The sequence below is a fragment of the Equus asinus genome, chromosome 6 (assembly GCF_041296235.1).
Source record: "Equus asinus isolate D_3611 breed Donkey chromosome 6, EquAss-T2T_v2, whole genome shotgun sequence".
Lineage (NCBI taxonomy): Eukaryota > Metazoa > Chordata > Mammalia > Perissodactyla > Equidae > Equus > Equus asinus.
Window position 1 is genome coordinate 94,607,337 of NC_091795.1, and position 69,604 is coordinate 94,676,940.

Here is a 69,604-nt window from a genome sequence, read left to right on the forward strand (position 1 = left end):
TGGAAAAAAAAATAGATCGAGATAAAGAGGATCTGAAATGTGGGAAGGGGGATTTAATTCAAAATAGGCCTCCTTGCAAAGATGAAATGGGAGTGGAGATGGAGGGCGGTGAGAGATGTGGACGCGTGTGAGCTATGCAGCTTTCTGGAAGAGTGATGCAGACACAGTCAGTGCAAAGGCCCTGAGGTGCATATGTGTCTGGCATGGTAGAAGATGGGCAAGGAGACCAAGGAGGCTGGAGAGGAATGAGAGAGGCCGATGGAGGTGGTCAGAAGGGGCCAGATTCTAGAGATGTAATCCAAAGGCAGAACTAAGGGAGCTGCTGATGTTGTGAAGGTGGGATGTGGGCAAGAGAGGAGGAGTCAAGGATGACCCCAAGGTTGGTGGCCTGAGTAAGTGGAATAATAAAGACTTCAGAACAATGCCGTAGTGCTAAGAAGTGGTCAGCTGCTCTTTTCTCTCTTTCTCCATGGGCTCTGTGGACCTTTGCCTGGGGTCTGGGTGACATGCCTGTGCCAGAGTGGGACAGTGGGAAGGGCAAAGAAAGAAGGCGGTATGACAAACTTATGTTACAATGTACCAAGATATGAGAGCCAATACCTCCTTTTATTTTCATGAGGAAAAACCCACGATTTTTGAAACCCTTTTAGACTTGTGGAAGAGTTGCCAAGATGGTACGGAGTTTCCATAGCTCACGCAGCGACCCCTGCTGTTGCCATAGGCATAACCACAGTGCAATTACCAAATGAGACACTCGCTCTGGTGCGCTGCGATTAACTAACCTGCAGACTTTGCTCAGACTCCCGAGTTTTCCCCCTCGTGCCATTTCTGTGATGCTGGATCCCTCCCTGTGTTTTGTTGTCGCGTCTCCTTAGTCTCCCCCAGTCTGAGACGGTTTCTTGTCTCCTTGGCAACTGCCTGGCAGCTCTCTCCTTTTTCCTTGGGCCCCAGGTCTGGGCAAGAGTCTAGGGGAGGGGGGAGTCCTGGCCACCCGCCCAGGGAACCAGCGCCAAGAGAGGAGCCCGGCCTGGGCCACCACCCTGTCCCCAGCTCACTGCAGCTCTCAGCCTCCGGGACTGCCCGTCCCTGGTCACCACGGCCACTTTGGCCACTACAGAGCTGGGTGTGGGGGGCAGGAAGACAACCCCTTGGCAATGCCTGTTTCCCCCACAAAACACAGACGGCTGCGGAAAGGGTGGGGCCCACCTGAGTTCCATCAGGATCAAAGTCCTGACCCGGCAATTTGCTCCTGGGGCTGAAGAACACTGCAGTCTGGAAGGGGAGCCCCCTCTGCCCCTCCCTGCCCCCCCCCCCAGAGTCCCGCAGCTGCAGCCAGAAGCACCTGAGCCACCTGCCGCAGGGTGGTTTGGAGCTAAGAACATGCTGGTATTGCTGGGATGGTTCAGGTCAGGAAGGGCCCCATGGCCCAGTTACCATGGCAACCAAAGTTGGCTTTCAGGGCGTGGATGTTTAGATCTTATTTGGGCTTAGAGACGTAATAGAGAGACTTAGAGATGCGTGACGTCATGATGCTGAAGGCCCCACACACACATTCAAATAAATCTCTCCTCCAGTTGGCCACTGGAGGTGAGCACACTGGCGCCAGGCTACGCAAACTGAAAGATGCACCGCTGTCTTCTTAGGGAGTGGAAGATGCTGACACAGCCCTGATCTGGGAGAGAGGCTCCTCAGAGGACAGGGGCACACTCTTTATAAGTGCCACCAAAGCCATTTGTACAAGTGGTCCACTAGTTGGCGGTGGGGGTGGGGGGTGGGGGTGGGGGGCTGCAAGCTGCTCGTTGATGATGGAAGGTTATTGGCCAGGGACCAGGATACCTGGCTTCAGCATTAGGATGGGTGTTAGAGGAGCATGGACTCTGCGGCAAGACCACCCCGGCTCCAGCACCAATTAGCTGTGTGACTGTGGGCAAGTGTCTTGGGCTTTCTGAGTTTCAGTGCCTTGTCTGTCAAATGCAGGACCACAGAATCTACCCCATAATACTGTTGAGGGTTAAATGGTCAGAACCACCCAGGACACCGTAACTGTCAATGATAGCTCTCAAATCCTTGCCGCGGGATCGTGAGCGAGTCAATTTCCCTTCTTCAGGACTCTGTTCTGAGCATGCGCCACCCAGGGCTCCTTGCAGCGGCTCCAGGCCGGGTGTTTTGCTGTGTGCTCATCCTCGCTGTGGCTGTCATGCACACAGGCCCTGCTGCAAGTGACAGAATGACGTTGGCTCTGGGAACGGGAGTGGGCTGGGGCCGGGAGAAGCCTTCCTTTCCTTTAGGATTTCGTTTCATTCCAAACGCAGGATTTTTTTAAATTCCCAGTGCAGTTTCCCCCTGATAGCAGTAAGCTAGGTAGCCATGAGGCACTGGGAGGCGAGGCCCTGCTCTCATTTCTACACCCGACCCCCGGGCATGGAGCACGGACGCCGGGCCTTCCACACTGCGGCTCCAGCCTCTCCTCCTCTTAGAAAACCCAGCTCTGGGGTTCTCTCCGTGATGCTTTGTTGATATCTCCCAGAGTTATTAACCCGAGTTAATAATCCTTCCTCTCTGTACGTTATCTCATGTTTCTCTATTTTATTTGACACAGCTGTCTCTCCCACTGGCCCCCAGGCTCCTCAAGGGCTCAGATTATGGATCACTTATTTGTATATTTACAACTGTTTGCAGAGGGTTTTTTCTTTTTTTCTGAGGAAGATTAGCTCTGAGCTAACTGCTTCCAATCCTCCTCTTTGCTGAGGAAGACAGGCCCTGAGCTAACATCTGTGCCCATCTTCCTCTACTTTATGTGTGGGACGCCTATCACAGCATGACTTGCCAAACGGTGCCATGTCCGCACTGGGATCCAAACCCGCGAACCCTGGGCTGCCGGGAAGTGGAACGTGCGCACTTAACCACTGCGCCACTGGCTGGCCCCTGTTTGCAGAGTTAAATGAAGCTGAGTATATGTGAGGTGTATACTTGTTCAAACAGACTGAGTTTCTTTTATGATGATTTCTTTTTGGTGTAAATTTGCTTTCAGTTTAAGTAATCAAAACATACTTGGATAAAGATTCTTAAGTGGATTAAAAATAACAATGTATTCTTAGTGATGATGCTTGCAAAACTGGAAATGGAAAAGATTTTTCCATTTTATTTGTGTCTGAATAAGAGAAAGAACAAGGGGAGGGGAACGCTTCTGCCATTTTATCTGTAAGGAAAAAAGAAACCATAGAAGAAGTAGAAAACTAAAATGACCTTCAGAACTAATTTCTGGTTGATACAAAAGAAGGAATTTAAAAATTGGGAATCTGATTGTCTACAAGAATTTTTGTTTTGTTTTTTTTGTGGAAGCTTAGCCCTGAGCTAACTGCTGCCAATCCTCCTCTTTTTGCTGAGGAAGACTGGCCCTGAGCTAACATCCATGCTCATCTTCCTCTACTTTATATGTGGGACGCCTACCACAGCATGGCGTGCCAAGCAGTGCCATGTCCGCACCCGGGATCCGGACTGGCGAACCCCGGGCCGCCAAAGCGGAACATGTGCACTTAACCGCTGCGCCACCAGGCCGGCCCCTACAAGAGTTTTTTTACACTGGGTTTCGTAACTCAACGATCTTGCCTGAGGCCCCAGGAGAGAATGTGGAGTTAGGTCGGAAGGCAGAAGTGAGTTACTGAAAATCGTAGGTGGTTAATATTAACTTCCTTGTCTTTCATGAATAAAGCCGTCACCCGGAACTCATGGGCGAGACGCAGAGGGCTTTCAACTAAACCAGCGATTGGCACACTTTCCCTAAAGGGCCAGACGGTCAATATTTTAGGCTCTGCAGGACAAAGAGTCTCTGAAGCAACGTCTCAACCCTTCAGAGGGATGTCGAGTCAGCCGGGACAGCAGCAAGCAGGCGCGTGGCTGTGTTCCAATAAAGCTTTATTGACAAAAGGAGGTGGGAGCTGGATCTGGGTGCTGGCTACAGCAGGTTGGTGACCCCTGAGCCAGACACTCCATTTTCAGGTCCAAGTATCCATTCTCTTAAACACACCACGCACCAAGTCGTAAGGTTATTATGGCATTGTGATTATTTGCAATTTTAGCACAGATGACCAAATTATGAGTGAAAAAAACAAACCTCTGGGGCTGGGAGGCCGGATTTGTGTGTCTGGGCAGCAGTTTCAGATGGAGGACGGTGGCCTCCTGCCTCGCAGAGCCCACCTCCAGCTGTCACGGCTCCCTTCCTCACCGGGTTGCCCGTCTTCTGGGACCGTGGTGCCCAGAGGGGGTCTGCTGGTGTGTGGATTTACTTCAGACTTAGGAGAGCACAAAACTACCCAGAACCGTGGGCTGGCAGTGTGGCCGAGACAGCCCAAGGCTTCCCCAGCTACAAGTGTTAACTTTTTTAAGAAATGTAGGAAGGAAAATAAATTTGCTTCTTTTATTACTCCAAGGTTTTATGTGACTTACTGTGTTAGTTGGGGTTTTCCAGAGAAACAGAACCAGCAGGATAGATGGAGAGCTGTGTGAGGCTCATGGTAGGAGCTGACTCACACGGTTGGAGAGGCTGAGAAGCCCCACCGCCTGCCGTCTGCGCGCTGCAGACCCAGGGAGCCAGGGGTGCCCGTCAGTCTGAGTCCGAGGGCCTGAGAATGAGGGGCACTGGGGTTCACGGGCAGGAGAAGATGGATGCCCTAGCCCCAGCAGAGAGTGAACCCCCCGTTCCTCTGCCTTTCTGTCCTGGTCAGGCCCTCAAGCACCTGGGAGAGGGCACCTTCTTTCCTCAGTCTACTGAGGAAAGTCAAATGCCAGTCTCTTCGGGAAACACCCTCAGAGACACCCCCAGACGTGATATTTGCCAGCGAGCTGGGAGTCCCTAAGCTCAGTCAAGTTGACAGACAAAATTAACCATCCAACTACTGTTAAAGTAACTTTTACCAAAAAAATTAGAATTGTAGTTTAAAAAACCTTAGTTTCTAGGAATATATTTAAGGCTAATTCTACCATTAAACTTATTGATGTTTAAAGCCCGCAGTGAGATAGACCAGTGTGGTCTTTGAAAACTGCAAACCTTGCTCTGTTTCTCTCCAGGCCCCCACGTGGGTCACAAATCAAGCGTAAACTTCTACACCATGGAGTGTCACTGAGGACAGGCTAGATGGTGCCACAGTAAGAAACAGCTCCGAGCAGAACTAGCCTACGACAGTGAAGATTTAGTTCTCACCTAGGCCACATGTCCTTCACGAGTGAGCCGGGGGATGTGCTCCAGGACCTCCCCCTCTGGAACCTGGCTGGTAGAGCTGCCATTACCAGTCACTGTGACAGAGAGGAAGAGACTGTGAGGGGATCTTTCAGCAGAATTGATTGCTCTAGTCCAGAAGTGACACACTCACTTTTGCTCACAAGTCATTGGCCACTTTGGTTCAGTGAACACCCTGAACAACCCTATATGTAGGGTGAACAACTCATCTGGCAGAACGTCCCACAACCCGGGTATACCCTCAGTCCCAGGGAAACAGGAATGGCTGGTCACCCTCCCTACATGGTAGCCCTGGGTACCTTATACTCAGAGCTCGCCTTGTCTATTCTGCTAGGTTTCGCAGGTATTTGGGTATAGCTAACATAATGAAAAACCATGGAGACTAGACGGACAGGTTCGAGTCCCAACTCTGCTACTTACTAGCTTTGAGACCTTGGGCAAGTCCCCTGCTCTTCTGAGCCTCAGCTTTACCATCTGTAAAATGGAGGAAGGTAATATCTGCCTTGTAAGGCTGTCAGGGGGCTCCTTTGGAGCGAAGGCCTGGAAAGGGAACAGGGCAGAGCCCGGCAGCCTCTCAGGAAGTGCCAGCAGCCCCTGCTGGGTGGTGGCTGACTGCACAGGGAAGGGCAGGTATGTTCCAGAGGACAGATGCTGCTGCCTGGCTGGAGGACTTGTACAAACAGAGTGGGCATTCATCGGTAACCCCTGTGAGCAGGCGGGGACCTCGACTCCACTCCACAAGTTAAAGATCTACGAGTGAACGAGCCAAGAGACTTAATATTTAACCTGAGTTTTCACTGGAGTCCTCTGTTCCCTTAGCTGATTGATTCACTGGCGAATCCTCAGGTCTCCAGCGAGAAGCAGGAACATGAGCATCTTCCCAGCTCTCTGGGACCATGGCTGGTTCTGTGCAGCAGTGACCATCCGAACAGGGCAGTGTCCACACTGCAGACTTGCCCTTCACGGTGAGGGGGTTTGAGCTTAAAGCTGGACATTTCATGTTCATTGCACACTCTTGTTAGCCGGGGGTGTTGCAGATGTTAACATCTGTGATAAAAAGGATGTGTTAATGGCCACATTTGCACTGGCCTCATCGCTCCCTCCCCACCACTGCACAATTTCCTCAGGATGGCAAATAACCCTAACGAAGCCCGGAGTCTGGGTATGCTCTGATGGCCTTCAAATCCCCAACCCAAAACTGCATGTTTGTGGAACGGTGAGTCAGCCCAGGGCTGTCTGTGAGCGGATCTGCAAGGAGAAGGGAACAGGTTCACTGAGGCCAGCCAGTGTGGATACCGTACTGGACAGTCATGAGGCTTGTCCTGTCCACAGCCCCTGGGGAAGGGACGGTCCTTCCACACGAGCCATCCCATAGCTCAGGGGGCCAGGTATGGGCGCCTGAAACAGAGTACCCCAACTCTAGAGCGGCCAGCTTCCTGATCACCAGTAAGCACCCCACCCCACCCGGAGCGCCCCAGTCCAGGTAGAAACTCGGCCGAAGGAGAGTCTTATTCACACAGCAGCAGAGTCAGCCCACCAGCAACCCGCTCCTTCTTCCTCACACATGGACGGGGTGGGCTGGGGGGATGACGCATTGTCCAGATGAAGACCTCCGACCAGTCCTCTGGTTTGTATCCCTACTTCTCGCTCCCACCTTCTTTCATACCTGCTGACCAAGTCCCAGAGCCTCACCTTTCGGAAGACCACCTCCCGTCTCCTCTCCAGCCCCCCACATCATACTAGAGGCTGTGGTTTCTCTTCCTGTTTCATCTGGCAGCTGTCTACTATCAGCTTTCCATCTTCCAGAAATGGGTTGAAATCTCTCATGTGTGACTTTCCTTCCCCTTTCCAACTCCTTCCTCATCCCTTTTTCTTTTCCGAACTTCCTTTTATTTTTTTAACTTCAATATCTTTTTTTTTTTAAGATTGGCACCTGAGCTAACATCTGTTGCCAATTTTTTTGTGTGTTTGTTTTTTCTTCTTCTTCTTCTCCCCAAAGCCCGCCAGCACACAGTTGTACATTCTAGTTGCAGATCCTTCTGGCTGTGCTATATGGGACACCGCCTCATCATGGCTTGATGTGCGGTGCTGGGTCCACGCCCAGGATCCGAACCGGTGAAACCCTGGGCCTCTGAAGCAGAGTGCGCGAACTTAATTGCTTGGCCACGGGGCTGGCCCCTTAACTTTAATATCTTAATTTCAGTGGGGTCTCAAGTTACAAGAGAAGCAAGCTCTAGGCCTGATCTGCCATTTTGAACCGGAAGCCTGTAGACATCTTGTTAAGCAATGAGAACTGGTCAACTCATGGAAAGTCTGTAGCATAAATCCCGCTTTCTACCTTTTGTTTAAACACGTTTTACTGCATATAATCAGATTTTTTCAATAATTTTATAGACTGGGTCAAATCAATCCTGAGGTAGACATGCCAACTCTGAGGACTTAAGATATCTTATTTCTGAGTAAATATTGCAAAGGAGTTCTGTAGCTCATTAATTGTCCTTAATGAATAGTGTTGACTCTTCCACACATTTCTCCCGGCCCCTCTCAGTGGTGAAGCCATGAAACCAAATGCAAAAGCTCGGACACTTTGCAAGAAGACAACACGATTATATGAGATACTGCAACAATTGATAGCCCTGTGGCTCTCTCAAGTTACTGATTAAGCATTAAAAATGGAAGCATGGCCTGCCTAGGTTTCAAATGCTGTCTCATTTCTCATCTGAGTATAAATACTATCTTTCTGCATATTTGTGATAACCAGCTCCTACACAATATATCTCTCTTATTGACAGCTAGTGATGTGTCAGGAATGGTGGAAAATGACAGAGGTTCTGAGCAGGTAGGGTAGATCTGGAGGGTCCCTGAGGAAAGGCCCTTGAGTTGCGCTTTGAAAGGGGTGTGGGGTTTGGCAGCCCACTACAGTGGGGGTGGTCCTTGGGCTATGGTAAGGAGAGGACCTGCGTCACGTCCAGCTGCCAGGCTGGACCTATTGCCAAGGAAAGCATCACTCAGGACACATCTCCTGCTGAAAGCGTCGACAACTGCAGCTCTCTCCCAAAGTTTAATTCGTTCACTGCAAGGAAGTGCTTATTTTCCAGGAGTTAAGCAGACAGGTCCCAGCCGGGCCTCATCTTCCACCCCTCCTCACCAGCTACCATGGCAGTCACTGCATAAAGAAGTCCTTTAGCTGGAGAGATGTGGCTGCCACGATGCCTCATTTTCAACGTCCCCATATTCCTGGCACTTTGCCAACCCTTTGGGACAAAGACACTCTTGTCTATTTCTACAGATGCTCTTAGTGGCCTTAGTCATGTGGGAAAGATTAGAGTGTTTGCTTATTATGGGAAGCGTCTAATAAAATCAACCTGGGTTTTTAGCATATTTGATGGAAGCCAGGTCTCCAAATGTAGCTGATTTTAAACGCACTCTCACAGTGGAAAGAACACAGCCTGTGGCATTACTGTCACCGAAGCGGAGTAAGGTAGACAAGTCTGAGGAAACAGGATCGCAACCAAGAGGAGTCAGAAAAATCAGCTGCCCTGGGAGGTGAACACAGGGAGCCGTGGATATATTTAACCTATGAGTCACATGACTAGACTCTACTTAGGCAGAAGTAAAACATGTTTTCCTTTAAATGATTAAACTTAGTTGAACTTAGTTCAAGAAAAATTTCTTTTCCCTCTGAATGATTTTTTTTTCCCCAGGCTTAAAGAGTTTCAAGATGAAATTTGTTTTCTTAAAGAGAAAACTTACATCAATAGCTTTCAAACTAGACACATCTGTGGACTTAGAACACCCCAATGACATCAAATAATGTATTTGGCCCATCTCCTACATCTGGATGTTTAAGACAGCACATCAAAAAAAGAAAAAGAAAAAAAAAAGGAAGGGGAGTTATAAATACTTCCTTGGTCTCTTGATAATAAAACAAATGGATATGGACTTGAATTCCAAGTATATTCCATCTTCTTGGGCATAAAGTTGTTGATGCCTACTCCTGAAGAGATAAAATAGTAAAATTTCAAGTCTATGGTTGGGAAAGGTTAGCCAAAATTTCATTTTAACAGTTTTTCTGCAATCCAGTCTGGATTCAAGTTAATGTCAAATCAAGACATGTGAGCTAAACCCAGGACGCGTGAGTGGTCCAGCTTTGGAAAGGGTGGGTTTTAAGTAAGTGGGGAAGGGAGAGGAGAAAACTGAGTCAAAGCAAAATGCAAGGATGCCCCACAGGGCCGGATCTCAGTAGGCGGCTTTGGGGTGTTCCCTGCTCTTACTTTGGGGTTAGTTAACTTAAACTTAATGAGGTTTTCTTTCTTTTCTACCAACCAATGACCAAAACCTCCAATTAGTCATGATCAGCACCTATTGGTATTTCCTTTGCTTTTTCCCTTGTGGGGAAAGGATGCTTTCTCTGTCTCCTTCTTCTTGAAATTCTTCTTTCCCCAAACCAATTACTTTTTTTTTTTTTGAGGAAGATTAGTCCTGAGCTAACTACTGCCAATCCTCCTCTTTTTGCTGAGGAAGACTGGCCCTGAGCTAACATCCACACCCATCTTCCTCTACTTTATAGTGGGATGCCTACCACAGCATGGCTTTATGCCAAGCAGTGCCATGTGCGCACCGGGATGGGGCCAGGAACCCGCTGAGAAGCAGAACCTAGGAACTTAACCACTGCGCCACCGGAGCGGCCCACCGATTACTTTTTTGATGAGGGCTTTTGACGAGGCTCAGCATTCAGGCGCCACATCTCCGCAGAACCCGAGGGCCCACGGCTGCCCGCCACAGCGCTCCTCCGCGGAAAGGCTGGAGGGTTGTCCGCTCTCGGACGATCAGCCCCTGCCCTCCTGTCCCGTCTGGGTTCTGTCCCTGCGCGGGAGACAGAAACAGGATGAGGAGGCCTCTGAGGCGCGGCACATTCGTTACCTATTCAATCCTGGGGAGTACTTTTACCGCCCCATCCCTCCCCCAGTCTGACATCTGAGAAAGGGGAGGCTCGGAGAGGTGAAGTCGCCCACCGCCCCGTGAGCTCCGGGAGGCAAGGCCGCGAAGTCTTGGACGCAGGCCCGTGAGCGTCAGCCTCGGGAATGCTTTCCAGAAACGAACCGAAAGCCCCGCCGAGGTCCCCCCAGGCCTGTCGGAGCCCCGGTGTTAGTTCTTCCGGGCGGCGGGAGTCGGCGGACCGGAGGGCCGGGGAGCGAGAGCCGACGGGCGTGGAGGGGGCCGGGCCGCAGGCGGGAGGAGAGCACGCCGGCCCCACGGCCCTCGCCCCCTCCCATCCAGGGACCCGGCACCCGGCTGTCGCTCCCACACCACCTCCCAGGGTTTGCGCGCCCCCTGCCCGGCCGCCCCCCACTCCCAGCTTTCGCCCCCGGGTCTCGCGCCCCTCCAGACCCGGGTTCGACCCCTCGTCCCCGGCCGCGCCCCCACCAGTGCCTTACCCCACGCATGTCCGGGGTCGCCCCCGACGCCGGCCGCCCCCCACTCCCAGCTCTCGCCCCGGGTCTCGCCTCCTCCAGGCCTGGGTTCGACACCCCCATCCCCAGCCACGCCCCCTTCCCCAGTGCCTGCCCCTGCGCCCCCTCCCCCAGTGCCTTGGTCCCCCTGGCCCCGCCCTGGGCCACCCCCGCCAGCCCCTTACTCCCAGCTCTCGCCCCGGGTCTCGCCACCGGCCAGGCCCAGGTTCCACTCTCAAGCCGCGCCCCCTCCTCGAGTGCCCTCGCCTCCCTGCCCCGGTCGCACCCCCTCCGCAGCTCCGGTCCGACCCTGGCCTCCGGCCGCGCCCACTCCGCAGGTCCTGCCGGTCCCCCGCCCCCAGCTCCCGGCCGCGCCCCCTCCCCGAGCGCCCTCTGCCCTCCCCGACCCCGCCCCTGGCCCCGCCCCCGGCCGCGCCCCCTCCCTGAGTGCCCTCTCCCCCTCGACCTCCGCCGCGCCCCTGCCAGGCCCCCCCCCAAGTGACTTCGCTCTGTCCCCCGCCCCCGGTCGCTGCTCCTGCCCGAGCGCCCTCGGCCCTCCGGACCGCGCCCCTGGCCCCGCCCCCGGTCGCGCCCCCTCCCCCAGTGACTTCGCTCTGGCCCCCGACCCCCGCAGCGCCCCTCCCCCAGTGACTTCGCCTTGCTGCCCCGCCCCCGGTCGCGCCCCTCCCCGAGCGCCCCCGGCCCCGCCCCTCCCGCGCTCCCGCCCCTCCCGCGCTCCGGCGGCGCGGCGGGCCTGCTCCCGGGCGGGCGGGCGGCCGGGCGCCATGGGCAGCGGCAGCAGCCGGAGCGGACGGGCCCTGAGGCGGCTGCGCAGCCCCGACAGCCGGCCGGCGGGGCCTGGCGGGGCAGCCTCGGAGGGCGGGACGGGGCCGCAGGTCTCGGCGGCGGTGGCCCGGGAGGAGGCTGGGGAGGCTGCGGCGGCCGGCCCCGACCCCGACCCCGACCCCAGCCCCAGCCCCGGCTCCGCAGCGCCCCCCGACGGCGGGGACGAGACCCTGCGCCTGCTGGACCAGCTGCTGGCAGAGTCGGCGGCCTGGGGCCCGGCGGAGCTGGCCCCGCGGAGCCCGGCGCGGCCCCGACCCGCCGCGGGCGGCGGGAGCGCGGTGAGTGTGGAGCCCCGCGCTCACGCCGCGCTGGGTGCTGCCCGCCCCCTCCCCGCGGCCCGCGCCCCGCGCCCCTGCAGGCTCTCGGTGGGGGTGGGGGCGCCTCTTCTCCGGTCCCCAGCTGCGTGTCCTCCTCCCACCTGCCTCCAGTCCCTGCCGGACTCCCTGTCCCCTGCTGCCCCGGGTGTCACCCACCGTCTCGCTGTCTCCGAATCCCCATCACGCGGCCTCTCTTTCACTAACACCGCCTCTGATTTTCTTCCTCTCTGCCTCCTCCGGGTGCTGGTCTAACTGCCTCCAGTTTTGGGGTGACAGTGCTGGGAGCAGCCTTAAAGGGCGGGGTGACAGACATCCCTTGGCACAAATGCATCTCTGGGACTTTCCTCTGGCCAGAGCCGGCCCGCCCTTTCCTTTTGGAACTGTGTGTCCGCGCTCCAAGTACAGCACCCCGGCTCCTTCCAGCCTAGGTGGGAGCTGGCCAGGGGTGCGGCTTTTCTCTCAAGTACCTCCCCTTGGCCCTGCCCTGGCGACAGTGTTGGAGGAGGGTGCGAAGTGGTGGGACCGGTAGCCAAACAGTGGTTCACAAATGCCCCGTGTGTCAGACACATCAGGATCTTTGCCTCCCTAGTCGAGCAGTTCGCATACTACTGGCTATTTTTAAGACGCTGTGGAATCTCTTTTTGGCTTCACCGTTCTCTCAAGAACACTTGTAATAACAGCCCTGCTGTTCTAGAAAAAACAATAAAAATGAACTGTCTGGCAACAGTCTTCACTCCAGCAGAGCTGAATGAACAAGATCTTTAATATCTGCTCGTGGGCTTGACGAGGATGCCAAAGACAGCGCCCCGTTCCCTGGTGTCCCTCAGGCTTTGCTTAACATCTGCTGGGGACTTGGGCAGCCACCAAGCAGTAGAATCCTGAAGACGCTTCAGGGAAGTGGGAGGGGGCAGGGAAGGGCCCACCCAACCCAGCAGTGCAGAGAGCCTTTCTCGGTCCCCGCCACCGTCCTCTGCTGCCCTCCCAAGTGAGCTGCAGTGGGTAGGACTGAATTATATAACGAGATTCCTTTACCACTACATCAGCCTTCGGTTATATAACACTAGAAAGTGGATAAACAGTTGAGAAATTTAGGGAAAATTCTGACATGGCGTGGAAGCAATCTGTTAGTGGTCAATTTTCAAGTGCTTTGGAAACTTCAGGAGTGAAAATGAGAAGAAAACAGAAAGAATGGGTTCCCCCTCCCCCCCATTCGCTGAGGATCATAGTGCCCCTTAGGGTCACTTACGTATTGTTGGAGCAGCTGCTGTGGGCTGGGCAGCGCTCTAGGGGCTGGAGAGATGGCCCTAGGACAGAGATGGCACCCAGTCCTTGCCCTAGAGAAGTCCATTGTCTAATGGGGGGAAGATCCACAGACAAACAGTAGAATCCAATGTGAGGAGAGCTCTGCGTAGCCACTGATCCCCTGGAGAACTGGAGGGGCGTTCCAGAAGGGTAGCAGTTGACTTGCATCTGGAAGAGTCTGGGGCATTAGGTAGGCAAACGAGAGGAGAAGAACATTTGGGCAGAGAAAGCCCATGTGCAGAGGCAATGGCGGCCAGGGCACAGGGTGCCCGGGCACGGGTGGCAGCGAGTATATGGGTGGAAGGGCGGGAAGGGTGAATGCCGTGCTGTGGGCACGTCATGCTAGGAGTGTTCCATGTTAAGACGTTTGGACTTTACCATAAAAGCCGTGGGTACCTGCGAAGGGCTAGGAGGACTGACCGTCTGTGTTTTAGGAAGATGACACCGGCAGCTGTGGGGAGGATGAGCTGGGAAGGGTTAGACTAGGGCAAGGTGGCTGAGTGGGGTCCTGCAGGGCTCCAGGCGAGCAGGTCCTGAAGGAGTCAGCGCAGTGAGGGCTGAAGGAGAGACGGGGGAGGAGACATTTCCGAGGTACAGTCAGCGAGCTGCTCTTTGGGATGTGGATCGTGTGTGTCCTCTGTGCCGTAAACGTTTTCGAAGGAATCCTAGAATCACAGGTTAGCAGAGCTGTGTAAGGAAGCTCCCATGTCCAATTCATTATTTTCAGGTCTGGGGAGACCAAGTGAAAAGATTGAAGCCCCCTAATTCCCTGGCTCTAAAGGTCGCAGGTGAAAGGTGAATGCCTGGCACTCAAGTGCGGAGTTCGTGCTTTTTTGCTCTATACATTAGGTCCTGTCATTGGTTCTCTCGGCAACCGCACATTTTACAGGACTCTGAGATAACAAGCACCACTGGTTGGAAAAAGTTGGGATTTGGATGAATCAGTATTGAAACTCTTACATCGAAATTGGCCCTTCTTCAAAATGTTAGAAATGACGTTCCCAAGGACAGAGAAAATGCTTGATTGAGCATGTAAATAACACTATTTTAAATTTCTTTAGGAAGGAAGGAAGAAAACCTTCTTTAGGTACATAACTATGGAGCATTTGGGGGGCGAGAGGTATTCTTCATAAGAGAATATGAAACTCAAGTGAAATTGTCCCTTTGAGCACCCACATTTAAAAATTTTGACCACTGTTTATTATAATTTCTTAGCGATTGATTATATATCTCTCTGAACCATCGTTCTGAATATGGTGTATTACTTGACTGTGTTCAGGAATAATTGCAACTGGTATTTTAATGAGCATTTGGGTTTCAAACATCTGTTAACTCTTTTAATCTTTACACTTTTATCGTCCATTTTTACAGATGGGAAAGAGGAAACAGGCACAGAGAGGTTAAGTAACTTGACTAAAGCCACACAGTCACGGCAGAGCAGAGATCAGACCCTTGACAGTCAGGCTCCTGCACACTTTTTATCAAAATGGCCCCAACAACTGTGATGCTTGCTTGTTATTGTCTTTCTGTCCTTGGTCCAACGTCAGTCTTGGAACTGTCACTTTTTGCCACCATCAGTCTATATGCAACCAAGCAGCCTTCTCTGTGTCCCCCACCTGAACAGACCACTCTTTGAGCCGCCTGGGTGGTGGAATCACAGGAACGCGCTTGCTAGCGCTGTGTTGAAGGGAAGAGCAGAACCCGCTGGCATCAGGCGTGGGAGAGGGTCCTCCCGCCTGGAGAATCTTCTCTTCAGAGAGTGGGCTTTGTGGCAATTATTTTAACTGACCAAGTGTTGTTTTTTGTCTTATTTCTTAATTCTTGGTTGTTTTCCTGATACAGGTAGGGTTGCTGGATAAGAATGAAGTGTTTCCATATTCCATCCAAAACTGGAATTTTTAAAATTAATTTTTAAGAAGTATTTAAATCAACCATTTAAAAACCTCTCTACCCTTGGAGATTTCGGCTTTCATTGTGTGTAGGCTCTGAATTGAGATTAATTTTTCCCCTGCATTTTGGCAGAAGCAGCTGTCAGTTAAACTCTTTTTTGTATGTGAACCACAATACTTTGTAACGAAACAGTGGATCAGAGGATTTTCACTCTGGATTGTAAGGTTAGGAAACATGATGAGCAAATTTGACGTAAGATACAAGTCTCAGGGACGTAGTAGTCCCTCCCCTCGGGGCTGTGTTACAAACCTCCACGTCCAGGAAACAGGATCTCATGGGAAAAATGGGATGAATGAGGCCAAGGCCACTGGTGAACCTGTGACAGTCCACGTGTGTATTTACATTCACTAATGTAAACTCTTGAGACAGTTCACCGAGTAACGAGAACATCAGTGACATGAGTGTTTTCTAATCCAGCTCCAGACACTTTTTGTTATCAGTGCAAATCAGCTGGAAAGAAGTCTTTCCCACCATGCACTTGTCCGTTTTCGCCCATGCTCCCGGAGAGAAGCTTGTGGAATAGTTTGGCCTTGCTGCAGATGATACGCCCAGTAAGGAAGGGCAGGGAGGGCTGCATTTACCGGGCACCTGTCTGTGTTCAGGACTGATTTAGGCACTTCATGGTCATTGTCCCACATCTCCCTCTGCAAACAGCCCTTGGAGGTAAATACTGCCTTCTCTGTTTTACAAATGAGGCCATTCCAGCCCCGAGAGATTGATAACTGACCCAAAGTCACACAGCCAGTAATTGGGGGAGGCAGAGTTTGTACTCAGGTCTGCCAGGCGCCAGCCCCTACTTAGAGAGCCCAGAATCTTCCATGCCTTTTCCATTTCCAGGTGTTCAAGTCACAAGGCAGAGCCAACACTTTCAATGACCTATTCACAACAAGGGCACTAACGACTTGCCCATTTTTCTTTACCATACGATTTTTTAAAGATTCAGTGATTCCAGTGCTCCCTACCTCTGCCGCCTTCACCCCGAACAAGTTATCAAGAGCTTGTCTTTTGTCCAATGAAAGTACCATCCTTCTTGCCCTCGTAACACTCCTTGGATGTTATTTTCAGCAGCCTGCTTACTCATTCAGATGTTTATGTGCTTAGGAGTCATACAAGTTTTACTAAAATGTACAAGACTCGCGATTATTTACTTGATATGTTATATCTGTAAACAGCATCTTTGACTCGAGCATTTTCATGAGATCTACGTGTAAGTGTGTTGCTAGTTGCAGGGGAGGCAAAGGCAGAAGATCAAAGACAGAAGCAAAAGGCTCAGAAAGAGGCCCGTTCCCCGTCCTGGACCAGTTTTGATTTTGATGAAACAGAGGGCTCTGCAGTTCACTTATAACCACTCGGAAGTTCTTCAGATGTTGCAAAGGCATACCAAGGAGCAGCCACTGTTTATTACGGCTGTCCTGAGAGCCAGCTCCTTAGATCCGTTGTTTCACTGAATCCTTCCCAGGGTAGGTGCCTGGAGAACAGGTGTCGCCTCCTCCATCTCCACGTCACAGGGGAGGGGACCAGGCAGGTTACTTGGCCAAGGCCATGCAGTTTGAAAGCGCCAGTCCCAGTCTTTCTGCCTGTCCTCCCCGCACAGTGCTGCGTGCCACACTGGAGTTGTAATGGAGCGAATTTGCCATCTGGAGGGACTATAGCTTGTTTCCTGATTTCCTTCCGGTGCTCAGTTTTTCTCCCAGATCGGTCTCTGTTCCCCTGGTCTAGGAGCCTTCAGCAGCTCCCCTGACTGCGTGCAAGACGTGTTCCAAGTCGCTAAAGATGTGTCCAACCCAGCAAAGGTTATGCTCACTTTTACTTTTTAAAAAATTTCTTATTTTTTTGGTGAGGAAGACTGGCCCTAACATCTGTTGCCAATCTTCCTCTTTTTGCTTGAGGAAGATTGTCACTGAGCTAACATCTGTGGCAATCTTCCTCTATTTTGTGCATGGGACATTGCCACAGCATGGCTTGATGAGTGGTGTGCAGGTCCGCACCCAGGATCCAAACCCACGAACCCCAGGCTGCTGAAGAGGAGTGCGCAAACTTAACCATTATGCCAGTGGGCCAGCCCCTCTGCTCAATTTTAAATGTTTGCTTTTAAAAGTTGAAGAGGTGATACACATGCACGAAAAAAAATTTGTTTCTGGTTGTTGTCTCCAATAAAAAAAAATTAAAGTGATCTTACTAACGAGAGGTTTTAAATAAAAAGAGGAGCACTATATTAGCTTTACTATATAATTGTAAAGGAATAAATGCTCATTGTAGAAAAATTGGAAAACAGAAATATATTAAAAAGGAAATAAATACTGCTCGTAGTTGACCCTCCACAGATATTACTGATAATATTTTAATGTATTGCCTTTCCAGTTTCTCTCTTTCTGTACATATCTATTATGTCATTAAGATATAATGTATATGTACAATTTACAGCATCCTTTTATTTAACATTATGATATAAGCATTTCTCCCATCATAATGTCCTCATAATACACCCACCATATGGAGGTACTGTTATTTAATTAATCCCTTATTATGTGATATTCACACTATTTCTAGGACAGTTTTTTGTTTATTTTTTGCCAATGCTGAGAATCTTAAGAAAATTGTAAAGGCAAAGACAATATTGTATCATTAACAATTTAAATTGTTTCTCTATATACTCTTTAACTTGTCAGCTGTCAGCTGTTTTCATTTACTTTGTTCTTTTTAAGATTATATATATATAATCTTATATATCTATATCTTATATATATAATATCTTGTAAGATTATGTATATTATATATATACACACAGGCATACCTTGGAGATAGCGTGCGTTTGGTTCCAGACCACTGCAATAAAGTGAATGTTGCAATAAAGTGAGTCACATGAACTTTTTGGTTTCCTAGTGCATGTAAAAGTTATGTTTACACTATACTGTAGTCTGTAAATTGTGCAATAGCATTATGTCTAAAAAAAATACACATACCTTAATTAAAAATATTTTATTGCTAAAAAATTCTAACCGTCATCTGAGCCTTCTGCTCAGAGTCATAAGCGTTTTGCTGGTGGTGGGTCTTGTAAAAAATGCACTATCTGCAAAGGAAATTTTCTAAAGGAAAACATTCTGTTTTGAATTTCTTTCTACTTAAACTATCTCATAAGAAGCAGCTTTTCATGTTGCTGCATGATATTCTTAATTATTATTTTAATGAATGCAAAATATTCCATCAACTTCACATTCTTTTAATTCCCTAAACTATCTCCTACTGTTCCGGATTAATTTTCAACTTTGTGCCTGTACAGTCCTAGATGCCCACGGCAGAATTCCTTTCCCAAAGTCAGTGGAACTTTAAAATCAACAGGATTTTGGTGGGATATTGAAACTGAGAACTATTTAGGGTGGGAAAATTATGCAAGAAAAGCTAAAGATTTAGATTTATATTTTATTAAGTTACTTAATCAAATTGTGATTTTTTTTAAAAAAAATGCAGCACTATCTCTGCCAATCAGTGGTCTATCAATTAGGAAAACGTCCCATCTGACATTGACCCATCCGCTCAACGTAGATCTTTTGAGCACCTCCCTGTGGCAGGTACTGTGCTAGGTGTTGATCATACATCTGTGAGCCACAGGGCTGGAACCTCCTCTGACGTCCTGGTCGTCTGAGTCCAATGGTGAGCGAAACAAAGGACAAAGAACAGGAAAGCAGCGGGCTGGGCAGGGCAGGAGTGGGCCCGGATTGTCATCTTAAATAGGTGGGCAGGGAAGGTGGAACTGAGGAGGTGGCATCTGGGCAGACATGAGGGAGGCGAGGGCCAGCCGTGCTCTGTGGGAACGAGTGTTCTGAGTGAGGGGTCAGCAGGCAGGTCCCAGGCCCCGGGGTGGAGCCTGGAGGGTGTGCTCAAGGAGCAGCGAATTGGGCATTGTGGTGGGGTGGAGGGAGCAAGGCCAGCGTAGTGGGAGACAGGGTGGTGGCCTGGTGTCTGGGCAGGGCGTGGTGGGCCTCACGGCCACTGCAAGGCCTTTGGCTTTAACTTTGAAGGAGGTGGAAAACGCTGGAGGGTTTCGAACAGAGGATGATGTTGTCTGATTTGCTTTAAGGCTCACCCTGGCCACCATGTTGAAGACAGAATGGGATGGGGTGGCGGGGCCAGAGCTGGGGGAGGAGTCGCGAAGCTTTTGCAGTAATCCAAGCGAGAGGAGAGGGTGGTTGGACCAGGGCAGCACTGAGGGAGGTGGTGAGGAGAGGCTGGCCTATGGGCATGGATTAAAGATCGAGACAACCAGTTTACTAATGGATTGGCTATGGGGGGTGTGAGAAAGAAAGGAGTCAAAGATGACCCCAAAGTTGGCTGGAGCAGCGAGGAGGATGTAGTTGCCGCTAACTGACATGGGGAATGTGGAAGGGCTAGGTTGTGGCTGGTGTTAGTCAGGAATTTGGTTTTGAATGTTAAGTTCAAGATGCCTATTAGACACCCAAATACACATGTCAAGTGAGGAGATCTTTGTAAGAGTTTGGCTTATGGGGAGAGGTTGGGTCTGGAGTTATAAATTTGGGAGCATTAGAACACAGGATGGTTGAAATTAGATCAGATCGCCTGTAATCATAATGCAGCTAACACCTGACTGTGCCGCCGACTATGTGCCAGGCCCCGTTCTGGGTGTTTGTGTGTGTGAACTAGTTTGAGAAGAGGCCCAGGAGCGAGCGCTGCTGCTCAACTGCAGAGGTTGAGAAGATGAGGGGACATCCTAAAGGGACCAACCAGTGAAACCAAGAGGATGCAGTGTCTGGAAGCCAAGGGAGGAAAGTGTTCCGAGAAGGAAGAAGTGACCCACTCTTGTAAGTGCTGTTTGATGGGATGAGTGAGATGAAGCCTGAGAACTGACTGTTGAATTTAGCCCCTTGGGGGTCGCTAGTGCCCATGGTGTGAGCCTTGTCAGTGGAACGGTGGGGGTGCCTGATAGGCTGGGGCTCATGGAGAAGGGGAGGCAGGAAACTGGAGTGTAGTCAACGCTTTCAGGAAGGTTCTTTCTACAGCACAGTGGTAGCAGGTAGCCATAAGCATGGCTCTGTCAGGATACTGCATTAACCGTACCATCTCAGTCCCAGAATGGGCTAGAAGTTTTTGAGATTAAATGTGCTGGTGAAATTCAAGGGCGCTGTTAAAGAGGGAATTTTCATTCAATTCCATAAACATAAATTCAGTACTTTTACTACCAAGTGATAATTCAGACTTTTTCCCCCCTCTGCCTAATAAATCTGGGTCACTCAAGATCTAGGGACGTTCTTTTTCTGGGAATTCCTCTGTTGCTGCAAATACAGCACGTTCTTTGCAAGAAGATCTAGGGCAATAATGCCTTCCGCTCAGGCCAAATCAACCCTCGCCCACTATTTTTGCAAAGGGTCCATTTTGCTCTAGCACAGGAGGACCAGGATGGTTCTTTCTTGTCTGTCACCATCAGCCAGGACTTCACTGTAGTTCTGGCTCACGGCTGCTGAGGGACGTGAAGGTGAAAACGAGCAATCCAAATGATCACGTGGCCGGAAAGCAGATCCATAGAGGGGTTTAAAAGTGGTGGGTAATATAATGGACTTATGGCAAAAGAGCCACTATTTGGAAGACAGTTACCATCTGTCTGCATTCAGATTTATGGCAAGGAACACAAATCTAAGTGGCAGTAATGGTATTTGATCAATTTAGGATACACAGAAGAGTAAAACATAGTGCTGACCCCAAAAAACTCATGACCATATTGGGGGCGGGGGCTGTAAATGAGCATTTGTCATCATCCTGGAAGCCCTGGGGCAGAGGTATGTCGGGATGGTTACACACAGGAGCAGTGGAGTCATCCCATCTGAGGCAGAAGTCTTCCCCATGGACCTGACATCTGAGTTGGTTCTAAAGGATCAGTAAAGGTTTTCAGCAGTTGAAAAAGGATGGATCATTCCAGAAAGAGGGAACAGCATGTAGAAAACCCAGAGGGATGAAAGTGCTGGAGAACAGCATGCAGTCCAGTATGGCTGGACAGCCAGGTGATGACGGGTGGAGCGCACAAGGCGGCGAGATGGGTTTGGGTCGTGATTTCACAACCTTCTAGGCTGAGGGGTTGAACGGGGAGCTACTGGAAGTTTTCTGTGTTCGTTATTTTAAATGTTTATTTTTAAATCAGAATAGGTCATATACAAGCACAGGAGAAAACTTTTAAAGGTACACTGAAGGGAAACTTTCCCTTGCACCCTGCCCCCCACCCCAGACACTCACTGTATCAATTTCTGTGTCTCCTCCTCAGCCCGTGTTTAGAAAGATAAGTGGTGGCGGAAGGATGGGCCTCAGTGGTTGCTACTGAGTGCTGGGCGTGGGACAGCGTAGTTGCTGCAGCCTGCCCTGCCTCGAGAGATGCTGACGAGGACTTGGTTGGCACAGGACCTTTGACTTCCCGCAGGGGCTGGGACAAGTCCTAACTGGACTCTGGTGAGGACCGTCAGCAGTGGTTTGGGCAGAACACAGGTGCTTATGCAGCTAAATGCCAGGAGCCCATCACCAGCAAGGAAGCAGCCCCCAGCCAGGGCCACCAAGTCGGGTTCCCACTGCATCTACCTCCCGACGGCCAATGTCCAGGACCCCTTTACTGTCTTTACAGTTTTAGAGGCATAGATTGCTAGAGCTGAAGGGACCTGAAGACCACCCAGCCTACCTTCTCATTTTACATCCCAGGCCTTTGGGGCCCAGCAAGGTGATTGCCCAGTTCCCAGGTCGTCGGGCTCTGGGTGCAAGGATCTGGCTGTCCATCACCTCACACACGCACACCTGGGGCCGTGAGGAGGCCCAAGGTGGGAAATAAACTGACAGCAGCCTGTCCACGAGTCTAGTTAAGCCCTCGGTAAATGTTTATTGCCTGGAGGTTTGGAAGAATTACGTGGAAGCATATGTGGATGTGTTTTATGAGGTGATAAAACTCTACATAAATATAATTTATTGTTACTTTCCTGCAATCCCACCCCTTGAGCTTCCCCAGGTATCATAGCCTTCCTTCCTGGCTTTGCAAACACTTTCCTGAAGACAAAGCCTCGGGAAGGGAGGTGGGGGCCCTGGAGCTGGCGGTCTCAGAGCCAGAGCCTCCTGTGTCATTTTAGCAACGCTCAACAGCGCCCACATTAGGGACCACCTGCGCCCGCCCCTTTCGCTGCCTCGGAAGGCGTGAGTGGGGCTGTGTGGGAACGGCAGCGCTCCCTGGCGGTCAGAGGACTGAACCTGCTGGAAAACAGTGAAAATTGCGGAGGCTGGGAGGTTAAGTAGCAGGAGGTCCATCACACTTCTCTCTCCACTATTAAAATTTCCATAATGAGACATAAAAACCCAACCAAACAAACCTGGGCTCAAAGGAGGACAATCCTTAGATAAAGAGGAAGGGGGAAGTCTATCCACGCAGGGGAACATTCAGCAATAACGGGAAGGGAACTGTGGCTGCACGCAATAACGCGGAGGGATCTCAGAATCGTGATGCTGGGTGAAAGAAGCCGGTCCGAAAAGAGTGCGCGCCTTAGGATGCCGTGTGTCTAATTTCCCTGGAGCGCACACGCGTCTGCAGGGGCAGAAGGCACCTCGTGGAGCCAGGAGAGGGGAGGGCGGGAGGGAGGCACCACAGAGCGCCGAGGCGCGTGTCTAGGATCTTGATTGTGGTGATGGCTTACCAGGCGTATACATATGTCCAAACCTATCGAATTGTGTTCTTGAAACGTCTGCAACTTGTTCTGTGTCAATTATACATATCATTGATATGTGTACATATATATACATATAAAGCTCTTAAAAATTGAGTTAAGGGGCGAACTCTTTAAACAGAAGCAGCAGGATATAATACATTTTGTCAAATAAAATATGTGGTAGATTTTCTAAAAATTAACTGTTGATGATTCGCTTTTCTTAAAAACCCCTAGTTGTAAGAGTTAGAGAAAAGTTAAGAGATCTTCACACTAGGTTGCTCGGACTTTGCTGCTCGCTCAGCTGTGGTGCGGTTTTTCAAAGCCTCCTGGGCTCCCCAGGGACGACACGGCCCCGCCCCGCCCACGCGCTACCGGCTCCCGGAGCTCAGCCCGGTTCCCACGGCCCCAGCCCAGGCGCCAGGGCCTCCCCAGGGTGCAGATTGGCTGACTGCGAGGGGGCAGGCCCCCAGCTGGCTGGTGGCGGGAACCTGTGTCTGCCCTAGGCCTGGAGCCGCCACCAGGGGCTGCTGTGTCTTTGCTTTTCATCCAAGCTCCCCTTGCTGCTTGAGCAAGCTGTGTTTCTGGGAGGGTGTCCACTTAAAGTCTTGCACAAAGTGACAAGAGAAAGGACCACACGTCCCAGCCGCAGGTGCAGAGAGAAACACGTGGAAACTGAACAGATAGAACAAGAGTGAGCCGGCAGGGAAATTATGAAAGAAAGAAGGTGACCTTCTTTTCCACACGGCTGTAGGGTGTACAGTTCACGCCAAGTCTCACGCTCTGTCACTCAGTTGCCCTCCTGGTGGGAGAAACTGTATCTGTGGCAACCTTTACAAAATCTGGTGAGGAGAGGAAAAGTCACAGGAGTGACAGCAAAAGCTGGTTCCAGCAGAAACTGACAGAGGGAACAGGGTCCCTCCAGGATGACTTCATAAAAGCAGCTAACGGGTGGTCTGGTAAAAGCGTTCCTTTTTTCCTCGGTGGCCCCTGAGACTATAACCAGACCCACTGAGTGAAAGCTGTAGGGAGGCAGACGGGTGTCAAGTGGAGAGAGAACTTCCGTATGTCCCCAGGAGAAGTGAAAGCAGGAGAGCAGATCTCGGAGATATTTGTACACCCATGTTCTTAGGAGTGCTGTTCACAATCGCCAAGGAGGAAACAGCCTGTCCCTCAGTGGATGAATAGATCAACAAAATGTGGTCTGTCCACACAATGGAATATTATTCAGCCTTAAAGAGGAAGGAAATTCTGACACATGCGACACCGTGGGTAACCTTGAGGACATTACGCTAAGTGAAATAAGCCAGATGCAAAGGGCTTCTGGGACAGAATTGTGTGATTCCACTTAGATGAGGTGTCCAGAGCAGTCAGATTCATGGAGGCGGAAGGTGGCCGGGTGGCTGCCAGGGGCTGGGGGAGGGCGCGGGGATGCAGAGTTGTTGTCTAATGGGGACAGAGTTTCAGTGTTGCAAGATGTGAAGAGTTCTTGAGATTTGTTGCACAGCAATGTGAATGTACTTAGTACTCAACTGTACACTTAAAAATGGTTAAGATGGCAAATTTTGGATTATATGTATTTTACCACAGTCAAAACATTTTTTAAATAAATTTAAAAGAACTTTCAGATAGTCTGAGCTGCCCAAGATGGAATGGGCTGCTTCCAGAGGCAATGGAGGAGTGTGTGTGTTCCCCTCCTCTCTCTATCCTTCAGTGCCTCATCCCCACTCTCGGTCCCTCTTTCCATTATGGATTCCTTGCTGGTGTGGGGGTCATCTCCTCTTCATCTTTATACTCCCCCACAGGGGCAATGAGTGTTCAAAGAAATGTGCAGTGAACATTGACTCCCCTGGAGTGCAGCCGCCACTGTCGGCTCCCAGGGGACCCCTGGATCTGGGCTGTGCACCTTTGCTGCACTGCCAGCCTCCGCTTGGAGATAGCACTGGGCAGGCAGGGACACCTTTTCCAGCCCGTGTGTTGAAATACCCAAAGCCATGGCTGGCCTTCCACTGCCCGTCTCCCCGTGGGCAGGACATACCAGTGTCAGCTTGCTCCTGTTTCCCATCACTGACTAACATTTCCCAAGAAACAAGTCAGAACTAATTTCTCAGGAAGAATATGTTAGCCTTGAAGACCGATGCTCCCTGTGCTAGCCTCATCCTACACTCAGCTGGTCTTCCAGCAGGGCTGCGTCAGAGGCTGCTCTAGACCGCACATCGGTTCAGGTGTTCATAATGGTGTCACCTGGTCATCTACGTGATAGGCATTATACTGGGACTGAAAGAGACGGTAGACAGGTAGATGGTCTCTCATCTCACCACAACCCGGGAGCTAAGTCCCCGGGACGTGGATGCAGAAACTGAGGGTCCGAGCCTCACGGTTCCCATGAGGGCACATCCTTATTAGATGGTGAGACTGGGATTTGAACCCTTCTCTGTATGATGCTGTTTTCACTCTTTGCCAACTGCTATATGGATTTTAAACCCCAGATTGTAACTACCCAGCTACTGGACATCCAACTTAATTCAGGAAACGTTTAGTGGTGGTAGTGTGCCCGGTTTGGAGGTCTGTAAACTCGGGAGAAGTGGTTCTCTTGCTGGGGAGGATTAACTAATGTTAACAGGTTAGCATTTAGAAAACAGCACAGCACAGAGTATCAGTCTGATGATAATAGAGATGGTAATAGCTCATATTTATCGAGGACTTATTAAGTGCCAAGCACTTTGGTAATCGCTTGAAAATGTCTCACAGTAAATTTGTTTTGCAGATGAGAAAACCGCTGCTTAGAAAGGTTAAGAAAAACTGCCCAGAATCACACAGCTGGGAGGGTAGAGTTGGGTCTGTCTCTTTTTCAAAATTCATGCTCTCGACTCGCATGCTGCCCCACCCTGTCCAATGGCACAGACATTGTATAGCCGGACCCACTCGGCATTCTTGTACATTTTGCTGGTTATTTAATGCATTTGAACTCATTTCTCGAGTGACATTGCCAGCTCCTCAGAGGATAGAGCGTGTGTCTCCACGGCAGCTGATGTGGCACTGGGTGCCGGGGGGAGCTGAGTAAATTCCCGATGGACGGTTAATCCTGTGATTAAGCCTCGGAATCCCAGGATGGAAGAGAGTTTAGAAGAGAATTTGGAGAGAATGCACACAGCTTCCTGTGGGGGCAAAAGCCCAGTTCTGTCTGTTGGCGTGTAGGATTATGTGCTGAGGGAGCACAATGGGAGAGCTTATGTTGCTCTCCTGCTGAAAGGAAAAGACAACACCTTTAAAACTCCCCAGTGTCACAGAATACGCAAGGTCCTATGCCAGGCGTTCACTTCCCCTCCTCTCCCCCCACCATGGGTCCAGCCACCCTCTCAGAAGGGCAGTAGCCGTCAACTAGATGTCTGTGCTGGGTGCTGGGGTACAAGGATGAAGGGGGCGTCCATCCTGCCTCCAGCACATGAGCACAATGATAGAAGTTAGAGCAACGTGAAAGGCAGCAGAGGGGCCCCTGACTGGGCTCGGGGAGCAAGGGAAACCAGGAAGTTCCTAGGAGTTGGCGTGTAGACCAAGACTTGAAAGGTGAGTGGGAGAGGTGGGCATGAACGGAGCTGTTCGCATCACCCCCTTGCAGCCCGTGGGCCCTTTCTCACCGCTGGACTTGTGTGGTTATCCCAGAACAGAAGTACAGGACTGTAGGCTGCAGTCTTTGTGTGTCTGCAGATGTCTTCAGTTGGCCCTAGTACCTGATCAATAGTTCATTTAGGATTAATTCTCCCTCTCTCTGTCTCTCTCCCATTTCTGTCTTTTTGTGTTGCTTTAAGAGAGAATTCCTCAGTTTGATCTTCTAGGTAATTAATTTTCTCTTCAGCGGTGTCTGTTTACTATTCAGGCCATCCATTGATATTTTACTTTCTACCATCGTTTCACTTCCAAAATCTCTAGCTGGTTATTTTTCATAAGAGTTTATTCTTGTTTGGTTGCAATTATGAATCATTCTCCTTTTAAAGTCACTTTCACTCTGCTCTAATAACTCTTCTCAGGTTTAATTCCTTCAATCGATGAGTTGGTTCCCGCCTCCATTGTTGTAAAGGAGGGTCAGGATGAGCTCCTGGTGAGTGCTGCAGTCATTAGCGTCTGAGAACAGGGTTTCCTGTGCTTCCTGGTGTCAGCCGCCACCTGTGCTGCCCTCCCCCTCCTGCTCTTCCTGCGGGATGTGCCTCTGTGCCCTGCCATTTGCACGAGCAGTGGTAGGGGGTCAGAGTCCTCTCCTCTCTCACCCTTGCCCAAAAGCCCTCTCCCACTCTTGGTGTCTGTCACCTCTGAACTTGGAGTCCTCCAAGGCTGCACCCACTTTTTCCAGCATCCTCTCTGTGTGCGTTGTGGGCTGTGGTTTCCTCCATCGATCTAACCCAGTCTGTCTCTCATCAATTTCTCCTATGTTCTGGTTCACCAGAGGTACACTTGCCTTCCAATTCTGCTAGAGATGTGTTCTTTTTTGCTTATGACCTTTTCTGGCATTTCTAAGGATTTGGGATGGAAGGGAGAAGCAGGCCAGTGTTTTTGGTTTACCATGTTTGTCACGTTTTCTGATGACCTGTAGCACTTGTAGGCCATACCACTGAGTCGGGCGTTGGATTTTTCTCTGGTTATGTCATCGCACCCCATCTGTGCTCCTTGACTCAGGACAGACAGCCCTGCAGAGCTGCGGTGGGGTGGGGGGTGGGCAGAGCTTAGCTTAGGTGGACGTTGGACTGCAGCTCTTGGAGGATACCAGCCAGGTAGCTGTCCAGGAGGCAGGAAGTCTGTTTGTAGGAACTTTGTAAAGTCACTCCCCTCTCCCAGCCTCAGCTTCCCCCCTGTGAAATACGCAGATGGAACTAGACACCCCATGGGAGCCCTCCCAGCTCTGGTTTATTCAGTCCTGGGTTGACCGTGGTGGCCATTGTCTCTCAGCAGAAAGCCAGAGCATTAGACAGGTTGCACCTTTGACAACTTTTTGATGCCTCTTCCTTTTTTCCTTCTTAAGGTGTCCCCAAAACAGAGTGCTGAGGACCACTCAGAGAGCAGCAGTGTCTCGGAGTAAGTACGGGGCGGGCGCACCTCCTCTGCCCGAAGTCACAGGTTCTTCTCTGGGCTCCAGCTACCCCCAAAGCCCTCATGGCTCTCACCTTCTCCTGCTGCCAGATGCGGCTCCCTCTTTCACTGCAAAGCTCTATCCTCAGGGACGGTCCCAGCCATGGGAAGGTGCAGGAGCCTTACAGTCTCACAGCAGCTCTGACCTCCCTCCTGAAAGGCCAGATTATACAGAGACCCAGATCACACAGGGCATTCCCGACACCCCCCTTCCCCACCCCCACCCTCACTTGTTCACTCAGAAACTGTGCAGTGGCACCTCTGTGAATGAGACACAGTTCTTGGCCTTCAGGAGTTTACAGCCCAGAGGGGTGACAGATGGGTCCTTCTGTAATCCGTTGACAGTGTTATCAGGAAAACACATTTAAAATCCCTGGAAAGTATCACCTGAGAACCCCAGGCCCAGAGGCCAGGCCTCCTCTGTCTGTTCCCGGCCATCCCGCACGGCCCTGGGCTGTGTGAGCATTCCAGGGCATCGGGAGGCTCAGCTGGGATGACCTTGGACCCCTGGCCCATCCCGCCGTGGCTCCTCATCTCTAATGGAGTGACAGTGATCTCTGGGATGCCGGTGATTGTGGTGCTCAAGACCATGGATGTGAAAATTCTGGCTTAACAGCTATTTTTATCACCAATTCTGAATGGTTTCTGGGCAGAACCTTGCTGGTTTCCCTTATTTAACAAACATTTGTGGAGGTCTCTTCAGAAGTGCAGGCGGTGGGCTCAAGGGAGTTCAGAGCAGGGACAGAAGCAGCCCAAGGGCTCATGGAGGAGGTGGTGTTTAAAATGGTTTCAGGAGGCTGGCCTGTGGTGCGTAGTGGTTAAGTTCATGTGCTCCACTTTGGCAGCCTGGGTTCACAGGTTTGGATCCCAGGCACAGACCTATGCCACTTGTCAGCCATGCTGTGGCAGCGAGCCACATAAAGAATAGAGGAAGATTGGCACAGATGTTAGCTCAGGGACAATCTTCCTCAAGCAAAAAAAGAAGAAGATTGGCAACAGATGTTAGTGCAGGGAGAATCTTCCTCAGCAAAAAAAAAGGTTTTAGGGACATGTCAGAGTTCACCGAGGAGAGAGGAAGGAAGGAGCATTTCAAGTGGCAGGGCCTGCATATGCAAGACATAGAGGTCTGAACAACATCATTCATTCAGGACACTGTGCACGAGCTGGTGGCATTTAGCACAGGTCAGTGGGAGGGAATGGAGAGGGAAGTCTTAAAATGTAAGGAGGGCCTTCAATGCCAAGCTGAAACTGCTAGCCTTTGCTGTCAAGTAGGAGAGTGCTGGGATGGGCTCTGGGCTTTGGGTCACCACCATGGAGCTGAGGGTGAAGCAGTGACAACGTTTACACGAGCTCTGCCCCTCGCCCCAGCAGCCAGGGCTGGGAGCCTCGTTCTGCTCAGTGGAGAGTCCTGGTCACACCCCCTCCTCCTCGGTGCCCGCGTGTGCTCGTGTGCTGGGACAGGGTGCTGTGCCAGCTGCAGTGACCAGCCCCGGGGCCAGGACCAGCTCTGCTTAGCTCACCCAGGTGCTGTGCACGAGGCTCTGTGTTGAGGTCCTGGCCTGGTCCTGCCTGTGGGCCCAGCGTGGTGCCAACACAGCTCAGTCCTGGCTGAGTGTTCCTATTGATTCTACAAATAATTAGCAGCGACTTTCTCTAGTTTTCGTCAACCAAAGGAATTTAGGAGAATTAAATTCTAACTTGAACAAATTAGCTATTTCTTCTCATTTTTAAATGAATAGGTCCCTTCACCTCACATACACACTCCAGGACGTCCCTTAGCTTCTGTCACCACCCTCAGCAGGAGCACTTCATTCGTTCATTCATTCACCACTCACTCAATACACTTTAGTGGGGGCATCCTGAGTCCTGTGAGAGGCACAGGGGCTCCGGGCTGGGTGGGCGCCCAGGCTGTGTCAGCCTGCCCAGGCGCAGCGGTGGAAGGGGGAGAGTCAGGGAGGCGAGAGCAGCACTGTGCCCCCCGACTGGGAGACTGGGAGGAAGCTCCGAGGCCTGGCCTTCCCCAGGGTCAGGGCTGGCAGCAGCCGTAGCCTCTATTGCCCAAACTTGGGCTCCTGGGCCTTTCGGGAGAGCCCCTTTGGGGAGGGAGCAGCGGGTCTCCTGCCCCCACGTCCACTGTGGCTTCTCACTGCCAGTGGGCAACTCTGCGCAGCCAGGACCTCTGTGGCCAGGCTCCGCGTCCCTCCTGGTGCAGATCTCAGGCCCTGGCGCTCTTCCGTCTGGTTCCTGTGGCGCCCTGCCCTTCCTTCCCCCGAAGCTCCCCCACCCCCGGCTCTGCCATCAGAACCACTCAAAGCGTGTTTCAGGGGGAAATGTTCTCATGTCTGCAGTTGCTTTGAAATGCACCCAGAAATCAGATGAAGTTCACAGATAGGTGGGAAAGTAAATACAGCAAAATGTCGCAAAAAGTATACATTGACTTAATCGTTGAATCTACAATTCAACTTTTGTGTGTGCTTGAAAGTCTTCATAATAAAATGGTGAAGAGAAAAATCCTCCAAAGCCCAGTTCCAGCAGCTCCTTCTTGAAGACCCTCCACCTTCCCTCCCTCCTCGTCGTCCCTCAGCGGCATCTCTCCATCCTTCATCGGCACGGCCCCCACCGCACGGGGCCTGGAAGGCAGCAGGCACACGGGACAGCCTGTCTTACTCCTCACTGTCAGCCTCATGAAGCCAGGACAGGTATCCGGCTCATCTCTGGTCCAGGCTCGTAGTAGGTGCTTCACAGATGCTTGTTGAAGGGAACATCTGATGTGAAGCTGGGCATGTGGGCCTCGACCCCGAGTCCTGACCGTCCTCAGTGACGTCCACCTCCTTTTCCGGGGGGTCAGTGGGGGTGGTATGGAAGCAGCAGCGCTGGGCCAGCCGGGCTGGCTTTGAGGACAGGGCTGGGCTGGCCTGACCTGAAGTCTGCGAGGATTGGCTAACAGAAGCCTTGGGCCGGTGGAGGAGAAACAGGGATTCTGGAAGCTCCTGTCTGCAGCTGCTGCTGAAATTCACTCATTATTTATTCTGCAGATGCTCGTGGGGTACCTCCTGTAGGTCAGGCGCTAGGCCAGGCCCCTGTTTTCCTAATGAGTAAACTGAGATACAAGGCGTGATTTGCCCATGGTCAGTAGGCTAGTAAATTCTGGAAAATTCTAGACCCAATAGAATAGTACAAATGCCTCAGGCCTCTAGTCTCATTTAGCATGTGGGTTCTGTAGCCCAATTATAATGGATTTGCTCTCTCCGGGGAAGAGTATTGTTTTCTTTTCTTTCTCCTTGGGAAGGTCTTTTTTTTTTTTAAATGTCTGACTTTAGGAGTCTCTGCTGAAGAAAAACTGACTTAGTGAATTATAATTTAAACAAAGATTTGTTTCTCGACCCCCTCAGGAGTGTGCTGACTTCCCAGAAGTCCCTTTAGGAGCCATCTCTCCCTTTTAATGGCGTGCCCTCCTCCACAAGTAGGAGGATGCCCCTCCCGCCCTCCTGGCTCCCAGCCAGGGGCCCCATGGCCTTGGCGGAATGTTGTGGTCAGATAGGCAGAGGTAGGTGTGAAGCCGAGTGGGGCCTCAGGCCCTCGCAGACCCAGGCACTGCCTGCTGTGGCCACACCACCAGCCAGGCAGCCGCTTCTGTCAGCCTCCCCTGCAAGCCCTGCCTCCTTGACCCCTTCCTGCCTGGTGTCCCAGCTACAGGGAGTGTTGGGTGCCTAGGGAGAAAGGCCTTGCAGAGCTATGGGACAGGGGGAGGAGAGTCTGCTGCCAGGTCACCGTGTGACCACGGGCAAGTCATTTCTCCCCCCACATCTACAAACAGGGCTGGTCTGGGTGACCCCTGAGGGGCTTTTTTCCTGCTGGGAGGTCCCCAGGCCAAGAAGTGGTACCCTGGGACTCCTAAAGGAATCGAGCTGGCTTCCTGCTCGGTCCCCTGGCTTGGCCAAGAGACTCTGTTGCCCTTGAGGGTGCTTGAGGTGTCTCGTCCTCATCCCTTCTCCCAGGCGACCTTCAGCGTGCCCAGGAGGCTGTGGGCAGTGCAGGAAGTAGCACTGGCCCAGCCCTCCCTCTGGACCGGGGGCTTTGCTGGGACCTTAGAACGATGCTACCTGTGTAGGAGCTGCATCTGTCCAGTGCTTCCCGGTGCCAAGCGCCGTGCTAGACACACGCCGTTCAGTCCCATCTAGCCCCCAGGTCGGCTCGTGGAGAAGGCTCCACCTGTTACAGACAGGCAGAGTGAGGCACGTAAAGATTCGTCCTGGGCACACGCTCCCCAGACAGCTCAGGCCCGACTGCCCCCAAAGCTTTGCTTTTTCACTGTGTCTCAAGGACAAAAAGGAACAGGCATTGAGCGCCTTCAAGGACAGGCAGTGTGCCGGGAACCAGTAACAAGCCCAGCAATGCTGTTTACTGAACACGGGGTCTGCTCCAGGCCTGAAGCCAGCTGTGCAGTGGGTGCCAGCTGTGCAGTAGGTGCCTGTCGTCTCAGGCGTGGGGCAGTGGAGTCCCGCTCTTAGACTCTCATCTTTCCTGTTGGGTGCTGGGGTCCTTTAGGTTGCACACCCCCCGGGCCTGCGTTCTGGGAGAGCGGACAGGGTCCTGGAGGCTGCCCTCTGAATGTCAGTCAGGAGCATGATGGCAGTAATCAGGGCCTCAGAGGTCACCCAGCCCAGCATCCTCCGAGCTCGCATGTGGGGAGACAGAGGCCGGGAAGGGTGCTGTCACCTCAGCTGTCGGGCCCAGCAGCGCCAGCCCCTTTCCTGGCACAGCAGCAAGTCTCTGGCTGGTGAGTGTCAGGACACCATCCCCCACCCGGCAGTGGGCAGCTCTGGCCTTGCTCTCCGACCCTCTCTCGGGAGCTGCAAACCTCACGTCCCCTTCAAAGGCCCCCCTCCAGCGGCAGCACCCAGCCGGGCCCAGACTTCACACCCTCCCCCTTCAAAGCTGCTGTGATGGGGGGAAGGCCAGGCACCGGTCGACACTGCCACGGGGCAGCCTAAGGGACAGGGAAGTCCTGGGGGCACAGGGAGCACCACCCTAAAGTCCCAGCAAAGTCCAGAAAGTCGGGCGCGGGATGGGGGGCGGTGGGCAGCCGGGTCCAGGCTGGTGGGAGCCACTTTCTGGAGCCCAGGCAGCAGGAACAGGAGCCCGGCTCTGGGCACTTCTGAGTACGCTGCCCAGTGGGGTGGGGCAGTGGCTGGGATCCCAGTGCCCCACCCTGGCCCACGGCAGCAGTTCCTGTGAGACCCCCCAAAGGAGCAGACACAGGGAATAAGTCCGGCAAATGGATATGGGACACAGCTCCCATTTGCTGAGGGCCGTGCACCATGCAAGATTCCACGTCACATGCTGTCCATGCATTATCTTATTTATGCCTCAGAATGAACTTACGAATACAGCTCCATTTTAGAGAAAAAAAATTGTCACTGAGCTAGTAAGTGGCAGAGCTGGGATTCAAACGGGGTCTTTCCTCCCCGTGGGCCCTCACTCTTCAACACCGCAGGTACTGGCTTCCTCGCAGGGTAAGGTGTTGGCAGATAATGCTGGGGGATGAAACCAGAGAAACAGGCGGAGGCTGCTTGTGTAAGAGATTGAGGTGTCCCCAGGGCAGAGGTTTTCGGTTTTGGTTTTAGGATGGGTCAGAATTCCATAAAGGGACTGTTGTGATTGTTCAGTAGGGATGACGAGTTTGAAGGTGACGTCTTGCCTCCTGACTCCCCTGTCTGTGTTTCTGGCCTGCAGAGCCCCAGGCAGCAGCCACAAGAGGCCCGGGAGGCAGTCAGCCATCTCCTACGACTACTCAGAAGAGGAGCTGATGGCGAGCATCGAGCAGGAGTACTGTCGCTGAGGGCTGAGGCCGGCATGGGGCAGCCCCGCAGCCACCGCCAGCCAGCACGCCGCTCCTCCGAGACCCACCCGACCTGACCAGGCCTCTTAGGAACCTGGGCTGGGGGTGCTCATCCCTCTGGCCTGCCCAGGGCTCTGGCTGGGGCTGAGCCACCTCCAACATGCAGTTACTTCCAGATCTTTCGAAATCGGCCTTTTCAAATCCATATTCAGACGGCCCTGAACGTGGCCGGCTGCTGGCCATCATGCTTGCTGGCAAGAGGTGGTCAGCTTGCAGACCCAGGCCGGAAGGAGGGCGCAGGTGCTGCCCTGCAGGTGCGTGGGCAGGTGCTCCCCAGATACCTGCCCCTCCTCTCAGTCTCTGGGGAGGCCCTGTCTACAAGGGTCGCCTGGAGCCCAAAATGCTTCCCCTTTCTGGTGGCCCACTCCCCACCTGGCTGGGGAAGCCTCGTTAGCTGAATGTGGCTCGGATCAGATGCCTTGGGGCTTCTAACACATGTCCCACGGCCTTCAGGAAGGTTCCATCATGGAGGGTGCACCCAGGAGGTGTGCCCTACCAAGCTGGAGGGAGCCACCGTCAGTTCTGCAAGTGAATCCCCTGGAGATGTGGGGATGCAGATTCTGGTCTTGTGGATCCAGCGGGGCCTGAGAGTCTGCATTTCTAGCAGGTTCCGGATAAGACCTGAGCTCCTGGATCCCAACCACACTTGGAGCAGCAAGGATTGAGTCTAAGCTTTAGACCGTATCTGGCTCTTCCTTCCCCGGTACTGGAGGCTGCTCAGAGCCACAGCCCGCCTGCTTCCCCGAAGGGAGTCCTGTTCCCCTGCAGTGGGTGTGGTTGTGAGGGATGGGAGAGCACTGGGCTGGGAGCCAGGGACCCCTGTTCTGATCTTCGCTCTTACACTAACTTGCAGTCACTTTCCCTCTCTGGGCCTCAGTTTCCCTCTCTAGAAAGTGAGTCCTGGAGCCTCTTTGAGGGCCCCCTACCACCGCCACCAGCTCTGACAATCTGAGATTACACAATTCCAGCCTTCCCTACTCTCCACTGGTTCCCCACCCCCCAGGGGCACAGAAATGCCTGCCCTGCTGAGGGTGAGCACCCTGGCCCCACCTGGAAAGGGTCTTCAGGGCCACCTGCTCTCATCTGACAAATCCTGATAGGACCTCTCCACTCTCTTCCCATGTGGTGGAAGGTAGAGACTCAGCGGTGAGGCCAGAAGAGCCCTAGCACGTTCCCAGCTGACGAATAAGGAAGCCGACCTGCCGAGGACGCCCTGTGCATTGAGGCAGGGCCGGGAGAGAGCGGCGGCCTGGCTGGGTCCCATGGCTGCGCTCTGAAAGCTCAGAGTTGCGGGCGGTGGGGAGGCCCGGAGGCAGGCCCCTTCAGAGCAGCTGGCAAGGGCGCGGGTACAAAGGGGCACGTGAGGTGATGGCAGCTTTTGCCCAAGGCAGAATAGGTCTCAGCTTGTCTCGCATTTACCACCAACACAGTGGCCTCCCTGGTGTTGCCTGCAAGAAGCAAGAGCATCTTGGAAACCGACAAACAGCCAGTTGGCACTTTCCCCAGACCCACAGGCCTGCTGCCGTCACGGGCAGAGGGGTGTGTCCATGAACTTTGATTACTTGACAAGAGTGCCTTTGATCAGATGTTCCATAGCTGGGAGATTCTGCTGCAAAATCAGAGATGGAGCTATGGAGCCTTCCCACAAACGGCGCGGGAGGGTTGGCTCGGACCTCCCCCAAGCCGGAGCCGTTTCTCATCCAAGCCTGAACCATTACTTTTGATATAAAGACTAAAGCCATTACTATTTTAATAATACAAACATTTCTTTTAAAAGAAGTTAAAATTTTATTTCTCACCACCAGAGGGATCAGGCCTTGAATTTAAATGATGTAAAATGTTTACAATTTTACATCATTATTTTGTTAAAATGGAACATAGCTGGTTTCTAAGAGAAAGATGATACCTCTGCATTTTCCAGTGGAAACCTCATAAAACGCTTAATGAGATAAAAGTGTTGAGGAAAAAACTCCTCATGTAGTTACACTCTATGGTGATGTCCAGATGAATGCACCTAGTCAAGGCTCAGAAGCCAGGGCAGTTGTTCTCAGGTCTTTTTTTTACTCCCTGAATTCAGGAAAAGTGTCTCACGTACAGCGGCAGGCGAATAAAGCAGTGCCCCAGCCCGAAGCCCGGTAGTTCCCAGGAGGTGGAGGGCGGGCCAGTCTGCTTCCCGGAGGGGCCTGGCGAGCGCTTCATCACCAAGCACGTACAGAGCGCCGACTGTGTGCCCAGCGCGGCTTCAGGCCTCCTCTTGGTGGCTGGGTGTTGCTTCTGAGCTGAGCCTTCTGTCTGCTCGGGGACAGAGAGGAATGTGGCTGAAACAGAGGCGGGAAGGAAAACGCCTCAAAGTTGAAAAGGATGATGACACATGTTAACGTCTGGTAAAGTCTGGGTACCACAAAGCTGTCTCCTGGATTCCGTGCTGTGCGAGTTCTCTAAGATGCTACGAAGCACCAGGAATTTAGAACATGCTCCATTCCCGCTCTGAGAAACGTCGTATCCGTTCTCTTGGGGAAGGAGCTGAGCCACACCACTGCCCTCCCTCTGTCACATGCCCTCCCGAGTCTCTCCTCTCTTGCCCAAGGGGTCCCCGCCTGGTTCAGGCTCCCTGCTCCTCACCATAAGATGAGCTTTTCTAAGACACTCCCCTTTGATGTTCCAGAGTCTTAGACCACTTCTCACTGGGCTGCCTCCCCTGGGCTGAGCTGAGCTGGCCCCGGCGGATGCCCCGGAGAGTTTCTGTCGGTGCCGCACTCGTCACACACACCTCCTGGGCCCCTGCCGCTGTGAGCCTGGCCTCTGATGGGTGCTGGGGTTCGTGCACAGCAAGGTCTGGTCACCACCAGTGAGGACATGCCGCTTCTAGTGGCAGAGGCACACCCGCAAACACTGCTTCACTCCAGAGAAGGTAAAGGCTGTCAAAGAAGCGTGGCCAAAGGCCCCACTGAAGGGCTAACCTACAGGGGGACGGAAGGGGTGGGGGACTTTTCTGTTCTGGTGACAGTCAGGCAGGAGAAAAGCCTTCCTGGTTGCCACTGAGAGGGTAAGTCACATTTGGGGCTCTGAAGCTCAGTGCCCTTCTCTAGGAAGGACGCCACACAAAATCAGAGCTTTGGTGTGGTGACATCTGGACCCCCTGGAGCAAATGAGACCTTAACAGGCGGGCAGGCCCTCTTTTCTGATGTGATGAAACCCTTTAGTTTCCACAGCTGCCTTTTCTGTGGGGTGTGGACCCTGGGAAGGAAAGGTGACACTTATTTTAAGTCCTCAAAAGGTGGATGACACCTGACAGACATTGTGGTTTCCTGTGGCGCTGAGGACACAGGGCTGTCCTTGCAAGATCAGGCCTCCACCCAGGTCAGGGGCCTGCGGCCAGCTGTCAACAGTGACACCACGTGGCAGCAAGTATCACAGCAGTGGTGTCGGCTTGGACTTCACGGCTCCATCCCTGAGGAGTGGCCGTTGGAAAGACCCCACCTTGGGCTAACTGAGCCCCGAGAGGTTTAGGACAATCTGTAGGCAAGGGGAGAAACTGCAGAAGGTGGAGCTGACTTTCCCACTCACCTGGCGGGAGAGGAATTGAGTGAAAAATAAAAATAATATGACCTTAGTAGCACCTTACGTTAGTGAAGCACAGATTGCAGAAAGAAACTTTTTTTTTTTTTTGATTTATACAACTACTTGAAGAGACTTGTCCCATGCCAGGCGCTGAGCTAGGCGGGCCCTGGAGGTATAAAATAAAGACGCAATAGGAATGAGCAAAATGCGGTGGAAGCTCAGACGAGGCACATATGATTCTGCCTGCGTTGTGTGGATTCCTGCGGCCACGCTGCTCACCCATCCTTGGAAACGGGGTTGGAAGCAGCCAGGCTCCCTGAGGAGGCCACTCAGCTTCTGTCTGCGGCAAGAGCTGGGAGCAGGTGAGCTGCCAGGACAGCCCCGGGGGCGGGAGGAGACCCAGACGCGGTCCTGGTCTGCTGTCCAGCACGTGATCTTGGATCTTGGCTTCCTCATCTGTGCAGTGGGCAAATAGCCCGTTCTTCCTACTGCCCACGATTTCTGAGGCCTGAATGACAGTGGCCGGCTGGGTGCTCTGTCACTGCAAAGCCCATATGAGTAAGAGGTGGGGGCCCAGTCACGTGGAAGGGGGACCCTGTTGGGCTCCTCGGTGTAGATGGGGTCACTGGTCTGTGCCTGTGGCTGCTCCACACGAGGCCAGCTGGGTGTGGGGTTTGGGGTTTAGTTTACCAAGAGGCACAAGTCTCCTCAGGGACTCCCCTGAGACTACAAATGAGGACCCATGGCTTCTGGCCCCACCCCAGTTGCCAGCAAGAATTCTGTGTTCTTCTGTAGCCCCTACATAAATGTTTCTGAGCTTCCCCCAGAAGTGTTTCTATGGATTCTGTGTCACCTGCAGAGGAGCCAGTGCTCAACTGTGCCTCCTTGAGGCCAACAGTAGGTCTCTAGCCCCTGTGAGTGAACTCAGTGGCTTCAAGGGCCCCTGCAGGTGCCAAAGCCAAGATCCTCGGGTCTTTTGGGGTCCCGGGGTGTGTGTGTGGGCATACTACCCTCACTCTGTGGTACTTTGGTAGGAGTGTCCCTCAGCAAAACCACCTGGGCTTTTAGTTCCCACACACTGAGCCATCCCCCCGGGGCTCACACAGTGAGCCCTAGGCCCAGCCAGTGTCCTGTCCCACTGTGTGCATCCTCTGTGCTTTCTCCCAGAAGCCTCATCCTCAAGAGCCTGGACTTAACCATGGAGGTCACCCTTTGAGAAGCTGATAAAAGCTTCTCTCCAGCATTCTGTCCTGCAGCCGCTTGCCACCTTGGTGTCCCTGGACCCTCAGCATCATCTCCTAAACTTGGGGACTCCTCTGGGTCCCATCTGAGTTCCCCTCCTTGCACCAAAACCTGGAAACTTCCTCAAGGCAATAAATTGGGGCAATCGCAGGGTTTACCCCCAGTTACTTCTTGCCTCTCAAGGGGCACTGTCTTTCATGAACTAAGTCCAGTTCCTTGAAAACTCTTTCATTCATTTTGTCTGGGTGAGTTCTTCCCCCTTAATACAGGTACGAGGGTGTCTTTGGCTCCTGTTACTCCATCTTGCACAGATGTGGAAGTCATAGTACTATTGTTTTAACGTTCAAACTGTCGTAACTTGGCCAGTGTCCCTTTGAATGGCGTCTTTGCTGTTTAGCGCAGTCCCTCACACTCTTGAAGGCAGCTGGCCACAGAAGAGTACAGTCACGCGCCACGTAACGATGTTTCAGTCAGTAACGGACTGCGTATTAGTGCCATACAGCCCAGGCATGCAGTAGGCTATACCATCTGGGTTTGTGTAAGGACGCTCTATGATGTTCGCACAACGCCAAAAGCACCCGAGATGCAGTTCTCAGAACGTGTCCCTGCTGTTAAGTGATGCATGACTATACTCTAAGCCCTATCTGATATTTCTGTTCCCTAACACAGCTACTCTTCAGGGAGCCCCGGCTCCTTTTGGTGGACAACAAAGGTTTTCTTCTACATACAAAATAAAAGTGCCAGACACTGAGAAGGCATGTTACCTGTTGTCTCTTCGTAGTCCTCATTTTACAAATATGGAAACTAAAGCTTAGAAAGGCAGGGTAGCTTTCTCAGTGACACGTGGCTAGATGAGTCCCATCTGCATCCAGGCCTGCCTCAGGCCACATCAACGCCACCTACCAAGGCGGCCTGCCAGGAGTCCAGTAGGCCTTCCAGGGCCCACTTCCCAGGATGCCTTCAAGACTGGAGGTGCAGCCCACTAGTAGGAACTTGAACTTTTATTGAAAGTTGAACTAACTTGATTATTTTATTGAACTTTCTTGCAAGTCTGATCTACCTGCTAAAATGTAAGCTCCCTCATGGCAGAGATGATATCACATCCACCCACCCAACCATCCATCCATCCAATGGAATGGAATGAACTCCTGTTGTGTTGGGGTAGAACAGGGGAGCCTGTTGTTGTGTTGGGGTGTATCAGAAAACCTCTTGGTAGAAAAGAAGGCTGCTCCCTTTCATGCTGCCTCTGCGCTTGGCCATCCCTTCCTCAACATGCATGCCCTTGGGCTGGACGCTGAGAGAGACAGGGCTGCCCCCCTTCTCCCTCTCTCACTTCTCTCAAGACCTCAGCCTTTGCCTCTCAAAACCCATCCATTTCTCACCATTCTTCCTTCTTTCTCTCCTGGTCTATTGTCTCCTAACTGACCTCCTGCCCCAGCCTCACCCCTCCAGCCAGAGCAGTCCTACCACAGCATGAATTTTCCCCCATTAACAAATACTGAGGGAGTCACCTCCTGAGCCTCACTGGGTGCTAGGTCTTAACAAGCCACAAGGAAGGGCTGCCATTCCTGTCCTCAGGGAACTCAGTCTCTAGAGGGAGATGGACAGGTAAACACGGACGTGTGATCACAGTGACAGGTGCTGTGAAAGAAGCCTGGGCAGTTCCCACCAGAATCCAGTGAGTCCAGAGTGGGTGTGGGCTGCTTCCCCACTCCTTTGCTGGGGCAGCCTCAGCTCTGCTCACCGGGCCCTTTGGGAGGACTCAAGACTGCCTCCCCGGCGTCACTTCCTCCACTCCTACCAGGGCCCTCACACTTCACCCTCTCGCCCCCCACAGCCTGGTTCGTAAGTCAACACCTTAGTTCTGTATGTGGTACTGTTCTGGTCCCAGGCGTGGAAAACCCTTCACCGGACCTTCAGTTCAGATGTTCCCCAGGAGACTCGTCCAGTAGCACAAGCAGCCACTCACTGTGTGATGCTCCCTGGCCCTCCATCCTGTTTCTTTTATTCTGCTTATTGCTGTGAATGTTCCTTATGTGTTTTCACATCCATCTTACTTACAAAACTATAAGCTCTTTGGGGGCAGGAACTAGGATGATTCATCTCTGGATTTCTGCCCCAGCACAACGGGAGTTCATTAAATGCTGTTGGATGGGTAGATGGATGGGTGGATGGGTGGGTGGACAGATGTGTGGGTGGGTGAGTGGATGGATGGATAGGTGGATGTGATATGACCCCTGTCATGGAGGAGCTTACATTTTAGCAAGGAGATTAGATTTGTTCAGTAAAATCTGTCAAGTTCTTATTAGCGGTCACAGCCTCTAGTCTTGAGGAGTCCAGAGAAGGGGGCCCTGAGAAGGCTCCCCAAAGGCTGCCCCAGAACCGGGTAGCAAGAGCTGAGGAGGAAGCTTTAGCACTTGGCTGCCACTACTTTGTGTTGTCATCTCACTACGCATGTGCATCTCCTCCCCCAGCACTTGGTTTGTGGCATCTTGATTCTTCTTTATCATCTTTGCTTGTTGGCCAATTTGTCCACTGAGCTCAGCAAGACCATGCTGGGGAAAGGAAGCTTGTTGGCGGAGCCAGCTCAGGGCCATCCTGGGACCCAGCAGGCTTCTTAGGAAGTGGTGAGAGGCCTGAGTGTATCTAACCCCTTTCGGGTAGAGAGTCCTTGGTGCCCGGGCTTCCTCCCAGGATGGGGCCCAGCTGTTAGGAAAATGTCTCAAGTTCCCCATTTTTAAAGAAGCAGGTTGAAAGCAAAGGAACAGTGGATGTTACAGCCAGGAAGTAGAACCTTGGTGACCACAGAGGGGGACAGCAGGTACAAAATCACAAAGCTGAGGATAACAGCTTTCTGGCTGTCACTCAGAAGCAAAGGGGTTTGGAGTTGGAGAGACTGTTCTGGGTGGATTGCTAAATCCAAAGCCCATGATGATAATTTATCACCCCTCCCCCCAACACGCCTGCACGCACATGCACATGTGTGACCAGGACCAGTGTGGCCTACGGAATCACGTCTACCTATCTTTGCCACCATCACATCCCAGGATGGGAGGCTTTGGAAGGCAGGGAGTCAACAGGATTGTGACAGGACTGTGACAGATTGGATGTGGAGTGAGAAAGGAGTCAGGTTGACTCCAAGGTTTTGCACCTGAAGAGCTAGAATGGACTCACTATTCTTTTTGTAGACAATGGGGTCAACCGTGAGAAAAGCAAGTGTGAGGGAGATGATGAGGAGCTTGGTCATTTTAAGTCTGACGTGCTGACTGGACAGATGTCAAGCAGACAGTTGGATACAGGAATTTGAAGCTCAGGGAAAAGGGGCAAAAGAGAAATATACATTCGGGGGTCTTTATGGTAGAGATGTTAATTTTATCTAAGTCACAAGGCTGGAAAAGATCACCAAGGTCATGAAGCGGGTAGGAAAGGGGTCAGGGAGAGGAGGGGGACGAGCAAAGGAGCAGACAGAATAGGAGGAGGAAAGCAGGAGAGTGCGGGCTGCAGGGGAGTGATCAACTCTGTACAATGCTGCCGACTGACAAACACCATGAGCACTGAGAACTGAACCCACGAAAGTTTCTGGCAATATCCACAGCAGTTCCTTTAGTAGCATGTGGATGCAGAGCCCCAGCCGGAATGGGTTCAAAAGAGAATGTACCCCAAGAGCAGGAGTGAAGACTGTGGCTCCACGACATGCTTCTGAAGCCTGGGCTCGAGTGCAGGGAGGGAGAGAAGAGGCTTCCTCCCAATTCTGCCTCCTGGCACAGGAAGAGCACGAGGATGAGAGACATGAGGTTACCCAGCACCCAGGGTCCTATTCTGCCAGGACCCAGCATCAGAGTGGCCAGCACAGAAGCAGCCCCTTCACATCTCTTTCAGAAAGAACCCTCCAAGGAATCTAAAGGGCGCCCTAAAAGCAGAACAGAACTCCAGAAAACAAAGAAGAGGGTTAGGCTGGGCAAATACACAATGAATTCTGTGGATTCTTTTCTGAAAAGTCACTGGGTTTATCATAGTGCTGTTAAATGACACAGGACACAGGTCCAGTTTGCAAATCAAAAAGTTTTATATGATTCAAAGGAAAAAGTTACATCCCTCATACTCATTTAAATAATAAATCAAAATCTGTTACATAAAATGTATTTCTGAAACACTTTAAACTTTATTACTGAAACTACTTAAAAGGCTCAAAGTCAAAAAAAAAAAAAATCAAGCAAACTGCTCAGGCAATAAAGTGCACTGCGGGACCTGCGCACGCTCTCTGCTCTTACACCCAGAGCTGCCAGCGGAGGGCTCCACGCTACAACCACCACAAGGCTTCTGGGTCTCAGCATAGCATTTTTCAGACGATACTGTTTCCCAACTTATAATCTTTCAATCGACAAACAGAGGGCAAAAACAAGTTGTTTACAGAAGGTATTTCCAAATCTAATGAGGAAATGGAAGTGTAAGTCAAACCACTTTTAACATGTCTATTGTTCAGAAACAACATCGCTCAGAAAATAACGTTCAATGTGACAAGCAACTGAATATTCAAAGACCTTGTATTATGCACGAGAACATTAGTAGGACTAACATTATTTTGTATAATTAAAAAAATCCAAATTTAATGCCATTGATGGCATACACATAGTCAGAAATGTTTATGGTGATCTAAGATATGAACAAAGGACTGGGTGATGGGGAAACACGAGCTATATACATTTAATTACGGTTTTCTTGTAACTCACGTTACGTCTCATGACCAGTAGGAACACTCAGCTATGGAAGTGTCCAAAAACATGAGTGCTGCCTCTACATACAGCCGCACTTACACACCTGGGTGTCAATGTGTCAATCAGCAGTTGATGCTAAAGGGCAACTCACTGGGCATCAAGTAACATACAGTGAATGAGCAGGTGAGGGCTGGGGGACCAAAAAGACCTGAACACAAAACCTAATTGTACTTATCCACTATTTCACCTTACCATCATTTGAAGAAAGGTAAATGCCAATGACTAAGAGGCAGAGACAAAACCTAAAGACATAGGGCACAACGAAAACCATCCCAGGCTCACAAAGCAGCACAACATCCGTATGTTCCTCACACGGGTTCTGGTGCCTGGATTCCACATGCCGCCTAACAAAAGCCATCTCAGCAGCACCCTGGACGCCACGGGCGCAGTCTCTGCAGAGCTAGGGCCTGTGCTCACACAGCTTCAAAGGGGTGCTCACGGTCTATTTTCTAGGCAGATGGCAAAACACCCCATTCCAAGTAATTTTCTGTGTGATCAAAACAACTTCCTTCAAACAACATGAAAGAAAGGGCAGACGGGTAGCGTCACTGCCATTCAGCACAACCTGCTTTTCCTGTAGTTCCTAATACTTAATAAATAAGGAATCAGAACACAGCAGCTGGACTGTGTGCATGTACACTTCACCTCAGGTAAGCTGCACTTTGGTAGAAAGTTCCTCCAACCAATAAGGGCATTTCCTTTTTCTCTAAGAAGTTACTCGACCCACAAAATACTATGGATAAGGCCACAGCAAAGGAAGTCAACTGACAATTGACAAAGCAGCTGGATTTGAGTGCTTACATTATCTTTTTTTGGTGTTTGAGGTACAAACAGGAAACTGAATGGTTTGCTCCCGGCAGAGCACAGACACTCAGATCCTACAGCAGCTCCCTGCTCACCAGGTATCTACCGCGTATTTTAAGTTATCCACTGGGGTACATCCCTCACAAGTCACACCATGGACACAGGTGACTAGTTCTGCTTTACCAAAATTTTAATTCCTTGGGCTACAGCCTTAAAGGAATGGTTGCCTGGAAATTCCCCTGAAAATGTTATGAAGAAGCTGACTGCAAAGTTTTCTTCCCCATTTCTTTAAGAGGCCTCTATTCAACCAGTTCTGATTATAAAAAATTCTTAGATCTAAAAGGCCTGATTACAAACTTGTGATTTCTTTTTGGCTGAATAATGTGCCAAGTTTACTAAAAGTAGGGTTATTTAAAAACGTTTTTAAACATTGAAAAGAAGATTGTAAAATCATCTATCTAGAAATTGGTGACATGAGCACCAACAATATAAACATTTTAATAAAAAACAGTATAAAAATTAGTACCCTGTCTCATTTCTACAAAACATGAATAGAAAGGTTGTAAAAATCCAGATTTTGCAAAATTTATTGCCAAAATGTTTGCCTGAATGCTGGTGATTTAGATCATGAAATTTTCTTCCATTTCCTTAAAAAAAACTTCTGAAACTACAAAAGATATTGAACAGGGTCCCAACCAAAAAAGAAAGTTAACATACTTTCATCAGAACCAGCTCTCCACTTTCCCCTAGCCCCCAAGACATGGTTTTGTTTTGTTTTGTTTTGTTTTGAGGGAAACCATCAGTTCCATTCCTGACAAAAGGCTTTTTAAAGTCCCTATGGGCAATTCCCTGGCCGACCTTTCAGGCGGAGGCTGGCATGCTCACCAGTGGGCTCCCAGCCCTCTCCGCACAGGCAATTCTGTTCAGCTTGCCGACCTCTGCCTGCCAGCCAGGGACCTTCTTGGTGGTCATGTGGCGTCGGGCGTGCTTCGTCAGGTGGTCACTGCGCATGAAACGCCGATCACACACAGGGCACACAAACTTCTTCTCCCCGGTGTGCGTTCTGCGGTGGCGAGAGAGTTCATCTGAACGAGCAAACTTCTTATCACAGCCGTCCCAGCTACAGCTGAAAGGCTTCTCTCCTAAGAGGTGAAAAAACACGGACTAAAGAAAATGCAAATGCTCAGCACCCTACTGGACAGGTTAAGTCACGTCGTTTTTAAATTCTGTTCATCAAAAGCTAAGAAGAAAGTAATATCCTACTATTTTGGTATCAAGTTTCAGAAGTCAAGAAATCCTCCAAGATTTATTTCTTCCTGCCATACCTAAGATGCAGTATGTCAAGGCCCAAAGATGTCAACCAATCTAAACTTTCAAAATATATATATATATATTTTTTAAAGATTTTATTTTTTCCTTTTTCTCCCCAAAGCCCCCCAGTACATTGTTGTATATTCTTCGTTGTGGGTCCTTCTAGTTGTGGCATGTGGGACGCCGCCTCAGCGTGGTCTGATGAGCAGTGCCATGTCCGCGCCCAGGATTCGAACCAACGCAACACTGGGCCGCCTGCAGCGAAGCGCGCGAACTTAACCACTCGGCCACGGGGCCAGCCCCAAACTTTCAAAATATATTTTTAAATAATAATCATCTTTGACTGTTAGCTTGGGGTAGGGAGAAGAATCTTGAAAGGAGTAATTCCTTCCCTCTCAGGAAGCTGCGCATCTAAAAAATGCCTCCCTGGACCTATAAGACTTCTCAGGATCATTAATTCCCTCTTCATATTTGTTATCACACTGACAAAGAGGTTAGTTACAAAATGGGTTAGGATTCTAACAGCTACCTTCTTATTCCAAGCTTCAAGTGTCCTTGTCACTCACTCAGTTTCAGAGCACTCGGCAGATGCCCTGTCCTCTGCCCCTCCTGGAGTTACAGAGGTGAGCCAGGGAGCCCTTTCCCCCAGGGAACGGTGCGGCCCTTCTCCACAGAGCCGTCCTAGGCCTTTCAGCCAGTGAGAGTGCTCCCTTTTCTGCATCCCGAAGCCCTTATCTTGCCCAGGCTGTGAAAATCAGACCCTGCGTGTGCGACCTAGTGAACTGACTGGTTAAACAGCGTTAGGCACCGTCATGTGACCCACGTTCCCAAGGGCTTCTGACCTGTCTAGCTCAGCCATCTCTGTACAGCTTAGCTCCCAGCACAGCACTTCATACGGCAGGTGGCAAATAAATGGTTTTGAATGAATGAGGGCTGAAGAGGCACCAATTAAACATTTTATATTTTTCGAAGTTGAATTAACATGAAAATTGAGCAACACAATGGTCTCTTATGAGCTCTTCTAAGAAGAAAGGCCTGAACTTCATGGATTTCAAAGTTCCCATACTGTAAGCATAAGGTTGCCCTACTCGCTCCCTGGAAAACACCACCATTGTTGGCACCACTCCAAGGTGGCCAAGTGTTCACAGAGATGAACAATCCTTTGACATGCAATTTATAAACTGTCCTACTTGTTTTCAACATACCAAAATGTAGCCTTTGCTCACTCTACCTCATTCTAATTAAGACAATTTCCAGGGCCCAGCCACAGTGGCCTAGTGGTTAGGTTTGGCATGCTCTACTTCAGCAGCCCAGGTTTTCAGATCCCAGGCACAGACCCACACCACTGGTCAGTGGCCATGCTGTGGCAGCGGCTCACATACAAAACAGAGGAAGACTGGCAACAAATCTTAGTTCAGGGCGAATCTTCCTCAGCAAAAAGAGGAAAATTGGCAACAGATGTTAGCTCAGGGTGAATCTTCCTCAGTGCACACACACAAAAAATTTCAGGTTGGTAGAAATATATGAAAAACTATCTTATTATCTAAGGTAAACTTACCCAAAGTTTCTATTTCTTATGAAAACTCCCATTTAGTATTTACAAAATGGCAGAAGAAGTTGATTCTTTAGAACCTTTATGGTTATTTAAATTGAAGTACTTTGGGAAACCTGAACAGAGCTTGATCACTTTATTTTATGCCATCCTGTCAGTACAGCTGTATGCTGCACAAATGACATTTTGGTCTATGACAGACCGCAAGTGCGACAGCAGCCCCATCAAATTAGTACCATATGGCCTAGGTGTGTAGTAGGCCACACCGTCTAGGCTTGTGTAAGGACACTCTATGACATTCGCACAATGACGAAATCACCCAATGATGCATTTCCTAGAACGTTTCCCCATTGCTAAGTGACAAGTGACTGTATTCCTACCAAGGGAAGCTGCCCGACCAAACAGTAAGACTTCATTTTTCCACTGTCCCTCCAATCTGGAATCTGTGTTTGGGTGTGATCGGAAGCTCACCTCAGTAGTCTCAGTGAAAAGTACAGCTCACCAAGTCTGTGGGGCCCTCAGAGGTGCCTGTTCGCTCTCCTATGGCCATGACGGCCACCCTGCAGCACCAACCGACCACCATTTACTAGCGCCAGGCTTTTGTGTTAGACACCAAGAGTTTACATCCGGTAAGATCAGACAAGTGTATAAATAACTAGAAATCAAAGAGAGAATGTGCTGAGAAACACAATAAACCACTAGGGTCAAAGAAGGGAGGAGAAATCAGGAAACACTTCTGAAAACTGACTTTGGGAAGCCCCTTAGAGGGTTTCCAGTAAGCAGAGATAGGCAGAGGACAAAGGATGATCGGGAGAAATGTGCACTGGAGAGAGAAGATAAAGGCAGAGAGGCCAGTTCTTCAAGGGCCACGCTTGGGCCTTATCCTCGCAGCAAAAAGCCTACTCCGAGTGTGGAGGACAGCAGAGCGCCTTTGCACCTGAATGCCAGACTGCATCACTGTGCAAGCAGGAGCTTCCAGGTGCTAATCAGGAACGGCTCTACCTCAAAGGCACTGTGGAACAGAGTCTGATAGCCACTCCCTCCAGTTCAGCCTTTCCTACTTCGTGTTCCAGGATTCACTGCTCTCCCACAGGCCATGAGCACACATTCTGGTGGAAGGGGTGCCATCTTCAGAAGAGTTGAAATACATCCTTCCCACAGAACCTGCGAGCTGTTACTGTGCTTATATATACGTACGCGTGTGAACCTCTGAAAGCTGAGTTTAACAGGCAGACTCTAACTATAGGACCCTTAAAAACAAAATAAAACAGAACACTAACTCAACGAACAAGAGTGCCACAGAAAACCCGAGGTAGTTTGCCATAATCAACTACAAAGCAGAAGCTCTCCCAAGCAACCCTCAGCCCTGTTACACAATACGGTGGCCACCAGCCTCATGCAGCTATGGAAATGTAAACTCAACGAAAACGTAAAATTTAGTTCCTCAGTCACACTGTCCACATTTCAAGTGCATGTGGCTAATGGCAACCTAAAGGACAGAGAACATTTCCATCATTGCAGAAAATTCTATTGGACAGATCTGATGAGACAATAAAGATATCGCTGAGTCATTATAGTTTCTTGTTTGACTTCTTCTGAATTAAAAACTATATATTCTTGAAAGTAAGAAAGCTATACTCCTTTAAAGTTCAAATATTCTAGAATTCAAACTTTTCCATACTTTTGAAAGACCTTTCTCCCTAGTAAACCTAAGTAAGTCACATTGATGTTTACTGAATGTGAACTCACATCTTCTAAAATGCAAAAATGTCTACTGCCTTGTGAAGAGAAAGGGGAAATATGAGCATCCTCCTAGAAGCCTATCAGAGGATCACAATAATAGAACTATACTACACTTTAAGTACTGGGGTGAGCAGATGGCATGTTCTAGAAAAACCGCTGGTGGCTGTACTAATGTTAACCCTAATCCCTACCCATTAGACTACGAGGGCTTTTCAGAATCAAAGACAAACAGCCACATTTCCACCCTCTCCAGTGGTTCTCATGCTCCCCTCCCACTCAGTGAAGGCTCGAGGTGTGTTTCTAACACAGGACTGGCCGTTTCCCATGCCCTACCTGCCTCAGTACTCACCTGTGTGAGTCCGAAGATGAGCCTTGAGGTGGGAACTTTTGAAGTAGGTTTTCCGGCAGCCTGTGAAGTTGCAAACATAGTTCCTCCTTCGGGAAAAGTCTACCTGAGGGGCACAGTTTTGACTGGAGGCAATGAACACTGGAGCAGGGGCAAGGGGCAATAACTTGGTATTCCCAACAGCCATTACACTCGATGAACAGGTGGCAGGTTGAGGGAGAGCGCCCTGGGGCAGAACCAGCATCACAGTTCCCTGAGGCACAGACGGTCCCACGAACACAGGCTGGGGCACTGGAGCAGCGTAGGGTAGGATGGGCTTGACAGTCACCGCAGACGGTTGGGAAGGTGGCTTCAAAAAAGCTGGTAACATGCCACTTTGTCCAGTCACAGGGACCATTTGGCAAAGGAGAGGGGCACTGGGGATAGGGACAGAAATCAGAGGGGTGGCTTTCCTTGGCAAGTCATTTTCATAATTCTTTGGTGAGCAAGTTTGAACTGCAATGGGCCACCCTGCCTGCTGGCCTTTGTCAGTGGGGATCAGGCCACCAGACTTGTGCGAGCAAGGCTGACAAGACTCCGAGTTAATGTTGAGTAAACTGTCTGTGAGGTGTGCGTCCTGCAAAGCTTCAATACGTCCCAGAAATTGTGCTTCTCCTTGCCTGCCGTCTGAAAGTCGGCATTCTTGAGTCTGCGTGGCAGGAATGTGCGCAGGAGCAACACTCTGCCCAGTGTGGCGGATGACACTCATCACCATGGCCCTGCACGGGGGCCTGGGGGCTGGCTCCAGCAGCTGTGGCTTCACCCCAGGCAGGCCCCTCTCTGCCTTCCCCCTCAGCACCTTGGCTGCCCCAGCAGAGGCTGGGGGAATGGCGATGACCATGCCTGCTTTGGGATCAATTACTTGGGAAGGAACAAGGATCCCCGTCGATGGCTCCACGAGGTCAGGGCTCTGAGGAGGAGTCATGCACTTGAGGGAAAAAAACAAGTACCGTGTGAAAAGCTTGTTTTAATTTATTTTTTTAAATTTCTTTTTTAAAGACTGGCACCTGAGCTAACAACTGTTGCCAATCTTTTTTCTCCCTGAATCCCCCCAGTACATAGTTGTACATTTTAGTTGTGGGTCCTTTGTTTTAATTTTAAAAGGAACTTACTTCGATCATGTTGTCCCCAATGCCTTTACGAAGAAGTACTCAGAAAAGACCCATCTAAGCCTGCTCGCAACAGCATCCAGTAGTTTCCAAGGCTGCACCACGTACTTTACTTTCTAGTATTTTCCCCCTTTCCTGACCTCTCCCAAACCCATCCATTTGCTCGGTTCTAAGAATGCCAGTGCCGCTCCTGGGTTCACACAGCTACTGAAATGAGCAATTTATGCATTAGGACTATAAACAAGAAAACAAATTTATATTTAAAATGAGAATTTTCCACAATAATTTTAGATTCTCAAAAAATTTTTTTAAAATCCCAGTGGTAATCATTTAACACACATTCAGTGCCTACAGGATGCAAGGTGAAACCTATCAGAGTGAGCCCCAAAAGGCCAGGCTCTGACAGGTGGTGCTACCTAAACCAGCCTCTCTTTGTACGGCTCCCTAATGATTCCCACTTTTTTTCAGCTCCCCGTGGAAGAGCCCGATGCCAAGTAAAGCTGAGAGGCGCTCCTGGCAGCCAGGCCCACCACCTGTACCATCCTCTCCACCGCCCCAAGTCTCCCTCGTCTCTCTCCAAGGCGGCTTTTCCACACTCTCCTCCCAGCAGAAGCTTCCAGCCCAGGACAATTAGATTATAATTTTCACTTCTGTCGGCAACCAACAACTCTCAATTTCTCCCAGCAATTTCATAGCTGTAGCAAGTTAAGAAAACAAAAACAAAAACAGAAACAGTGCTGGACTGCACCCAACTCAGAGAAGCAGCCGGCTGCCACATGGAGGCAGGGGGCAGTACTTCCATCCAGCCAACTGAGGCTGTCCGGGGCCAAAGCACGGGCCTTCTCTAGCTGCCAGCCATGTATCCTGATCCCAGACTGGGTCATCCCGGGGAACCTAAGCCCCTACTTGGCAAATCCCCAGGGAAATGAGTACATTGTACTTTCTCACATCAATCTGTAGGTTTCATCCTACGGAGATTTTAACCCTGTGGCTGCAAACAATGATGTATCAAAGGAAAGAACATATTTTCAAGGGATAAAAGAAGTTTCCACCCTTAGGACCCACACAAGGGGAGGGTACGAACGTGCTTGCTGGCATCCCAGTGAATCTACCCACGAGCTCTGGAGCACAGTTACCTAAGGTACTCTAGTCGCTGCACAGAAGCACCACTCTCCCCCACCTCTTACCAGAGTCGATAAAGAATCGAAGTCCTTTGGTAGCTCAGGGGCAGCTGCGCCCACATGCACAGTGGTGGTGACATCCCCAGAGTCGGAGACAGGTGTGAGAGGCCTTATCTTTAATAGGTCACCTTTCTGGGATCTTTGACCCCAGGAGCTCATGCAAACAAGAGCCTCGACAGCTTCAATGTCGTTCTGCTCCAAGATGCTGCATGTAGACCGTTCGCTGTCATGCCGCTTCCTTTCCAGGATTGACTCGCATATGTCCACGATGTCAACCTAAAGGCGAGACAACACAATGGCCTCTCAGTCCAGGGACAACACAGAGGGCAGCCCGGTGGGCACGTGGATACGCACCCCAAGAGTTTCTCTGATGCATGTAACACACACACAATACTCCACGCACAATGAGCTCTGCTGTCTAGGAAAAGATGTCAACACGACATGCAGGACAGCTTTGCTTTTAAGGCAACATTCTGAAGCAGGAAGAAACAGACTTGGCTGGCAAGCAGTTTCCACAGAAAATTCTGATTCTTAAAAAAGGTTATTAAGCTAACGTTTTTCTTCGATAAATGATTACTAAGACTTGAATTCCAGAGGCGTAAGCCAAGTGGGCTAGTGTGAAATGCAGCACAGGGAGGAGGAACGGACGCTCACTCTGCCTAGTCTCCCAGGTGGTGGGGATGACAGCATGGCTCTTCCGAGTCGGCTAGGCCACTGGAAGACTGCCAATACAGAGGCACTTCCGGCACCTCTCTGGAGGTTCACCACAGCCCTCTCAAGTCAGGGCACGACACAGGCACAACCTTCAGTGGCTGAACTCCTCGGCTCCCTGAGGATAGAGCCCATGCTGGGTTAGTCCAGTTCCTCTCACTCAGGACGGTTAAGTCACTCCTCAATGCCACAGATCAAGCCAGGGGTGAGAAGAAGGATTTTTAAGATCTACCACAACCCAGGAGAGGGATGGCCTTCCAGAGCACCACACTTTCTCTTTTTAGGAGGGGAAGAAGCGACTGGAATTAACTGATCTCTTCCCAAAGAAACTTCAAATCTATAAAGATACACATTTCCACTCAGTTTAACTTGGGCATCAAACCCTCCTGTCCTGCCCAGGTTCCTGCACACGGGTGACCAGGCTGCCTTTACAAACGCCACTCAGGCCCTGCTTCTGTGCGCAGCCTGGTCCTCGGGATGAACTGCTAAGTCACACAAGTGGGGGCTGCCGCCTGCCTGGCCCCCACAGGTGGGGAGAGACCAGAGCAGCGCAGGGCCCACAAACCTGTCTCTCGACGACAGCTAGGTCTCAAGTCTGGCGAAATGCCCGCAGTCAAGCCCCGACTGCAGTCCACCCGGGCTGAGGCCAAGGGTGCCCAGCCCCGGCCCGGCGTGCCGCCTTCCCGCCAGCTCGTGCCCAACCCCCTTCCAAGCCAGAACGCTGCGTGCCCCGGCCCCCACGTGCCACCCTCCGGCCAGTTTTTGCCCCGCCCCCACGCCTTTCCACAGTCCGAGTGGCGCATTCTCACAGTACTGGCCCCGCCCCAGCCGCCCACGTGCTGCCTTCCCGCCAGTTTTTGCCCCGCCCCTTCCCCCTTTCCACAGCCTGAGTGGTGCATTCTCGCAGCCCCGGCCCCGCCCCCGCCGCCAGCTTGCTGCCTTCCCGCCAGTTTTTGCCGGCCCCGCTCCCCCTTTCCACAGCCCCGCTCCCCCTTTCCACAGCCCTCTCCCGCCCCGGCCGCCCGCGTGCCGCGTTCCCGCCAGCCGCGCCCCGCCCAACGGCCGCCTCCTCACAGCCTGGTGACGTCATGGCTGGAAATAGCCCCGCGCATTGGACCGGCGGGGCGGGGCCGCTGCGGGAGCACGAGACAAAGCTGCACGTAGGGCGGCGCGGGGCACACGCCCCCTTCCCGCCCCGCCCGGCGCGGCCCCGCGCGGCCGCCGCCCCTCCCTGCTCCGAAGCCCGCCAGGGCCCCTAACGGTGCGGCCGCAGCCAGGAGCCGCACGCCCCCGCCTTCCTCCGCGCCCCAGCCCCGCACAGGCGGCGCGTCCCCGCTTCGTCCACGCTAAGATGGACGGCCACTCACCGCGCGCGCGTCGCCCGGGCCCGCGGAGCCCGGCGTGTGCATGGTGCTGGCGGCCCGGAGGCAACAAAGCAGCCGCAGGGCGTGAGCTCGGCGCACGGCAGCGGCCACACGTGCGCGGCGAGCGGCGGCGACCCGAGCTCCTACGGCCGCCGCGCGCCTCCGCCCGCCCGCGCGGCTCTGCCCCGGCGCGGCCCTCGCGGCGCGGGAGGGGCGGGGCGGCCTCGGAGGGTGCGGCCGCGGGGGCGGGGCGCGGCGGCAAACCAAAATACACCGCGCCCCGCCGGGGCGGGGACGGGCGCCCGCTAGCCAATCCGCGGGCGGCCCGTGCGCTGCCGGCCAATGGGCGCCGCGGGGAGCCGCGTGATCGGAGCCTGGCCGCGGCGTGATCGGGCAGGGCGGGATGCGGCACGTGTTTTGGTCGGGAAGAAGGGGCGGGGCCTGAGGCCTGGAAAGTAGGGGAAAGGTCCGGCGGCGAGGTGGCGGGGGTGGTGGCGCGGGGGTGGTGGCGCGGGGGCGGCGGCGGCGGCGGCGGCGCAGCTGCATCCAGGGAAGTCCCGCGGTGGCGAGGGAGGGGGACCGCGCTTAAAGGGGCCGCCGGCCACAGACTGCCCGAGCGCGGGCCCCCAGTGGAATGAATCCGTCAAGCAGAGCCGATCTACCTGGAGACCTCAACCCGGGTTTTTGGCTTGTTTTTAGTTTTTATTAATCTACCATCGGCTCTTAGGTGTGCATTCCTCACCAGGAAGAGTTTTAAAAGCTGGCCGGCTCCAGGTGACATTCCTGCATCTGCTCCTTTCTCCAGGCATGGAGCCGGAGCTTCTAGGCCTACGTCTGCCTCTTGACATCCCTCCCCAGGCGGCTTTGGGCCGCGGTCACTACTCTAAGTGGAGCCAAGATAGGTAATCACCTGAAAGGTGCCTGGTGAAACCCGCCCATTTTTCCCATACCCGGTGTGAGCGTCACCGCCTCTGGGAAGTCCTCAGGCCTGAATGAGAGATGCCCAGGGCACCTTTTTTTTCCCCCTGGGTACTTTCGCTCGTCTCTCAGTGTGGTTTATGCACATCTGCAGCTCTAAGTTCTTGAAGATCAGGGACCGGGCTGTGTCTATTTGTACCCCCACAGCCTGCATCACAGCATGGGACAACCCTTCATCCACCCACGCGGCCCACATTCTGATGTGGGTTGACAGTGTCAGGTGCAGAGGTCGCAGTGAGGAATCCTTGGCCCTAAAAGCTCACGGCATGTGAAAGTAGTGGATCCCCGCACCGTAGGGACTGTGCTCTGAGCAAGAGAAGCCCTGGACCCAAGGAACAGGCCACCAGAGCAGGCAGGGCCTCCTCCTCCTACTGAGAAGGAAACGGGCTGGCCCGGGGCTCTGGACCCTGCTTGTTCCTCACAGGCCTGCTCTCCTCAGGCAGAAGGGTTGAGCAGCCTGAGCAACCTCCACCGTCCCTCACTTTCCTTTTTTTCAGGTCCTGCACGGCGCCTTTCCTGACCTGTAACTTTTCTGTTTCCTTAGTTATGTGTTAATTATCTCACCACCAGAAGGAACCCTGGCAAGGTTAGGAAGCTTTCGAGTTCACTGTGAACCCCAGTTCCTGGTTTTCTGCAGGCTCTGGTAACTGTTTGTTGAATAAGTGAAGGAAGACAAGCACCTACTGCCCACCCTGCCTTGGACAGTGCAGTGTTTTGAGTTTTTGTAATAATTGCATTTATTTCCAATTTTGGTAAAAGCTAGTTTGTTCTTAACTCCCCAAATACACATTTATAAATAATGGACATTGTAAATGTTTGGAAGGACAAATGGGAGAGTTGGAGCCATCAGGCCGTTTTTAGCAACACAGCTTTTTGGGAAGCTGGGGGGTGGGAGTTGCATAAACCTCTAATTCAGTGTCCTTGAAACTGAGCTCATATTCTATCCAAATTTAGATTTCTTGCCTTTATGAAGGGCACCACCAGATACCCCGTTCCTTCACCCAGAAATCTGAGTTATCTTCCACTCTTCCCTTTCCTGCACTTGCTTCCTTCTGCCAATTACTTCATGCCCTTCTTCCTAAATCTCTCTCAAACTGTTACCTTCTCTCCACCACCCGCTCCTGCCCTGGCCCAGGCCACCATCCTCTCTCACCTGAGCTATTTCCCCTGCCCCTCAGTGGGATTCCCTACCTCCAGCCTCACCACCTACCATCTGCCCCTCATCTCACTGCCAGAATGATCTGGAAGTAGAGAGGGTACCAAACCCATAGTCAAACCCTGAATTGGAATCCAGACAGCTACACAACTGAACCTCGCTGCTTAGGTGCAGCCCATGACTCTGCATAAGGAGGCCCCAGCTGCTCCTCCTGCCTCATTTCCAACTAGTTCCCCAAGGCCTTTTCCCTCCTGCCGTCCTGCCCCATTGCCCCGGTACACACCCCTTTGCACATGGTGTGCGTTCTGCGTGGAACAGCCCACCCTTTCCCACCTTTACTCTGTAAGGCTGCAGTGCGACTCCTCAGGGAAGCCTTCCTCACCCCCAGACAGCAGGACGGCTCAGCAGGATGCCAAGGGTGGGCTTTGGAGTCAGACCTGAATCCAAATCCCAGCTCTGCCAGTGTGGCCAAGTCATGTGGCCGGCTGTGTGGCATTCCTGTGGAGTAGGAGGTGACAGCAGCTCTCCAGGCATCTGGAGCGTGAGCATCCGTCACTTCAGGCTCCATTTCTGCTCCCTGTGCTGCAGGAAGACCTGGGAACTTGGGCAGCAGGCAAGCTTCAGGCTCTTCAGACATAAGGCCGTATTCTGCCCACATCTAGTCCGTGTTCCAGACAGACACACAGAGAGGTCTTTGCTCATGCTGGGCCCTCCTCCCTTCTCCCCTTCCTCTACCCAAACACTGCTTCTGCATCAAGCCTTTCTTCACACACGCACACACACCAGGCTGCGGTTGGTCCCGAACCCCGGATTCTGGTCCCGCCTCTAGTCAGAGGGTTATTGACATGTTTGTAAACTAAAGACGGTTGCACCTCATTCACTCAGAGACATGACGGAGGCCCTCATTGGCAACCAGGCCCCACAGACCTTCAGGCAGAGCTCGGACTGGCAGGCAGACTGGATGTGGACAGAGATAACTCCTCTATAAAGTGGAGCACGATGCTATTGGCCGAACTGCCACCACTTTTGTCGTGTGTCCTTCCAGAGAGAGTCTGTGCATATGCAAACATACTGTGACACGCAGGATAGCGTTCTGTGTACCTTCTGAACCTCTCTTGCTGACTTCCCGTGTCTTGGTGGCTATTACATGTCAGTACACAAAGTCAACCTCATGCATTGTAATGGTTAAAGAATATTCCATGATGTGGCTGTGTCGTAATTTCTCTCACCACTCCTGCTTAAGTCCCCAGGGGGTTTACGTTGTCTCCAGTTTGCAGGACGTCACGTCCGTGCGCGGTGTGTCCCCATACGAGGATAACTACAGATCACTTCCGAGAACTGGAATTGCTGGGTCAGTTGCTCTTGCGTTTCTTTTCTTTCTTTGTTGTTTTTTGGTATGTTTTATTAAAGTATAGATACAGGAAAGTGCAAAAACTTAAGTGTGCAACTCACTGAATTTTCACAAGGCAGACACGTTTGTGTCACCAGCACCCAAAACAAGAAACAGAATATTGGCAGAATCCCAGAAGTGCCCTCCCTGACCCCCACTGGGGATAGTCCTTGTCAGGACTTCTGACACCTCAGGCTACTTTCACAGGTATTGAAATGTGTACACAGAGAATCATTGTAGCTTCGCTTTTGGGTCTGGCATGTAATGGTGTGCACTTGGAGTTCGTTTATTCTCATTGCCGTAGAATATACCACAATGTATTGGCCCATTCTTCTGCTGATGAACATCAGGATTATTTCCAATCTGGGTCTGTTAGGAATACAGCATCTTTGAAAACTCAGGGGCTGGCCTGGTGGCGTAGTGGTTAAGTTCATGCAATCCGCTTCAGTGGCCTGGAGTTTGCAGGTTTGGATCCCAGGCGTGGACCTACACACCACTCATCAAGCCGTGCTGTGGCAGTATCCCACGTACAAAAAAATAGGATTGACACAGATGTTAGCTCAGCGACAGTCTTCCTCTAGCAAAAAGAGAAAGATTGGCAACAAATGTTAGCTCAGGGCCAATCTTCCTCACCAAAAAAAAAAAAAAAAAAAAAATCTGATACATGAGTATGTGCATTTTTAACTTAGAAAGATTGTTAAATTGCCCTCCAAACATGCTTTTGTGCCTGTGTACCCACCAACAATGGACTGCAAAGCCAGTTCCCTATTTCATCATAAGTGCTGAGCCTTCTTGAATTGTCTGACCCTTGCCAAGCTAAGTGGAAAAAATGATAACTCATTATTTTATTTTTCTTTGATGGAGTTTACTTGAGAGTTTTTCGTATATTTAAAAGGCATCTTGATTTCTTTGTGCACTTTGGAAGGAATTTTAAATGCCAGTACAGATACTTGAGCATGTTTATATGCCAAAGAGAAGGGGGTCGGGGAGAAAAATGAACGATGCGAGGGCGGGGAGGGGCTGATGGTGGAATGAGGTTGGGGAAGTGTGTGTTGAGGGAGGATGGGGGCCGTGACACAGGGGAGCTGACATTGGCAGGAGGAAGGACTTGCTTCATCAGAGAATGGGGGAAGGAGGAGAAGATGGCGGAGTCCCAGGAAGATTCTGGGAGGGAGAGGAGAGATGGCCCAGGTGCTCACCTGTGATCCGCCTTTTGGTGACATGGGAGGACAAGCCATCTGCTGGAGAGGGGGCCCTGGTGAGATGAGAAAAGTTTGGCACAGGCTCAGAGGGAAATGTGTTAAGAACTCGGCTGGGGAGGGTGACAGCGATTGCCCCTGCACTGAGGAGCTGGTTAGAATGTCAGAGTGACTCTGGACAGGGAGTTCTCGTCCTAGCTCCTGGTATTAAAGGGCTGGGTCCCTGGGGCAGGTCTCTGTCATCTTTGAGTCTCAGTTTTCTGACCTGCAAAATGGAACTGGATGAGCTCTGTGATTCTAATCGGTCCTGCACTAAGATCAAGTTAGTTTTCATGGTTTTGCTTTGAATGAGAAAAATAAAGACAAAGAATGCATTTTTTTTTCACGTAGTTAAGTATAATTTAAGGGCTATCATTTATTGAGAGACTACATCTTAATTTTTTGTTATTATGATGTCATTTTAGGAAGAGATAGTTACAGCGGATGGTACATAATGCCCTAACTTGTGAAAACAAAACGTTAGCAACCCTCTGGTAGCCCCAAATTTGTTCTGAAATTTTTTGGTCCATAAAATGCCCAAATCTGAGATCTCTGGACTAGATGTTTTCCGAGGTCCATTCCATCTCAGGTAACCGTGGTTCATACAAAGGCTGGTCTCCTTTCCCTGTTGAACCTGGAGGAGCTGATTTCAAGGCCTAGTCAGAAACAGATGGTTGGGGCTGACTCCACTCTGCGCCAGGCCTGGCAGCTGCCAAGGCCGAGGACCCACAGTGGGCAGACTCCTTCCTCCTCCTGACCCTCAGTGCCCTCTCCCTGGGTTGCAGACTGGCCAGCCCAGGCCTTGCCAGCTCTTGAGTATTTCAGCCTTTGGCTGGAGCCCAGCTGTGGAGCCAAGGGAACAAAGCGAAATTGGAGGCTGCCCTCCCCACCCAACTTGTCCGCCAGGCTGAGTAGGGAGGGCAGGGGGAGCTGCCTCGGGAGGGGAGAGCTGGCTGCCCATGAGGCCTGGGTCCAGCGCATCCTTCCTGCCTTTCTCTTTCTCCCCGGGTTGAGCTCACTGGGCTGGAATCCATACAAGGACCAGAATGTGCTATGAACTGACTAGCTGCTTGGCTGGTGGTCTGGTTGAATAAATGACCTAATAATGATGGATTAAGTGGATGGATTAATGGATCACCAACACACCTATCCCCTAGCTGTTCATGATTGATCCACCAACCTGGCAGTGCGCGTCCATCACTCCTGACACCCCAGGGTTCTTGCCTCCTTCCCCTGGGGGCACTGGCGATGGGGCAGCAGAGGGGCTTGGAGGGGTAGTCAAGGCACCTGTCATCCAGAGCAGCTTGTTCATTTTGCAGATGGGGACACTGAGGCCCAGTGAGCCCACACGGAGCCACTTGGCTCAGGAGAGAAATAATGATGTCTTGTCTGATGTGTTTGAGTTACAAAGGAGGTTCAGCTCAACAGACATTTATTAAATACCAAACGTGGGCCAAGAGTTGAGCAGGATGCTACTTCATCCCTTTTTATCCTCCGATTTTCAGCCCCATTTTGCAGATGAAGAAACTGAGGCATAGTGTGGTGCAGTAGCCTGCCCATCATCACCGGCTAGAGGTGGTGGAGCAGGGTCCATCTCTCCAGCCCAAGCCAGTGCTTCTTTCTCCTATGCCTCCTCCTGGAGAACAGGTGCCAGCAGCACAGGCGAGTCCGTGGAAGTGGGCGTGGGGTGGTGGAGGGCTGCAGCAGCTCCCAGCAGACACCAAGGCAATGGCCAGCTCTCTGTCCCTCCCAGGGAGGGGGTGAGGAAGCAGTGCTGCTCAGTTTCTGCTGTTGCTGACCACCCCTGTGCCGCACGCACACACACACACACACACACACACACACACAATTCTGCTTGGCAGCTGCGGCTGCCTCGTGGCTGCTGTGCTCTGCCTTCTCTCTGTGTGTCTCCAGGCTGGGGTATAACGTCTCTGTGTGTTATGTCTTCAAACCTTCCAAGAGGGAGAACCAGGTTATGTTTATAGGTCAGGCCCTCAGGCTTCGGGTAGAGGGGCCACACGGCCCTCAACCTGCAGCTTTTGCCGAAGGAAAGCCTCAGGATGGGGCTGTGGGTGTAGTGGGCTCCTGGAAGCTTCTCTGAGGGGACCGGTACTCGGCAGGGACCCTAAGCAGGAGGACCTGTGGTGTGGGGAAGGAGAGCCCTACTATGTGCTCAGTGCTGTGGAACCCTGGAGGAATAAGACTGACCCCTGCCCTCTGCTCCTGCCACTTGGCAGGAGGACTGACCACAACAAGGGGATGGACTGTGCCCCAGGGCCACGCTGGAGGCACAGGTGCAGGGGAGCAGGGAACGCCGACTGCCCTTGTCTGGGGGACTGGTGGGAGGGCAGTCTGGGACCATTTCCCACGGGAGATGTCATTGCAGCTGGTGTTAAGGGACAAGTGGGAGGTAACCATCCAGGGAATGGAGGTAACATTTGAGTATTGACGACACACCGAATCCACCTTTGCGTGTTGTATGATTGGTGCCGAATAGATTGCAGTAAACCCTGACGAGGACCTATGAGGGCGTCCAGTCCAGCCTTCTCAAACTTGAGCAGCATCAGAATTCCCTGGAGGTTGTGTTAAAACAGATTGCTGGGCCCGCCCCCGAGCTTCTGATTCAGCAGGTCTCAGAGGGGGTCTGAGAATTTGTGTTTCTAATAAGTTCCCAGATGTTGTTGGCACTACTGGTCCAGGGACCATGCTGTGAGAACTGCTGATCCAGCCCGACTTCTCGTTTGTGGGAAGAGAGACTGAGACCCAGAGGACAGAAGCAACTTGTCCGAATCATCCTCTGAGTGTGCGCAGAGAAACGACTAGAACCTGCATCTCTAGGCTGGCTCCCAACTCAGTGCCCTCCATCACGTTGCAAGGCCCCCTGCACTCACGCCCCAGGGCCGCCCAGAGAACAGCCCGAGAAGAAAGCCTTTGCCGCTGGGCAACAGCACAAACTTCCTACTGCCCTGGGAAGGCAACCTTCCAAGTGTCCCCATGGCCGCCCAGCCTGTCTGCCTGGCCAGCTGCCTGTAACTGGGTGTGCTGCCAGCGCGGCTTCCCCAGTGACCCACTGCAGTGCTGGCACCAGCCCAGATGAGCAGCAGGCCCAGCCAGGGTGGCAGTCAAGGCTTGGCAGCATGGCCTGTGGAGAAGCGCGTCACAGAGGTGACTTGTGGGGGCCTTGCAGGGGCCTGAGCGGAGGTCTGACACCTGCTCGTTCCTCCCACCCCCGGGGATACCAGGCTGAGCCTCTGTCAGGCTGCACTGCCCCTGCGGCCCCAAGCCTGGTCAGCCCCCTGCCTCGGCACAGAAACAAATTTTAACTCCTTGAAGGAGGTGCCAGCCCCCAGCTCAGCTGAGCAAAGGGGAACCAGGAGGAGTCGCCAGCGTCCTCCCAGGCTCTGGAGGACTCCTACATGGTGGCTCCTGCTGACTGTGGCTTCCCCTCTGCCCAGAAGCCCCTCGCCTTCCCCATGAAGCCCCCACCGTGGGCTGCAGTAAATGCCCCTCCTCCGTGTCCCCATGTGGCATCTCTTCAGTCACATTTGCTGTCATCACCACCTCCCACCTGTCTCCCCCGGAGCTGGGCACCAGCAGCTCTGACCACGGTGTGGGCTGGCCTCGACTGCCGTCTCACTCCACCGGGGAATTAGTGGACCGCTTAGCCAGGATAGGTCTGGGAAATGCCTCGTGTCCCGATTTGTCCAGAGCCCCTTCCAGACACCTTCCTGGCTCCATGTCCCTCACAGCTCTGTGCCAGCTCCCCTTGGGTCACTCCGGGCTGGTCCGCCCCAACGTGGTCTCTGAGAGAGGCCATTGCTCAGTGCTCCCGATTTGGGAGGCGGCTTCTCGGCCTTTCCCTCTTCCTCCCTCCTCCCTACAGGTGTGACGCCTCTGCTGGCCCCCGGGGAGCCCAGAGACTTTGGGCAGGAAGACGGGAAGACTTGATCGAGTCACTGACGGTATGCTCAGCTCCCCAGGCAGTTGTTGACAACAGCTGGGGTTTGCTGTCTGTGATGCAAAGCAAGCATGTTCCTGAGGAAGTCCATGCTCTGCCAGCCCCTGGGGAGAGATGGCAGTGACACTTCCTGCCCTCACGGAGTTCGCTCACTACCTGTGTGACCTTGGGCAGGTTACTCAGCCTCTCTGAGCCCCAGTTTCCTCATCTGTAAAATGGGGATGGTAATCATCTACTTAGAGGAACGGTCATGGAGATTAAATGAGATGATGCTCGTATAAGTACTTGGCAGAGGTCCCTGCCGCATAACAACCACTCAAAGAATGGTGACTAAGAACCTGTCCTGCCATAGGGAGGCTCACAGGGAAAGTAATGATGATGATACAGTTTGATAAGAACAACAGAGAGGAAAGCCCAGCGGGCCGCGGAAGCCTGGGAGGCACTGTCTCAGCCACTTGGCTGACATGGAGGGAGGAGGGCAATGAAGATCTTGAAGAGGAGATAACTAAAGTGCATTGTGAATAAGCAGGTGGGAGAGGAGACATCCTCCAACAGAAGAATCCAAATAATAGAGAGGGATAACCCCTCCAGGGAGTGGAGCTTGAGTCTTCTCCCCTGGAGTGTGGGCTGCAGTTTGTGACTCACTTCTAACAAATAAAGTGTGGAAAGGGAGAACGGTGACTTCACGGTGGAGGAAGCTGCAGACAGCATCACGCAGGGGGTTGGCTCACTGCTGATAAGCTGTGTTGACGTGATAACCCCCAGGTGAGGCGAGAGGGCGCCTCCCCTCTTATTCCTTCCTCAACTCTTCTTCAGTAAATGCGCTTCGTCTTTCCTTGCCTGTGGCCATCAGCACATAGGTCAGTCCTCTCTGGTGTTGGGAAGCCGCCTTGACTGGCTCACGCAGGGGTTAGCCCCCCGGGGAGGGGAGGCCTCAGCGGGAAATACTAACCAGTCACGCCAGCCTCCCCCGGGGCGTTCCTCGCATTCCCACTTCCGGACTGCGTGCAGCACGTGGTCCACGTGTTTCCTCCTGGGCTCCTTTACAGGAGCTTCCTGAGGCCTCTGGCCCTGCTGGTTCCTGGAGGCCCCAGTGCTTGGGCTCAGCAGGAGGCCTGAGAAGCCAGGTGGCTGCCGGGTGACACAGTCACCTCACTCCTGTGGGAGGATGGCTTCCCAGGGGCAAGGAACCCTGACCTGGGCAGTGACCGTGGGCCCAGAGGGAAGCCCGACCTTCTCCCAGGTGGGAACCTGTGGCCTCTGGCTTATTTGGTCTCAGGCCTGAGCCCAGATCTCAGGCCGCCTGAGTTAAGAGCTGGGCACACGCGGGCAGGGATGATACTCCCTTATGCACATATTTACAAAGCACTTCCTCCTTCCTTACCTCCTTTCCTTCACCCAGGCAGGGCCCACTAACTCCATAGGTGAGCAGAGGAGGGAGAGGCCGGGTCCCACAGGTGCTGGCACTCCATGTGTCCCAAATGTCCAATTCCGTGATGCTCTCCACGGACACGTGGGCGATGGGAGAGCTTTGGAGCTGCGCACACCAGAGCTACCAACGTCTGAACAATATTAATGTAATATAACCAGAAAGTTAATCCTATTGGCCACAGCTTATCAGACACGGTGTGCCAGACCCTGTTGACATAGATGTTTCCCATGATCTCATCTAACTTGTACACAGACTTGAACACAGACTCTTACACCTGACCTTGCCCCCCCGAGCAAGGCAGCCTGAGGGCTGGGCCATCATGGGCCGCTGTCCATGGACCACCAAGGGGGTTGGAATTCCCTGGTTAATGTTTTTGTGGCTGGCTCAATTGGAGATTTATTTTAATAATTTTATATAATACTTTAAATAAATTTTAATACTATTATTGCAAAAGCTGTTCATCTGCATTATAGAAAACAGAGAAACACAGAAAGGTACATAAAAAGAAAGCACAACGTTCTCTTCTTCTGCTCCGCCTTCGCCTGTCCTCCTCCTGCTTCTTCCTCTCATCATACGGAGAAAAAAATGAAAGTCTTCCCCTCTTCCGTTCTACCTCCCACGGCAGATAGCCAGGCCAGACTTTTTTTCTATGTGTAAACACACACACGCATGTGCACACACACTTCATTTGGTTTGGGTTTGGGTTTTTTGTCATAAGTGTTTTCAGTGCTCTACAGATCACACTGCAGTCTGCTCTTTTCGTCCTGGAAGACTTCTGACCAGGCCACGCCGACAGCCCTGGCCCGTTGTAGACCCTCCAGGAACCCACGTAACATCTGAATCCTCAGTTTCTCCAACTCTAAAATGGGAGTAATAATACCTCCCACCTGAGCTGTTTTAAGAATTAGAGCTGATGGTCCACAAAACACGGCACTTACCAGCCTCAAATTATCCCGCCAGAGCAGTGATGTTGGCTTAGCCGGGCCCACCCTTCCCCTCAGGTCAGCTGCTGTAGGAAGTGGGGAGGCTTTTTATCTTCTGCTGGGGGGAGAAGGGGACACCTGGGAGCCTCACACTGTGGGGCTGCATCAGTTCCCCAAGGTAGGACCCCTAGAAACCCAGGCAGGGGCAGGGGCTGGAGTCCCCGGGGCAGCGGGAGGCACCCCAGACTCTGGTGTAGGCAAAGACAGTTTGCACCCCAGGTGGGTGGGCTGCCTCTGCGAGTGGCCCCAGGGTGCTCCTGGAGAACAAGCTCTCCCATGGCCAGGCCTCGGAGCACTTTTGGACACACTCTCACTCTCGCTGCTCAGACAGGCCAGAGCAGGGCTTGGAGACCCTTCAAGCTCCCAACCCTCCAGCTTCCTGGCTCCCGATCACAAAGCCCTGGGCCGGGAAGGAAGGGAGGTGACAAGGGTGTTGCAGGCCCAGTGCATTCCTCTGGGTGGAGTCAGGTGGGAAGGGGTGCTGGAAGCTCCTTGTCCCACAGGGCCCACTGAGGGCTTTGTCTGGTACCTGGGGAGCAGGAAGCTCCCCACCCTGGGGAAAATCCCTCCCCAGCCTGTGGGTGGGCCTGGCCACCACTTCCCTTGCAGCGGCACACGCCCAGGCTGATTGCCTCAGCCGCCAGTGGGAGGCCAGGGAGTGGTCGTGGCAAGGCAGGTTCCTCCCTACCCCAGCTTCAGTTTCCTCTTCTGGGGCATGAGAGGACCTTGTTAGTCTGGTTGCAACAGGCTGGCAGAAGCGCTGATGAAACAGTCCAACCAGCCTCTCTGGATTCCAGCAAATGTCAGCAGGACTCCAGATGCCCTGGTGGTCCAGACCAGAGAGTGGGGTTAGGGAGCATTTGTTCCCAAGATTGCCCTGTTCACGTGCAGATCCTCTTCCTCATTTAGAGAGCATGAAAGGGTTAAATGACCCCCACTCTAGAAGGTGGACATGATATTCACTAATTCATTTCAACAGGCCTTTGCTGACGGCCAGCCCTAAGCTGGTCCTGGGGATCCTGAGATCAACTTTTGCTGCCCTCCCAGAGTACACAGCCTGGGGGAGGACGGGGGACACACAGGTGCCCAGGCTTTGGGGACAGAGGAACCATGTGCGGAGGAGGGAGCCCAAGGCAGACAGGCACTTCATCCTAGGGTAGAGCCTGCCTCCTGTCACGTTGGAGCTGAGCTTCAAAGAGGAAGGGTAAAAGAAAGAGAAAAGCGGTGTGTGTGTGTGTGTGTGTGTGTGTGTGTGTGTGTGTGTGTTGGATGAGGGGATGAGGGGGAGGCAGAGAAACAGAGGGAAATGAGTGGGTCATGAAGACCTGGAACATGAAGAGCTGCGGGGAATTGGTCTCTACACCCCACAAACAGACAGGTCGGAGGTGGAGTAAAGGCCCAGTTACAAGGCCAGATCATCGAGGGCCTTGCAGGCCATGCTAAAGGGTTGCATTTTATTCTGAGAACCAAGAGCAGGCCTTGACGAGACTTAACTAGGGGAACAGGCAAACATGTTTGCATTTTAGGACCACGTTTCTGACCATGGTGTGGAGAGTGGATTGAGCAGCTGCAAAGCTGGAGGCTGGGAAACCAGTCTGCAGACAGTTGTAGTACTTCTCTGCTACTGCAGAGAAAAAATGAGGGTGTATTAATTTTCCATGCTGTGTGACAAATTACCGCCAACTTAGAGGCTTAAAACAACCTACATTTATTATCTCACAGTTTCCATGAGATAATAAAAGAGTATATACACAACTTGGTTGGGTCTTCTGCTCCAGGTCTCATTGATCTGCAATGGAGGTGGCACTTAGGCTGTGTTCTCATCTGGAGCCTTGACTGGGGAAGAATCTGCTTCTGTGCTCTTGCTGGTTGTTAGCAGAATTCCTTTCCTTGTGCTGTAGGTCTTAGGGCCAGGCTTCTTACTGGCTGTCAGCCAGTGGCCACGCTTAGGTCCTAGAGGCTGCCCACAGTTCCCAGCCCTGGCCCTCTCCACAGGCAACACAACTTGGCGGCTCCTTTCCTTGAAACCAGCAGGAAAGGTGGTCTCTCCAGTTAGCCAAGAAAGAGTCTTATATGAGGTGACGTGGTCATGGGGGTGACCTTGCTTTTGGCATATCCCATTGGCTAGAAGGAAGCCACAGGTTCCGTCCACACTCAAGGGGAGGGGCTCATACAGGGCTATACCAGGGTGGGAGATCATGGCGACTGTCTCAGAACTTTGTCCACCTGTTTGTTTGTGTACACACCTTTTAATATCTATCGAAACCTGAAAAGAGGATTTTATATAAAAATCCACACAGGTAGCTGGCCCTCTTGGCTGGGCAGGGGCCTGGAGCTCTCCTCCTGACCCCCCACCTCTCCAAATGTCTTGGAGGGTTTAGAGGTTGCAATGAAGTCGCACAAAGCTCTTCCCTTCACTCATCTGCTCCTATCTAGGAATTTACCTAACTGCTGAAAGGCTTCTTCTGAAGCATTGGCCTGGGATCTGACCAGCCCCTTCGCCGCTCAAGCGGTCCACTGTTGGCCAATCATAATTCTTCCTTTCAGGACATAGTGATGGGTTGAAGGATAAGCAAGTGACATAAGCCAGACCAATAGGGTTTCTTCTGGGGCTTGTGCTGGGGCTGCTGGAAATGGTGGTCTCTGCTCCGGGGCTGCCGTGAGGACGTGCTGGGGCCATAGTTCCAACTCCTGGAGGGAGTCTGTCAGCAGCAGGAGAGGCTAAGTCCAGACCAGAGGGAGAGGCAGAGCAGGCCTAAGTAGAAGCGTAATGACTCATTTGAGCCCTGAATGTTAGCTGACTTCCTAATTGTGTGAGCAGGTACATTCGCATCTTTTTTTTTTTTTTTTCCTGTAGCTAAGTTGGGATTTCTGACCCTTGTAACGGAAAAAGTGTCCCAGAATCAAAGCTGTTGTGTTTCCCAGCGAGCACCCATCACTGCGGTCTGGGCTGGGGTCCGGCAGAGCTGGGGTTGGACTTCCCGGAAGACAGCAACAGGCAAGTGACAACCAGGGTGGATTCTCCCCGGGCAGCCTCCAACACTTTGTGGGAAAGGCTATCTTTCTCATTAGGAAAGTGAGTGGGGGCTTGGGACCACACTCTTCAGCGATCTTTTTTTAAAAAAAGACTTTAAGATATAATTTCTGTTCAGTAGGCTGCATCCCTTTATAAAGTGTACAATGCAATGGGCACCGATGGATGTGGATACCTGTGAAACTACCACTGCATTCAAGACACAGAACACTTTCCTCACCCCCAGAGTTTCTTGTGCCCCTTTGCAGTGAATTCCACCCTCCATTCTGGGTTACTGGCAATCGTTCATCTGCCTTTCATCACTATAGAAGTTCGTGTAAATGGAACCACACTATATCTATTCTTTTGTGTCTGGTTCCTTTTGCTCAGCACAATGTTTTGAAATTCATCCATGGTGGTGACTATATCAGTAATTTGGGTTTTTTTGTTTTTTGCTGAATAGTGTACCATTGTTCGGATGTACCACATTTTATGTATCCATTCACATTTGGGTTGTCCAGTGTTTGGTGTTTAGGAATAAAGCTGCTGTGAAGATCTTGTTGAAGTCTTTACATGGACGGATGCTTTCATTTCTCTTGGGTAAAGCCTAGGAGTGGAATTGCTGGGCCATGTGATAAATGTACATTTACACTTAACTTTATAAGAATCTACAAATCTGTTTCTCCAGAGTAGTTCCACCTTTTTACACTCCCGTCAGCAACGTATGAGACCTTTGGTTGCTCCACAACTTTGCCAACACGTGACGTTGCCAGTCTTAAATTTTAGCTATCCTAGTGGGATTGAAGTGACATATTATAGTGGCTTTAATTTGTGTCTCCCTGATGACTCATGATGCTGAGCATCTTTTCACATGCTTATTGGCTTCTTGTATATCTTCTTTTGTGAAGTGTCTGGTTGAAAATTTTGGCAGTTTGTTTTGGTGGGCTGTTTGTCAGAGTCATATTTCAATGTCAAAACCACATCATGTGTGTTCCCTTGCTGAGGAGGCTGACACACTTATTGTGGTGTGTGTGCACTCAAGCACGCTTGCACACACACACACACCCCCACCCCCAATGCTTTTCAACAACATGAGAGGGCTCCAAGGAGAATAAAGATGCTGGCCTCCATTTCAGCCTCATTTCAGCTGTCCCAGGAAAGGACACACAAAAGTCAGGTAAAATTTCCTCCATTTTATGATTGGAGAACCTGAAACCAGACAGACCTGGGTCTTAATGTCAGTGGCACCAAGCTGATTTTCTAAACTTTAAGACACTGACCCCTGTGAGACACCTCTGGTGGGTGTCTTTCTGAGAAGCCTCGCCACCATCAAGGTTCTTGAAATTCAAATCCACACCCTACAGCTAGTCTCATTATCAACCTAAACGTCAGCGTGGAGAGAGGGACCCACATTCCGCCTCCTCACCCCAGTGCCCCTCTATCTGCCCCCAAACCAGCCAGGTGGCGTCTTTGCTGCTTTTCTCTTCTCCTGCCTCAGCGCCCGTGGAGGCCCTTTGCCCGTCAGCATTTGCTACAAGTCCCCCAGCCCCCCAGGCTCAAGTCCTGGAGAAGCCCACTGAGTGTCCCCCTCTGCCCTCCTGCACCTGGGCCCTCAGCTCCCTCTCTCCCGGGCCACTGGCCACCCCCACGAGCTAGGACAGCATCATCTTAGTGCTTGTAATTCCCTCCCAGTTTCCCCCTTTCTTCCCTCGAATGCTTCCACCTCCCTGCTCCGTGTTCAGGATGCTGGCTCTGGGCTGATTGCCTCGGGAAAGCCCATAGGGCAGCACACACTGTTAGCTCGGGAGCCTTTCCCAGCTCTGGTTCCAAAGCCTAAGCCCTCCCTTGAGGGGGGGGGGGCGGGGATCAGGGCTCAAAGTGCTCATGGAGACAAGGCTTTCCCACGGCACTG

The 69,604-nt window shown here is 51.9% G+C and overlaps 2 protein-coding genes and 1 long non-coding RNA gene across 6 annotated transcripts; 1 reads left to right on the top strand and 2 right to left on the bottom strand.

Moving 5' to 3' along the window:
• Positions 1-3,123: 3,123 nt before the first annotated feature.
• LOC139039749 (uncharacterized) lies at positions 3,124-12,147 on the bottom strand. 4 transcript variants are annotated; one of them, XR_006528797.2, is made up of 5 exons: positions 10,875-11,010; positions 9,819-10,102; positions 6,023-6,283; positions 5,201-5,292; positions 3,124-3,199 (listed from the first exon to the last, which is right to left on the bottom strand). It is a non-coding gene; the product is annotated as an uncharacterized lncRNA (long non-coding RNA). The 4 variants fall into 4 exon arrangements; XR_011504214.1 differs by lacking the exon at positions 10,875-11,010 and adding an exon at positions 10,675-10,765 and having other exon boundaries at positions 3,147-3,199; XR_011504215.1 differs by lacking the exons at positions 3,124-3,199; positions 10,875-11,010 and adding an exon at positions 12,009-12,147 and having other exon boundaries at positions 3,900-5,292; positions 9,906-10,102.
• Positions 11,401-35,610, top strand: CYS1 (cystin 1). Its single transcript, XM_044771941.2, has 3 exons — positions 11,401-11,813; positions 27,798-27,850; positions 33,641-35,610. The coding sequence occupies exons 1-3, from the start codon at positions 11,475-11,477 to the stop codon at positions 33,744-33,746; spliced, it is 498 nt and encodes a 165-aa protein (XP_044627876.2). The 5' UTR covers positions 11,401-11,474; the 3' UTR covers positions 33,747-35,610.
• An 8,809-nt stretch (positions 35,611-44,419) lies between these two features.
• KLF11 (KLF transcription factor 11) lies at positions 44,420-53,753 on the bottom strand. Its single transcript, XM_044771939.2, has 4 exons — positions 53,548-53,753; positions 51,476-51,745; positions 49,144-50,107; positions 44,420-45,330 (listed from the first exon to the last, which is right to left on the bottom strand). The coding sequence occupies exons 1-4, from the start codon at positions 53,587-53,589 to the stop codon at positions 45,050-45,052; spliced, it is 1,557 nt and encodes a 518-aa protein (XP_044627874.2). The 5' UTR covers positions 53,590-53,753; the 3' UTR covers positions 44,420-45,049.
• Positions 53,754-69,604: the final 15,851 nt, after the last annotated feature.

Bases quoted from the DNA above. Each gene is read 5' to 3' on its own strand.
- CYS1 (XM_044771941.2), top strand. From the start codon at position 11,475: ATGGGCAGCGGCAGCAGCCGGAGCGGACGGGCCCTGAGGCGGCTGCGC. The intron at 11,814-27,797 runs GTGAGTGTGGAG...TTCCTTCTTAAG, and splicing joins CCGCGGGCGGCGGGAGCGCG to GTGTCCCCAAAACAGAGTGC. The intron at 27,851-33,640 runs GTAAGTACGGGG...TCTGGCCTGCAG, and splicing joins GAGAGCAGCAGTGTCTCGGA to AGCCCCAGGCAGCAGCCACA.
- KLF11 (XM_044771939.2), bottom strand. From the start codon at position 53,589: ATGCACACGCCGGGCTCCGCGGGCCCGGGCGACGCGCGCGCG. The intron at 51,746-53,547 runs GTGAGTGGCCGT...TCTCGCCTTTAG, and splicing joins GCCCGGGCGACGCGCGCGCG to GTTGACATCGTGGACATATG. The intron at 45,331-49,143 runs GTGAGTACTGAG...TTCACCTCTTAG, and splicing joins TCATCTTCGGACTCACACAG to GAGAGAAGCCTTTCAGCTGT.